Genomic DNA, 72,089 nt, shown 5'->3' with positions numbered 1-72,089 from the left:
GGTGTTCCTGGTGGACTGCCCGAGGTTGGGTGGACAAGGTGGGAGCGGTGATACTAAAATGGGGAGGGGAGGGGTGAAGATTGGCTCACCAGTAGGAAATGGTGTGTGCAGTGTATAGATCATACAGTGCAGAAGGAGGCCATTCGGCCCATCAAGTCTGCACCGACCCACGTAAGCCCTCACTTCCACCCTATCCCCGTAACCCAATAACCCCTCCTAGCCTTTTTGGACACTAAGGGCAATTTATCACGGCCAATCCACCTAACCTGCACATCTTTGGGCTGTGGGAGGAAACCGGAACACCCGGAGGGAACCCACGCAGACACGGGGAGAAAGTGCAGGCTCGGCACAGCCAGCGATCCAGCGGGGAATCGAACCTGGGACCTTGGCGCTCTGAAGCCACAGTGCTAGCCACTTGTGCTACCGTGCTGCCCACATATACGGGGCCTTTAAGTAATCACACGTCCAGCAAGGCTTGGCCGATCTAGAAAGTGGGAAGGTCCCAGAATGCATGGCAAAAGACCAGTTATAAAAATGGCATCGTAGACCTGGGCAGGATCTCGCCGTTGTAGGCAGTGAAGATTAGGAAGTATCGTCTGAGAAAAATGACAATGAAAAATGGGGCCTCACGGTAGCATGGTGGTTAGCATCAATGCTTCACAGCTCCAGGGTCCCAGGTTCGATTCCCGGCTGGGTCACTGTCTGTGTGGAGTCTGCACGTCCTCCCTGTGTGTGCGAGGGTTTCCTCCGGGTGCTCCGGTTTCCTCCCACAGTCCAAAGATGTGCGGGTTAGGTGGATTGGCCATGCTAAATTGCCCGTAGTGTAAGGTTAATGGGGGGATTGTTGGGTTATGGGTATACGGATTACGTGGGTTTAAGTAGGGTGATCATTGCGCGGCACAACATCGAGGGCCGAAGGGCCTGTTCTGTGCTGTACTGTTCTATGACACCGGCCAGTTACTGTGGAGCTACTGCAATCCTTTAAGTGCAATCTGAATTCCAAGCTATCCACCCCAACATGCATCGAATGGAAGACGACACTGAGAAAATAGGAGATCGGATGAAAATCACGAGGGAAAGATTGGCCTCCGACGGTTTTTGATAGCTCAAACGAATCATGATTATTATCTTAATCGTGATAATGGGCCATCCACACTGTGCCTTTTGGAGATTGGCTGATAGGCAATGGCACTGTAAGTTGAACAGGTTCATTTGGAGATAATCACGCTGAAAGATTGACACCGGTGATGCCACAAGTGGTGGACTGCAAGGAAAGATCGATTCAAAAGTATGTGAGAAAACTCAGCTCCAAAGGATTAAGGGACGATAGCTTTGGCTCGAGCAGTTGGTCCATGAAATTAAACAGTTTGAACTCCCAAGAGTTCCCTGTTGTCACCAACCAGAAGGAACACTAAGATATGAAACTTTGCATCCCCTGCTATAGTGGTGTGCCTGAAGGACTCCTATTATTTGTCAAATCATAATTCCTTTTAATTAGTTTCCAGTATTGCCTCTTGCCGGAATGCAATTTATATTCATCTTTCTTGGACCAGAGTTACATTTGTTGCTTCACTAGAATTAGTGGAGAGAATGATGTGCACATTGGGATTGCTTTGCAGTTGGAATCTTGGTCAGTTTCAAAGTTTGTGGGAGCCATTGACCTCAGGGTCAAACTGAGACTGAAAATAGAGATATCTGGATCTGGGCATGTTTGTGCTGACCTTATGATTGGCACTGGTCTCGAGATTGGGACACCATTTAAAAATGGCTCCCTGAGCTCGTCCTGCGCTGGCGAGCGTAGCATGGATTGCTGCAGATAGCTTTAAACCTGCACCTGACCTGGTGGACTCCACAGTGGGTCAAGGAGGTAAGCGTGCAATGTAGGTGGCCCCCATAGTACATTGCAGGGACCCCTCCCTGCCACAGTGCAAATCCTGCCCCCCCCCCACCAAGCCCCCATCAAACTCCCATCAGCCCCTCGACTTCCCATCAGAACTGTCCATCCTACCCCTAATCAGACCCCACCAACAGAGACCCCGATCAGAAACCCCCATCTGTCACCCCCAATTGAATGGCTTGGAGGGGAACCTCCAAGTGGTGGTGTTCCCAGGTTTCTGCTGCTATTGCCTTTCTGGACAGTAAGAAGTCTGACAACACCAGGTTAAAGTCCAACAGGTTTGTTTCAAACGCTAGCGTTCGGAGAGCAGCTCCTTCCTCAGGTGAAGGAGCAGTGCTCCGAAAGCTAGTGACTCGAAACAAACCTGTTGGACTTTAACCTGGTGTTGTAAGACTTCTTACTGTGCTCACCCCAGTCCAACGCCGGCATCTCCACACCTGGCCTTTCTGGATGGGAGTGGCCGTGAATTTGGAAGGTGCTGCCGAAGGAACCTCGTGAGTTACTGCAGTGTATCTTGTAGATGGTACACACGGCAGCTACCGTGGATTGGTGGTGGAGGGAGTGAGTGTTAGCCTGACCCTGTTCCTCCGTGTTTTCCACATCTTGCACAGTCATAACCTGTTTCAACCTAGTGTGGGAGAAGCAGATCGCAATTGTGGCTTCCATCACCATCTTCCGTGCTTTTTATTTATCATGAACTTGGCTTTTTGCACAGCTCAATTGTGCTCCTGCCTCTTATCAATGGCTTTGATAACCTCGGAGATCAGCTGCTGTCGGTCACGGTGTTTCCAGTTTCCTAATCACCTCCTGACCTCCTGGATGGAGTTTGTCCATGGTGTTGGGAAGCAGGACCAAGTTTCTCACAGTTCAGATCAGCGATCTCGGGGCGCGAGGGGCAGTTGTCCGCAATGATAACAATCTTCATTTACTGCCGTTCATACCTTTTGTCCACTTGCCCGACTCATGCGTCCAAAATGCTGGGCGTCACCCAAGCGGTTTTGTTAGCCTTGTGCTGCGAGGGTAGTGGCTTGGCAATCGCGAAGCAACACGGCTTCATGAACATTTCCAATCAGACAAAGGCAATGCTGAGAAGTGTCTTGAATTGGTCCAACCACCCGTCACTGCAGACAAACACCAAGTGACCCAAAGTGACTCCCCTCTCCTGCAGGATTGAATCAGAGACGGGAACGTTCTCTGCTCATTCTACCTTGAACCACGCTAGAAGTGCGTCTTCAGTGCTAGGACGGGCCGCCATTTTCATTTGTATCCTTCCTGGAGAGAAATCCCGCTCGCCAAACTGTTCCAAAATGTTGGCTTTATGTTTCATGATTGCGGACAAACTTGGATGGTGAAATCTCCCACTTCTTCGCAATTCCCACTTCACGCCACAGTTTTCCACTTGTTGCATTGATGTTGCCTTCTCTGTGATCGACAACACTTTGAGTTTCCTCACAGGTTTAGCCTTGTTTGAAGGTCTTGCTCGTCCGTTCACAAGGAGATCTCAGTGACAAATCACAGCTTGTCCAGCTCTCCATGACTTTCACTCTTGTGTGGTCTTCCTCTGCTCCAGTCAGTTGCATGACCAGCTTAGACAAATTCAGCTCGTCTTGAGCTACCAGTCCAGAAATTTGGCCGATTGTAGGCGACGTTCTGAGTGATTTGCTATTCCGCCGGTGGAAATAGATGACGATTTTGACATGCCAGAATTTTGCGTCATCTGTGATTGACTCCTTGTGATTTCACTGTTTAAGTAATTGAGCAATCTCGTTTACAAAATTGGTAATTAATCATTTAACAGTGTTCCACAATCTTTTCAGGGTCAGATAGGTTGGTCAGCAGTAGTTATGACTTAGATCCCCATTAAGAACCCAGATAAGGTCACTGAATAATATTTAACATCTCATTGGGTTTCTACCAGTAATATGGGGGGGAAAAGGAAACGTGGTTATCAGATGACTTGTGGTACGAATAGAGATAAATGGCTTTTATGTAATTTACATTACAGGGGCATGGTTGCAAGATGACCAGGGTTGGAAAATATATATTCCAGGCAATTGAGTGTGCTGATGCTGCCTTACGGACAGACCCATGGTAAAGACTAGGTGAGCAGTGAATAACAGACTCCAACTTGAGGATTTTCCTGTTCAACTGAGCTTGCAGTAAATCCTAGTTGTATTAGATTCAGAAGGGTAATGATGGCAAACATTGCCAGGTCACTGTCAAAATCTCTGCAAATGCTGGACCGATAAATTCAGTGGGCTTTTTTTTACAACACATTGCTTTCTAATGATATAGTTGAGAATGGTGTACATGAGCAGCATGGTTTATTATGTCTGCTTGCATAATGCAGAGCATTCCTGTTGAGATAGCACTGGGGCAAGGTACTTGTGGAATAACATTTCAGGTGGTCCTTCAAAGCTGATGTTATTAAATTCCCACAAAGCTTTGGCTTGGGTTCTGCTGTCTGGGGCAATTTGTTTTCTGTTCTTATTTTCTCTTTCATCATCAATTTCTCTGCTACTGAAATTTTACAAACAACAGCGTGACAGTGACTGCTTTGTTTTTAAACTCAATCCCTTTGTAGCTTAAAGAGCAACATGATAACCGAATGGTTTGTACTTGCCATGGACCATCTTTCACAGAGATAACTTTTATTTATGCTTCTGGTTGGCAGCCACCTTTCCAAAATTTCAGCAAATGAGTGAGTGTTTGTGTCTGTCTGACTGTGTGTGTGTGTTTGTGTGCTGTGTGTGTGTCTGTCTGACTGTGTGTGTGTGTTTGTGTGCTGTGTGTGTGTCTGTCTGGCTGTGTGTGTGTGTGTCTGTCTGATTGTGTGTGACTATGTATGTGTGTGTGTGTCTGTCTGACTGTGTGCGTGTCTGTCTGATTGTGTGTATGTATGTGTGTCTGTCTGATTGTGTGTGACTATGTCTGGGTGTGTGTGTGTCTGTCTGACTGTGCGTGTCTGTCTGATTGTGTGTGTGTGTGCATGTGTGTCTGTCTTATTGTGTGTGACTATGTCTAGATGCGTGTGTGTCTGTCTGACTGTGTGTGTTTCTGTGTCTGATTGTGTGTGACTATGCCTGGGTGTTTGTGTCTGTCTGACTGTGTGTGTTTGTGTGCTGTGTGTGTTTCTGTCTGACTGTGTGTGTGTGTGCCTGTCTGATTGTGTGTGTGCGTGTGTGTCTGATTGTGTGTGACTATGTCTGGGTGTGTGTGTGTTTGTGTGCTGTGTGTGTCTGTCTGACTGTGTGTGTGTGTGCGTGTCTGTCTGATTGTATGTGTGTCTGTCTGATTGTGTGTGTGTATGTGTGTCTGTCTGATTGTGTGTGACTATGGGTGTGTGTGTGTCTGTCTGACTGTGCGTGTCTGTCTGATTGTGTGTGTGTATGTGTGTCTGTCTGATTGTGTGTGACTATGTCTGTGTGTGTGTGTCTGTCTGACTGTGCGTGTCTGTCTGATTGTGTGTGTGTATGTGTCTGTCTGATTGTGTGTGACTATGTCTAGGTGTGTGTGTATCTGTCTGTGTGTGTCTGTCTGATTGTGTGTGTGTGCGTGTCTGTCTGATTGTGTGTGACTATGTCAGGGTGTCTGTGTGTCTGACTGTGTGTGGCTGTCTGATTGTGTGTGTGTGTGTGTCTGTCTGATTGTGTGTGACTATGTCTGGGTGTGTGTGAGTGTCTGTCTGACTGTGTGTGTGCCTCTGCTTCTGGGTGTGTGTGTCCTTCTGTGTCTGGATTTGTGTGTCTGTGTGTGTGTGTCTGCATATGTATGGGTTTGTGTGTGTGCGTCTGGATGTGTGTGTGTGTCTATGGGTGCGTGTGCATCTGGGTGTGTGTGTGGCTGTGTGTGTGCATCTGTGCATGAGCATGTATGTGCATCTGCGTGTGTGCACCTGTGGATGGGTGTTTGTGTGTGTATCTGAGAGTGTGTGTATGTGTGTGTGTTCTGTGTATGTCTGTGTGTGTGTGTGTCTGTGAGTCTCTGTCTGTTTGTGTTTGTGTGTCTGTGTGCCTGTGATTTTTTTTGTATCTGGGTGTGTGTGCCTGTGTTTGTGTGTCTGTATGTGTGTGTGCTTGTCTGTGTGTGTTTGTGTGTTTATGCGTGTGCCTATGTGTGTGTGTTTGTGTTCCTGTGTGTGCGTGCATGCATTCATGCATGTGTGACTGTGTGTGTATGTGTATGTGAGTCTATGGGTGTGTGTATGCATCCAAGGGGTGTGTCTGTGTGTGGCTGCGAGTCTGTGTGTCTGTATGTGTGCATCTGGGTGTGTGGTTCTATGTGTGTATGTTTGTGTGTGTCTGTGCGTCTGGATGTGTTTGTATGCATGTGTGTGTACATGTGTTTGTATGTGTGTGTCTGGGTGTGTATACGTGTGCGTCTGTGTCTCCGTTTGTGTGTGTGTGTCAGATCATGTCGGTGTGTGTGTTTGTGTGTGTGTGCATTGGTCAGATCATGTGGGTGTGTGTGTGCATATGTGTTTGGGTGTGTGTGTGCATGTGTCAGATCATGTGTGTATGTCAGTGTGAATCTGTATGGGTAAAACATTACGGCCCCTCCTGCTGGTGGGAATTTTCAGTCCCGTTGAAGACAATGAGGTGTTGAACAACTTGTCATCTTGAGGGGACTGTACAATTCCACCAGCTGTGTGTCTGGGCTGGGTCTTAATGTCCCCACGCTGGGTGGGGGTGCTGCTAAAATACAGCAAGTGACCTGTGCACTGCTCGCACCCACCCGCCCCCACGCCCCCCTTTTTACTCCCCCTCCCATGCCTCTCAAACCCAGACCCCCAACCCCCTCAACACCTGACCAGGGCCTCCCAACTCGGCTGCGGCACTACCCAGGACTGACTGTACGCCTGGGCTCCCATTCACCAGGACTGCCTGTAATCCCAGCAATGGCCCCCGCTCCCGCCTGGCATTGCCAGGTTACATAGCTGGCAGCCACCCAATTGGACAGCCGCCTTCCAAGGTAGGAATTCCTCCTGACATAGGGGTGAAAGCCTTGCCTAGAATCAACTAATGCTGTGTGGTGAATTATAAACCTAGTAATTCACACTGTGTTGTATTATATGTATTGTGTCCTTGCGGGCTCTGTATACGAGCCGTTGCGCGGCTCTGCCCATAGGGGGAGAGATGAGGAGTTTTTACTGGGCCCCACCCTTGGCTCCACCCATGGCTCCTCCCACTAACCGGAAGTATAAAGCTCTGCAGTCGTGAGCCTGCTGCCAGTTCATCTCGTCGCAGGCAGGCTCAGTTGCAAGACTATTAAAACCTCTGTTCACTTCCAATCACGTGCCTTATGAATTGACGGTCTCATCATGCTGTTCCCAGTGCTACATTACTGTGTGTGTGTGTGGGGGGGGGGGGCTTGGCATTCACCTTTTTATCTGGGGAAATGTGAGGGGAGGAGGCGTGGAATAGAGGCAGGAAAATCCAGCTCTATTTATGTATCTGCGTCTCTGCCTGTTCACGTGTGTGTAAATACACGCGTGTTTGAGTAACTTAGAGAGACTGAACATAACACCCATTAAATGCAAGCAACATTTTGATCATATTGTGATCTGGTGAACAAAATACTGGAATATGTCCTTCGAGCTGGTGATAGATTTTGTTGGGTAGAGGATATAAAACAAGTGTTACATTTCTTGAGGACGTGACTGCATATGTATATGGATCACTGAACGTAGAAGGACAGGTGGAGAGAGCAGTTAATAAAGCATTTAGTAGCCTTTAATAATAAGGGCAGAGCGTACAAGAGCAAGGAGGCTATGCTGAACCTATACAAGACACTAGACCTCAGCTGGAATGTTGTGTGCAGTTCGAGGTGCTACAGTATAGACTAATATGTCTTGTCCAGTTCAGTTTGAGCTCAATGGTAACCCCCAGGATGCTTGCAGTGAGGGATTCAATGATGGTAATTCCATTGAATGTCAAGGGGAAATAATTAGATATTTTTACATCTCTCAACAGTGGACAATTTCACAATGCCCACAGTGAACTATGGGGATAGCAGTAAATCGCTCGCTTTCCACCTTCTCGTGAACGCAAAACTCTATGAAGAGAATCTAATTAGGCCTATTTTGCCCTTTTAGTTCAATTTTGCGTGTTAATGAGGTAATTTCCCGACAAATCAGCTCTTTTTCTACTGGGCTGACCAGATCGATATAACTTTTGAATTTCATTACGTTATTCTTTTGTGTCACATACAATTGCCAATCCGCCATGTGGAGCTACTGATTATAAGTCTGCCTTTGATTCTGTGGCATTCAGCACGAACCTGACTCCCACATTCAACAGAAACCCCAATCCAGGACACAATGACAGAATCGAGCATGCATTGCAGACATGTTTTGGAAAACAGGCCCAGCACGTACCATCAGGGCACTAAGAGTTTTGTGCACAGTTTTGGTCCCCTAATTTGAGGAAAGATGTAGTGGCATTGAAGGCAGTTCAGAGGAGGTCCACTAGATTGATTCCAGAGATGAAGGGTTTGTCACAGAAGGAGAGATTGAACAGTTTAGGCCGATACTCTCTCGAGTTTAGAAGAATGAGGGGAGATCACATCGAGGTTTACAAGAAGCTAAATGGTAAGGATAAAGTGGACGTGGAGCAGATGTTTCCTCTTGTGGGGCATTCTAAAATGAGAGGTCTTAATCTTCGAATAAGAGGTGGCAGAGTTAAAACAGATTTGAGGAAAAACTACTTCTCCCAAAAGGTTGCAAATCTGTGGAATTCGCTACCCCAGAGTGTGGTGAATGTAGGGTAGTGAGTAAATTTAAGGAGGAGTTGGACAGATTTTTAATTGGTAATGGGTTGAAGGATTATGGAGAATGGGCAGGGCAGTGGAGTTGAGGCTAGGGTGGGATCAGCCATGATCACATTGAAGGTGTTTAGGCTCGGGATGCTAGATTGCCGACTCCCGCTCCTCGGTCATGTGCTATAGGGAGGAGATGCTCTGGCTGATTTTGCAATCCAACTCTTGGTCTGTAACATTGTAGGTAGCAGATGAGGAACATATCAGCCATGATAGAATGGTGGAGCAGGCTTGATGGGCCGAATGCCCTCATGCTGCTCCTATAACTTATGAACTTATAAAGATGGCCTGTAATGGTCCAATTAAAACTTTGTGGCATCCATTTAGTAGCATCCCAGGCACTTAAATTATGAAGTAAATACTTTAGGAATGTGACTTACGGGGCCTCATGCCTGTTAAACAACCCCAATGATAAATTTATCAATCTGGAGACACGGCCAACTCTAGGGTTATGTTGTCCCAGATAGACAGGCGAAGATCAAGACTAATTTTTCCATCTCACTCCTTGCGTTCTCGAGAACTGAGTTGAGGATCAATTAATCTCCAGCCCATGATATTTAGCCAGGTATTTTTCCACTGCCAGACTAATACTTGTCTTTGCGTCCATGTCTTTGGTTACAGCTCCTGGATGGAGCCACCGTGCATTGGCCAATGTCTCTCATTAAACAGATGGTCATGTCTTTTTAAAATCCACTGTGCCATCGAGGCCATTTCCAGGTCACAACATCAGTAGCTGCCACTTAGAATTGAATCATACTTCTCTGAACATACCATTACTGTCACATAAATAAAAATCGACAGCATACATCGGTGCTGTTCAAGTCAGTGTAATTAACACTTTTCTTACAGTAGCCCATCATCAACTTCCCAAAGCAATTAAACTTTGACAATAAACGTGTCCTTTCCAGCCTCACCGTATATATTTTTAAAAAATATTGAGGTAATTCTGTCATTTATTTGGTGAGGTCGTGACTGTGATCTGCGTAATGGGCAAGTTGGAAAATGTGCCGGAGGAATTACGATAGAGACGATGACTTTGTAAAAGAAGAGGTTTTTTTATCTTCAATTCTATTCCAAACCCAGTCACACGCAATCAATAACAATGGGTCGCTAATTGGCTTCTTATCCCTGGTGGGGACTGTTTTTGTTTGCAAGCTCCACTTAATATATTTTTCATTGGCATTCCTTGATTGGGACTTGGGTTGTAAGCTGCAGCAATGCCCCCAGGAAAATTGTACATTTTCATTTCTGAGAGATTGAAGTATTAAATCCTTCTCTTCAAGTTTGAAATGCTCGACTTCCTGAAATCTTAATATTTGCTTTCTCCTCTCCCCCAAAACCATTGCCTTTTAGTAAATGAACGACCCAGGCAGATGGTCATTACAAATTAATGGCACTACGTATAGATAGAGAAATACAGCACAGAACAGGCCCTTCGGCCCACAATGTTGTGCCGAACTTTTGTCCTAGGTTAATCATGGAATTTTGGACTCTAAGGGCAATTTATCATGGCCAATCCTCCGAACCTACACATCTTTGGACTGTGGGAGGAAACCGAAGTACCCGGAGGAAACCCACGCACACACGGGGAGGATGTGCAGACTCCACACAGACAGTGACCCAAGTCGAAATCGAACTTGGGACCCTGGAGCTGTGAAGCAATTGTGCTATCCACAATGCTACTGTGCTGCCCTTCAGAAGAAATTAATCTACACTCCATTATTATACCCTAATCCATGTACCTATCCAATAGCCACTTGAAGGTCCCTAACATTTCCGACTCAACTACTTCCACAGGCACTGCATTCCATGCCCCCACTACTCTCTGGGTAAAGAACCTACCTCTGACATCCCCCCTATATCTTCCCCCATTTACCTTAAATTTATGTCCCCTTGTAATGGTTTGTTCCACCCGGGGAAAAAGTCTCTGACTGTCTACTCTATCTATTTCCCTGATCATCTTATAAACTTCTATCAAGTCGCCCCTCATCCTTCTCCGTTCTAATGAGAAAAGGCCTAGCACCCTCAACCTTTCCTCGTAAGACCTACTCTCCATTCCAGGCAACATCCTGGTAAATCATCTTGTAAATTATCAGAAGCATACAGATACAGAACTGAAGGATGTGCATTTACAAAGCATGTTTACATCTTGTGACAGCCTTTAGGTTCCATAGTCACTTGTTAAAAGTTTAATTATTCACCTTCAAATGGATTTGCTTTCACCTATCATTCTTCTATATTTATATGAAAGATAGTTACTGTGGTGTTCTTTGTGATTCTGTTATCAGGGTGGATGTCGTAGTGTTCACAAAGACCACAGAAGCTTTGTTAATGAACTTAGCTATCTTTTATTTACACTACTTAAATTAAGCTCGACCACTTATTCCGAAGGCGAACCATAATTATATTAATCTACACTCTACCCACACTAGTCTCTACACTCTTACTCTAACTGTACAATATCCTCTCTAGATCTCTCCTATGCACTACACTCCAGCCTTCCCTCTCCCAGATACCTGAGGGTCAGTACTTTATATAGTACTGCATCTAGCTCCATCTAGTGGTTAATTACAACATGACATTAATACTTTGTATACTGAACATTTCTGTAATGTCTCAGTTACCTCAAAACTCAGACCAGAAATTGAGGGTCAAGTTAACTTTCGGAAAAGCATTTGAATAGGTACAAGTGTTGGATTTCTGCAGTTTCATGATATATGTGTGTCCCTATTAGAGCCATAGAATTCCTACAGTGCAGAAGGAGGCCATTCGGCCCAACAAGTCTGCGCCGACCCTCCAAAAGAGCACCCCAGCTGGGCCCACTCCCCTGCCCTATTCCCGTAACCTCAGTTAACCTGCACATCTTTGGGCACTAGGGGGCAATTTAGCCAGGACAATCCACCTAATCTGCACATCTTTGGACTGTGGGTGGAAACCGGAGCACCCGGAGGAAACCCACGCTGACACGGGGAAAATGTGCAAACTCCACACAGGCAGTGACCCAAGGCCGGAATTGAACCTGCGTCCGCGGTGCTGTGATGCAGCAGTGCCAATCTCTGTGCCTGTATTGTATGTATGTATTGTATTGTATGTATTGTGTATTGTGAAAATGAAAATTGCTTATTGTCACGAGTAGGCTTCAATGAAGTCACTGTGAAAAGCCCCTAGTCGCCACATTCTGGCGCCTGTCCAGGGAGGCTGGTACGGGAATCGAACCGTGCTGCTGGCCTGCTTGTTCTGCTTTAAAAGCCAGCGATTTAGCCTGGTGAGCTAAACCAGCCCCTGTGCATATTGTGCATGTATTGTAGCAATTCTGTTTTGAGCTCGATTCTCCAAAAATATTTTTATATGTTCAAATTCTGCACTTGATTGAAAATTGTTTTAGGGTAATTCCTGACCAATTTGCTCCAATTTGTTCCAATTCTGCATCACAGAATTAATCATGCAATGCCAGCAGACATATATTTTTCTTGTAACAAGTTTGAAAAGTCTCATTTGTTGGTAAATTGATGGACCTTTCCACTTGCTGTACAATTATTTAGCGACAGGAAATGCATTTCATCCCAGCATTTTGCTACAATTTCTCAGTCGTTCAGTTTCAGGTTAAACCAGTGTTAAGGAATTTTATCTCACAGACGGAAGGGAAGAATTTGCATTTCTGAAGTGTTTTCCATGATTTTGTGCTGTCCCACAGGGCCCAAACATCTATCAGCTGCAAAAATGGCCACTTTTCCTGCACTGGGCCTTTCACAAAGTGCACACAAAGGCCTAAAGCCGGAGAATTTCTAGAGCCAGTGTTATGCCATTTTATTTTATGCCCAGCTGGATGATCATTCACCACTGTTGACACATCTCTGAAACTTGTTTTATGGTGCACAATAATCTGGCACTTGACTCCTCACTGACCCAGTGCCCAGGCCCCTACACCGGGTCTGGCAACCCCATCCCGAGACCCTGGCTGCGGGGTCAATCCGATTCGATTTAAACAAAAGATCTCTCACTGAGCATCAGTTAGCTGAATCCTTGAAGGGGTCTGGGGGGGGGGGGGGGGGGGGCACATTTCTCATCTGGAGAGCAATATGCCTCATCTCCCTCACAGAATCATAGAATTCACAGTGCAGAAGGAGGCCATTTGGCCCATCGAGTCTGCACCAGCCCTTGTAAAGAGCGCCCTACTCAAGCCCACACCTCCAGCCTATCCCCGTAACCCAGTAACCCCACCTAACATTTTTGGGACACTAAGGGGCGATGTAGCCTGGCCAATCCGCCTGACCTGCACGTCTTTGGACTGTGGGAGGAAACCCACGCACACACGGGGAGAACGTGCAGACTCCACACAGACAGTGACCCAAGCCGGGAATCGAACCTGGGACCCTGGAGCTGTGAAGCAACGGTGCTAAACACTGTGCTACCGTGCCGCCAATGTGTGGGCTCCAGTGCTACACATTTTCTGTACAGCAGGAAATCCAGGGTGAACTGAGCCTTCACCATTGCCACCGTGTTCCACAGGACAGGTTTGTAGTTTGTTTCGAACACAGTGCCAACCCTTCCACTTTATGCCCTTTAGTGGCAGATGTGTTCCATGCCATTGATCAGGATTGTTTATCTGACTTTGCTTGCTGTTTTTAGATTTAGAACAGTACAGCACAGAACAGGCCCTTCGGCCCTCGATGTTGTGCCGAGCAATGATCACCCCATTCAAACCCACATATTCACCCCATGCCCTTAACCCAACAACAACCCCCCCCCCACCCCCCCCCCCCAATTAACCTTATTCTTTAGGACACTAAGGGCAAATTATCATGGCCAATCCACCTCACCCGCACATCTTTGGACTGTGGGAGGAAACCGGAGCACCCGGAGGAAACCCACGCACACACGGGGAGGACGTGCAGACTCCACACAGACAGTGACCCAGCCGGGAATCGAACCTGTGACCCTGGAGCTGTGAAGCATTTATGCTAGCCACCATGCTACCGTGCTGCCCAAAGGCAAAACCCGTGTTGCAGGTGGAGTGTCTCACATAGCTTGGTCCGTCACGGTAAGAGGATAAAAAAGGAGAAGTGCCTAATTTATACAGAGCCTCTCACAAACTCCAGTCTTCCCAAAGCACTTTGCAACCAATGAAATACTCGTGAAGCTTTATGACTGGTGTATAGTGGGGAATGATCCCGCCAATTTGCGCACAGCCAAGTTTTACTAACAGCATTATGATAATGACCCGATGATCTGTTATTAGGTATTGGCCGAGGGGGAAATGATGAGCTGGGCATCGTGAACTCCCGTGTTCTTCATTCAAATACGTCCGTGAGATCTTCTCCGTCCGCACAAGAGAGGAGCCATGGCCTAGGTTTCAAGTCTCCCTTGAATGGTGACACCTCTGACAGAGGAACGCACACCCTCAGCACTGAACCGAAGTGGCAGCTTAGGATTCAGGCTGAAATCCCCGGAGTGGGGCTTGAATCCACGAGCTGCTACTTCAGAGGCAGGAAGGGATTGCGTCATATCATTTTGTGCATCCATTAGAGCAGTGATAGGTGTTGGGTCCATGCTGAAACGGGAATAATCTGTCAAACAGTATGGAAATTAGGGTGGAGTATTTGAAGGATTAATCTGGCGGAAGAATGAAGTTAGGAAGGCAGCAGGTAAATAAGGAAATGAGCTTGATGTGGTTCCTGCCAGCTGGCTTTACCGGAAATCTCATAAGTGTTTTACATGGAAGAACATGGCAGAGACAGATAAAGTTCAAGCAACAATGTGACATCGATACAGAGGAGAATTTGCCACAATGTCCCAGAATCTGACCTACAAGACATCCTTGAGGTAATAGTACACAGAATAAACAGAATATTGGGTGTCATGACAGGAATTGTTACTGTTAGGAAAACAAAGTTGGTTTTAAGGGGATTAGATTTGTATTTGTTAACATGATAATTAAAGTATAGTTCTAAGTGGGTTTAATTTAGTGTTTCTGTGCCTGGAAGGATAAAACCTATAGTTAGATTCATGCTGGACAGAAGTGATTGGATGTGTAGGGGTTGGTTCAGTTCCAACTGTGTTTCTATTGTGCTTAGAGAGGGTTACGGTATGGAGGATAAATAAAACACAGAAGCATGGGAGTGCTGCTTAGAAACTGGGCTCTTGTAAGGATGTAGAAAGCTTTTAAGTTTTAGTTTTAGCTGAAGGGCCGAGGGGAGTTAACATCTCTCAATTCTGCCAGAAGAAAGGCTGGACAGGACGGGAACTGCAAAAAGACAGGCTTCCTAAGGTGCAAATTACAGTACAAATAACCAGCAAATTAGGACAGAAAGAAAGTTTAGGGCTTGGATTCTCCGAAATCCCGGCCAAGGGTTGACGCCAGTGTCAATCCTGGAGTGGTGTATGCCGGCGTGAACGGGCCTCCTGGCCCAGCAATGCAGCGGCAAGTATGTCAATTTATTCAGATAAACGCTGGACAGCGGTTAAAACAGTAGTGTCACAATATGCACTCTTGAGGTTTCCAACATATTCAAAACAAATTGAGCAAGATTCTCTGACCCCCCCCCCCCCCCCCCCCCCCCCCCCGGTCGGGTTGGAGAATCGCCGGAGGGTGGTGTGAATCCCGCCCCCGCCGGCCACCAAATCCCCGGCGACAGAGAATTCGGCAGCTGGCGGGAATCGCGCCGTGCAGGTCGGCGGCCGCTTGCAGCAACCCCCCCCGGTTCTCCGGCCCGCGATGGGCTGAGTGGCCGCCCGTTTTCGGCTGGTCCTGCCGGCGTACGTTACAACTGGTACTTACCGGCGGCACCTGGCTCCGCGGGTGGCCTCCGGGGTCCTCGCGGTGGGCACGGGGGGATCTGGCCCCATGGGCTGCCCCCATGGTTGGCTGGCCCACGATCGAAGCCCACCGATCCGCAGGTGGGCATGTGCCCTGGGGGCACTCTATTCTTCTCCGCGCTGGCCATCGTGGACTGTTACAGCGGCCGGCGCGGAGACGAACCCCCCCTAGCATGTACTGGGTTGATGCCAGCACACGCTAGCGCTCCCGCGTATGTGCCAACTCACGCCGGCCGGTGGAGGCCCTTCGCCGTCGGTTGGTGTGGCACCAAGCCCCTTCACGCCGGCCGGCGCAGTGCAAACCACTCCGGCACCAGCCTAGCCCCTGAAGGTGCGGAGGAATCCACACCTTTGGGGCGGCCCGACGTCGGAGTGGTTCACGCCACTCCTTCGGGCTGGAGTTACCCGCCCCGCCGCTTTCCGAAGAATCCCGCCATTGTGTTTTTAGGACAAGGTGGCTCATGATAGGAAGGACCAGGGTTGCTGGAGGACACGGCAAAATTTCAGACCATTGATCTGCATTAGACAAAACCCGTGTGCTGGAATACCCGTGGTGCAGTGGGTAGCGACCCTAATTCTGGGCCAGAAGCTCTGGGTTCAAGTTCCTCTTCAGGACCTGATGTCCATGGATGGTGAGTTCACAACGTGGCTAAGCAGGTTGTTCATCCACCAGAAAATCTGCCACCCACCGGGAGCGGGAGGGTGTCCTGGTCAACCATGCTCCAGAGGTCAAAGGCAAACCACTGCCATACTTTGCCAAGGGTAACCCCTTGACCAATCCAATGGCAATCTATGGTCGTCTGCGCCCTCTTGGGGGCAGCAAGAGGAGGATGGTGATGGAATAGTCCCTTCTTGCCTGGAGGAGTGCAGCTCCAACAACACTCAGGATGCAGGGTAAAGCAGTCCACTTGAGCCCATCCAGCATCTTGAGCAGTCACTCTGTCCGTCACCAAGAAAATGTGGCTACAGTGTGTACTATCTACAATGATGCACCGCAGCTCTTCGCCAAAGCCCCTGCTTTCGCACCTGCTAAACCCACACTGTCTACCTTCGGGAAGGACAAGGACAACAAGCGCATGTGAACACCACCACCTCCAATTTGCCCCTCCAAGTCAGACACCATCCCGACTTGGAAATCATTCACAATTCTTGGAGCTCCCTTTCCAAGGGCACTACAGGTGGGCCACAGACTGCAGCAGCTCAAGGGCGATTCGGAATACATAATTGATGCTGGCCCATTACACCAAGGTGCGTCCATCGAGACATCAGATGCAGAAATCAGCATGCCTCTTTCACAGTCGCACAGCCTTGCAGCTCTGGGCCAGGTTCAAGCTCTTCAAAAAATATCTAATTGATTCATGTCAAAAGATGAGGGCAATAGAGAAGGTAGAGCAACCAATAAAATATGTCACTCCAGATCCAAGTTATTACGGCTATATTCGCACAATGGGAAATTATGCTTTTGAAACTATTACAATCTCTATCACATCTGGTGCAACCATCCATCGCAAACTTGGATCACTGCATTTTATCATTATTCTGACACTATAGTACAATTGATCAATTTGTACACTTCCTTCAAACCAAGTATAATTGGATGTACCTTACATATCTGGCACATAAAAAGACATAACATGCTTAATAAAATATTACCATTAAATTATTTAGGCTATACATTTTTTTTCATTCTAAAGCACAGCTGAATTACCCATGCCATTATTCTTTGTAATTTCTTTCTCTCAAGCGAGCGTCATTCACCTGCGGAGCGAGTTGACAGCGTGGGCGGAGGGTGCAGCTTCACTGCACACATTTAGATTGCGACCACAATGGGTAGACATCTCCTGTGATGGATTCATTTCCAGGGGGGGTGGGGTGAAATTGACAAGCGGGGAATTTATGATAAACTTGTACAGAACCTCGATTAGATCTCACTTGGAATACTGTGCACATGCACAGTCCTGGTTTCAAAGTAGCATAGTGGTTAGCACTGTTGCTTCACGGCAGCAGGTTCGATTCCCAGCTTGGGTCACTGTCTGTGCGGAATCTGCACGTTCTCCCGGTGTCTGCGTGGGTTTCCTCCGGGTGCTCCGGTTTCATAGAACATAGAACATACAGTGCAGAAGGAGGCCATCCGGCCCATCAGGTCTGTCCTTAAGCCCCCACTTCCACCCCGAGCCTCCGCTCTATCCCGGTAACCCAATAACACCTCCTTTTTTTTGCGCACTCAGGGAAATTTATCAGGACCAATCCACCTAACCTGCATGCCTTTGGACTGTGGGAGGAAACCGGAGCACCCGGAGGAAACCCACGCAGACATGGGGAGAACGTGCAGACTCCACACAGACAGTGACCCAGCAGGGAATCGAACCTGGGACCCTGGCGCTGTGAAGCCACAACACTAATCACTTGTGCTACAGTGCTGCCCTCCCACAAGTCCCGAAAGACATGCTATTAGGTAATTTGGACATTCTTAATTCTCCCTCCTTGAACCCGAACAGGCGCTGGAATGTGGCAACGAGGGGATTTTCAAAGTAACTTAATTGCAGTGTTAATGTAAGACTACTTGTGACAATAATAAAGATTATTATTATTCCATATTCCAGAAAGGGTGTTCAGCAGCATTCTCTCTAACATGTGTAAATGTTGTTGTACACAACTTAATCATTTAAGTGTGTTGACCCTTTATTTTCTTTTATAAATTTAGAGTACCCAATTCATTTTTTTCAATTAAGGGGCAATTTAGCGTGGCCAATCCACCAACCCTGCACATCTTTGGGTTGTGGGGGCGAAACCCACGCAGACACGGGGAGTATGTGCAAACTCCACACGGACAGTGACCCAGAGCCGGGGTCGAACCTGGGACCTCGGCGCCGTGAAGCCGCAGGGCTAACCCACTGTGCCACCCTGCTGTCTATTGTTTGGTTTTAGGCAGCCTTGCACAGGCTGTAACGCAAAGTGGCCGGCCTGTGCCCAGCCTGTGCGGAAATTCTCATGTTACTGCACGGTTGCATGACTTTGAGGTGAAGTTAATGTTGAGACACTGGAAAGAGGGCAAATAAAAGATTTGCAAAGACGACAATGGCGATAAGGATAACAGTAAAGGTTGAACAGCTTGGGCTTATTTCCTCCAGAGAAAGAGAAAGGAAACTGAGGGTGACTGGATCGCAGCATGTACGATCATTGATGCAGTCGAGGTACAGATGCTGGTTCCATTTGTGGCAGAGACCTGAACAAGGGAACACAGCTAAAAACAATTCATCCATTAACCTAGAATGAATTCAGGAGAAACATCTTTACCTAGAAAGTGGTTGGAATATGGAACCCGCTAATGTCAAGAATAGCCGAGGCAACATAGACGCATTTAAGGAAAATCTTTAGAACATGAGGGGGTGAAAGGAAAGTTAATCTGCGGAGGGCTTAATGAAGTAAAGTGTGAGGAGGCTCATGTTGAGTGGAAACACCAACGTAGAGCGGATGGGCTGAATGGGCTGTCTCTGTGCCATCCATTCCATGTAAGGGTATACACATTGATATAGCCGTCTCATTTAACTTGCTTGATTGCCTGCAAAGGTTAGAGAGGGAATCCACAGATTCCCTACAGTGCAGAAGGAGGCCATTCAGCCCAGCGGGTCTGCACCAACCCTCCATAGGAGCACTTATCTTTGTTCCCAACGGATTCCGCAATTTTTACTGCTCATACCCCTCTTTCCAGTATTCTTTTTTGTGTTCTTTGACATCTTTGTGTAAAGAACGATTAAATGGGACAGGTCTGTCCACAAGTTACCCCCAGGAACCGTGCTAAAAGGACTAAAAACAAAGGAGCTACCTTGTGTGTGACACATCAGCACTGGAGGTCCAATTCCACAATTAAGGCACGGTTTACAATGTCTCTTTGTCCATAGGAGTGGGCCGAGGTAAGGTGCTCTTACAAAGCATCGGTGCAGACCCGATGGGCTGAGTGGCCTCCTTCTGTACTGTAGGAATTCTGTGTTTCTACATAGGACCACTCCCTGTCCTATCCCCATAACCCCATCCAACCTGCACATCTCTTGACACTGAGGGGCAATTTATCATGTCAAAGCCACCTAACCTGCATGTCTTTGGACTGTGGGAGGAAACCGGAGCACCCGGAGGAAACCCACGCAGACACAGCCAGAATTGAACCCGGATCCCTGCCGCTTGAGGCAGCGGCACTAACCACTGTGCCACTGTGTCGCCCATATTAGCAAAGGTTTTCCTTTCCTCGAGGAACAAAGGGGTAGAAGAATTAAGTTGATGATTTGTAAGCAAGAAAGAGACTGAAATAAAGGGGGGGGAAATCTGTTAGCTTTGATGTTGATGGAGTTAGATAAGGAAATACGGGAGGACGTTTGTGTGGAGCATTCACACCAGTTGTGACCTGGCCATTTTTTGACAAATGGCCTGTTCCTGCGTTGTGCATATTATGTAGGACTAACAAAGGGAAAAGGAGGAACAATTAAATACAAACAAAGCTAGAATGCATATACTTACTAATCAGAATATGGGAACAAACAGGGGAAATTCAGACATGGCGGTATAACTGTGGTGAATTATGAATACTAATAATCCACACTGTATTGTACAACATGTGTTGAGCCTGTACCTCATATTAGATCACGTGTAGTTGCGCGGCTCTACCCATAGGGGGAGATGAGGAGCTTGTACTGGGCTCCACCCTTGGCTCCGCCCATGGCTCCATCCATGGCTCCTCCCCTTAACCAGAAGTATAAAGGTTGATGTTGTGAGCCTGCCTGCCAGTTCATCTGGAGTTCATCTCGTCACAGGCAGGCTCTGTTGTAAGACGATTAAAACCACTGTTCACTTCTAACCACGTGTCGCGTGAACTGATGGTCTCATCAATAACCATAAAATTAGAGAAGGGTCCTTCAACGGTGATGACAGGAAATAGTTCTTTTCACTAAGGATGAATAGAAATCTGGATCTCCACAAAAGTGCCTGGGCCACTGTGAAGCTCAGCAGGACCATTTGTTAGGTTCAAAGACAGCTGCCTGAGAAGAACACAGGCCTCTTTTCAAAACTGAATTGAGCCTCCTGCATCTATTTATGGACCCTTGTCTTAAAACCTTGCATTAGTCATCGGGACTTACCTTTCTATAAGTTTGGCCTACATTTTCAGGCTCTCTCTTGGCTTCATAAGCACTTCTTAAAAGGGCTGCTAGAAGTCCAGGGGAAAGCAGCAGCCTTGTTTTTTTTTTAAATCATGCCTTAATGTGGAACTAGGAAGAGCAGGATTGCTTGTGACCACACCAAATGCCACCCTCCCACCCTGACACACACCCAGAGAGCTCTAGAGGCTGGGCTATTTGGCATGTTGAAGGCTGAGATAGATTTTTAATCAGTAAGGGTAATGGGGATAAGGCGGGAAAGTGCAGTTGAGGATTATGTCACATCAGTCATGATCTCCTGGAATGGTGGATCAGACTCGTTGGGCCACATGGCCTACTTTTGCTCCTGCGTCTTATGGCCTTCTGGTCACCACCCACCTGTATCCCTCCCCAAAACTTACCCCAACCTTGTCTGGTACCAAAGAGGGTCAAATTTGAATCTGCGTTATGTTGCCCAATCAGTACCCACGCGGTGCTGGAATTATGATAATAAGACGCAAGACTAACTTATGGTGCATTCTTTACCCCATCACCTTTTAAACTACGCATTCCACCATCTACCATCCTCTCACTCCTCCCTCTGTTGCTATCTCTCCCTCTTTGAACAGCCCATTCAATCCCTGAGATCTCCTTGCTCTGCTGTCCCCCAACTCACCGTTTGTCGTGTTAGGTACACTGGTATAACACTGGCTGCAACTGGATGCAGCTTGGATCAAAAAGATACTCCAGATCTTGAAGTTAGTTCAATCAGGGTTATTGAACTACTAGCACAGTTAGCACAGTTCTCTGTGAGTTCGACTCTCTGCTAACCTAAGTGTGGTTACTCTGTCTGAATGAACCAGACAAGCTCTTAGCCACGTGGTGGAGGTGTGAGATTGTAACAACACTCTTGACTGATTCTCTAGATGTTCCTCAGTGGAAAGAGGCGGAGTGTGAGTGCCTCGTGTCTTTTATAGTGAGATACCACCCCGGAGTGTCCTGTCTGCTTGATCATGTCCTATTCTCTGTGTCCATTAGCTGCTTGTCTGTGCCTGCATTATGTGTGTGCCTGCATATCATGACACCTTTTATCCATCCCACTGTATTCCAGATCCTACCAGTGGGAGGGTCAGAAAATCCCACCCAAGGTGTCGATATCTCTCTTCCTCTATTTTTGCTTTTCTCCCTGGTCCTTTATCTATCATATTGGTATGGATTCACTTTCTCGTGGGTGTGAGTAATTAACCTCCTCTAAGTGTCAACAAATAGCAAGTGGAGATAATTAGTTGGCTTCAAAAGTCAATTGGCGCTTATCCTTTGGAAATTGAAGCAACGTTAAATGCAGAAAGACACTCTCTCACACACAGCAACACAAAACAGTTTTCTGGCAATATTCGCACACAATACTCCTCTGTTGCCTTGCGTTCCCAAGTGCAGCCTAGCCGTAATTAGAAATGCGCCAAAATGACAGAAATAATGAAAAATGTGACCCATTGTGATGAAGAAAGACAAAAATTGACATGATGATTTACTGAACCTGACTCGGTAAGATATTAAACTAATAATTAATTGTGTTCGTTGAGTAGAATTTGGAAATGATGATTTATGAAATGTTGCACAGGAAGTCGGGCAATGATCAATCCTGTAATGCAACTAAGTAATACAGTAAAAATTGTCACTTTAAAGATTAATTGTGATGTGAAATTAGATGCATATTTAAGTAGAGATAATTGGAAATATGTATATATATTTCAATTTATTTGATGAATATTGATGCATTGTAAAGTTTAAAATTATGATTAAATGGACAATTATATAATTAAATTATTATTGATGGGGGAACAATTGGAGTGGAATCAAGGATCCTTCGGTCCCCCACACGGAATCTCCCAGGAGGCAGCAGACAGGGCTAGGTCAGAGTGGCTCAGCTGTCCAATCATAGGCAGGCAGCGGAGGAATTGATCGAGTGCCAAAGTGGACTGTCAAGGGACCTAAAAAGGATAAATGGGCCGTGATTTGCAGCGTCAATGCATCCAACACTAGTCAGCCTTGCCTTCCTGCGTTTGGCTTCTTGCAAAACTTTCCTTGCTTGGCAAGTTGCTGAAGTTCTGAGTTGTTAACAGGGCAGGGAGGGTAACTGGACCTGGAAACATGAGCGAGCAGCCAAACAGCTGAGCAAACATCCGGCAAGAGAGAGTGAAATCACCTCCGCTCGATATTTAACGGAATTCACCATCACTGGATCACCCTTCACCAGCAGGCCATTGACCGGAAACTTAACTGGATCAGCCACTTAATGCTGTGGCTCCCAGAGACTGGGAATTCCGTGGTAAGTAATTTTCCTTCTGACTCCCCAATGTCTGTTCGCAATCTACAAGGCTAGCGTCAGAGTGTGATGGAATACACTCCACTTGCCTGGATTATTTGCAGCTCTAACAGCACGCATGATACCGTGACACCATCTAAAATAATCTCAATTGGCCGTCCACTCCATAAAATATTCACTCCCTTCACCACTGGTGTGGTGACTCCAGTTTGTACCGTGAACGTTTTGACGTGCAAACTCGCAAAGGCTCCTTTGAAAGCACCTCCCAAACTCGCAGCCTTCCCCATTTAGAAGGACAAGGGTAACAGAATACGGCCACCTGCAAGTTCTCCTCCAAGCCACACACCATCCTGATTTGGAAGTATATTGTCAATTCTTCGCTGTCACTGGGTCAAAGTCCTGGAGCTCCCACCCTAACAGCACTGTGAGTGTAACTACACCACCTAGACTGCAGTGGTTCATAAAGGCAACTCACCACCACCTTCTCAAAAGCAATTGGGGATGAGCAAACCTATCTCCTTCACCCATTAGACTGAAGACGTGCTGTTAGGTGAATTGGACATTCTGAATTCTCCCTCCGTGTACCCGAACAGGCGCCGGAGTGTGGCGACTTGGGGATTTTCACAGTAACTTCATTGCGGTGTTAATGTAAGCTTCCTTGTGACAATAATAAAGATTAGTTGGGAATAGTTGGGAAGTTAGTTCAGTGGGAATGGAGGCTAGGGCAGTTGAATGTTCCCCCTGCAGAATGTGGGAGGAAAGGGTCACCTCTCGTGTCCCTTCTGACTACATCTGCGGGAAGTGCACCCAACTCCAGCTCCTCGAGAGCCGCATTAGGGACCTGGAGCTGGAGCTGGATGAACTTCGGATCATTCGGGAGGCGGAGGAGGTTATTGAGAGGAGTTATAGGGAGGTAGTCACACCTCAGGTAAAAGAAGAAAGTAGATGGGTTACCGTCAGGGGAGGCAGAGGGAACCGGCAGGCAGTGCAGGGATCCCCTGTGGTCGTTCCCCTCTATAACAAGTATACCGTTTTGGATACTGTTGCGGGGGACGACTTACCAGGGGTAAGCAATAGGGCGCAGGTCTCTGGCACAGAGTCTGTCCCTGTTGCTCAGAAGGGAAGGGAGAAGAGGAACAGAGCACTTGTCATTGGGGACTCCATAGTTAGAGGAACAGACAGGAGGTTCTGTGGGAACGAAAGAGACTCACGGTTGGTGTGTTGCCTCCCAGGTGCCAGGGTTCGTGATGTCTCTGATCATGTTTTTGGGATCCTTAAGGGGGAGGGGGAGCAGCCCGAAGTCGTGGTCCACATAGGTACCAACGACATAGGTAGGAAGAGAGATGGGGATTTGAGACAGAAATTCAGGGAGCTAGGGTGGAAGCTGAGAGCTAGAACAAACAGAGTTGTTATCTCTGGGTTGTTACCCGTGCCACGTGCCAGCGAAGTAAGAAATAAGGAGAGAGAGGAGTTGAACACGTGGCTACAGGGATGGTGCAGGAGGGAGGGTTTTGGTTTCCTGGATAATTGGGGCTCATTCTGGGGTAGGTGGGACCTCTACAAACAGGATGGTCTTCACCTGAACCAGAGGGGTACCAATATCCTGGGAGGGAGATTTGCTAGTGCTCTTCGGGGGGGTTTAAACTAATTCAGCAGGGGGATGGGAACCTAAATTGTAGACCCAGTGTACAGGATGTTGAGAGTAGTGAGGTCAGGGATAGGGTTAAAAGTTCGAAAGAGGGCACCGGCAAGCAGGACGCTGGTTTGAAGTGTGTCTACTTCAACGCCAGGAGCATCCGGAATAAGGTGGGTGAGCTTGCAGCATGGGTTGGTACCTGGGATCTCGATGTTGTGGCGATTTCGGAGACATGGGTAGAGCAGGGACAGGAATGGTTGTTGCAGGTTCCAGGATTTAGATGTTTCTGTAAGAACAGAGAAGATGGTAAAAGAGGGGGGGGTGTGGCATTGTTAATCAAGGAAAGTATTACGGCCGTAGAAAGGACGCTTGAGGACTCGTCTACTGAGGCAGTATGGGCCGAGGTTAGGAACAGTAGAGGAGAGGTCACCCTGTTAGGAGTTGTCTATAGACCTCCGAATAGTCCCAGAGATGTAGAGGAAAGAATTGCAAAGATGATTCTTGACAGGAGCGAGAGTAACAGGGTAGTTGTTATGGGGGACTTTAACTTTCCAAATATTGACTGGAAATACTATAGTTCGAGTACTATAGATGGGTCAGTTTTTGTGCAGTGTGTGCAGGAGGGTTTTCTGACACAGTATGTAGACAGGCCAACAAGGGGCGAGGCCACATTGGATTTGGTACTGGGTAATGAACCCGGCCAGGTGTTAGATTTAGATGTAGGTGAGCACTTTGGTGATAGTGATCACAACTCGGTTATGTTTACTTTAGCAATGGGCAGGGATAGGTATATACCGCAAGGTAAGAATTATAGCTGGGGGAAAGGCAATTATGATGCTATTCGGCAAGATTTAGGAGGTATAGGATGGGGAAGGAAACTGCAGGGGATGGGTACAATCGAAATGTGGAGCTTTTTCAAGGAACAGCTACTGCGTGTCCTTGATAAGTATGTACCTGTCAGGCAGGGAGGAAGTTGTCGAGCAAGGGAGCCGTGGTTTACTAAGGAAGTTGAAGCACTTGTCAAGAGGAAGAAGAAGGCTTATGTTAGGATGAGACATGAAGGCTCAGTTAGGGCACTTGAGAGTTACAAGTTAGCCAGGAAGGACCTAAAGGGAGAGTTAAGAAGAGCGAGGAGAGGACACGAAAAGTCGTTGGCGGATAGGATCAAGGAAAACCCTAAGGCTTTCTATAGGTATATCAGGAACAAAAGAATGACTCGAGTAAGATTAGGGCCAATCAAGGATAGTAGTGGAAAGTTGTGTGTGGAATCAGAGGAGATAGGGGAAGCATTAAATGGATATTTTTCGTCAGTGTTTACACTGGAGAAAGACAATGTTGTCGAGGAGAACACTCAGGTTCAGTCGACCAGGCTAGATGGAATTGAGGTTCAAAAGGAGGAGGTGTTAGCAATTTTAGAAAATGTCAAAATAGACAAGTCCCCTGGGCCAGATGGGATTTATCCTAGGATTCTCTGGGAAGCCAGGGAGGAGATTGCTGAGCCTTTGTCCTTGATCTTTATGTCGTCTTTGTCGACAGGAATAGTGCCGGAAGACTGGAGGATAGCAAATGTTGTCCCCTTGTTCAAGAAGGGGAGTAGAGACAACCCTGGTAATTATAGACCTGTGAGCCTTACTTCGGTTGTGGGTAAAATGTTGGAAAAGGTTATAAGAGATAGGGTTTATAATCATCTTGAAAAGAACAAGTTGATTAGCGATACTCAACACGGTTTTGTGAAGGGTAGGTCATGTCTCACAAACCTTATTGAGTTTTTTGAGAAGGTGACCAAACAGGTGGATCAGGGTAAAGCTGTTGATGTGGTGTATATGGATTTCAGTAAGGCATTTGATAAGGTTCCCCACGGTAGGCTATTGCAGAAAATAAGGAAGTATGGAATTGAAGGTGATTTAGCGGTTTGGATCAGTAATTGGCTAGCTGAAAGAAGACAGAGGGTGGTGGTTGATGGCAAATGTTCATCCTGGAGTTCAGTTACTAGTGGTGTACCGCAAGGATCTGTTTTGGGGCCACTGCTGTTTGTCATTTTTATAAATGACCTGGAAGAGGGTGTAGAAGGATGGGTTAGTAAATTTGCAGATGACACGAAGGTCGGTGGAGTTGTGGATAGTGCTGAAGGATGTTATAGGATACAGAGGGACATAGATAGGCTTCAGAGCTGGGCTGAGAGGTGGCAGATGGAGTTTAATGCGGAAAAGTGTGAGGTGGTTCACTTTGGAAGGAGTAACAGGAATGCAGAGTACTGGGCTAATGGCAAGATTCTTGGTAGTGTAGATGAACAGAGAGATCTCGGCATCCAGGTACATAAATCCTTGAAAGTTGCCACCCAGGTTAATAGGGCTGTTAAGAAGGCATATGGTGTGCTAGCCTTTATAAGCAGGGGGATTGAGTTTCGGAACCACAAGGTCATGCTGCAGCTGTACATAACTCTGGTGCGGCCACACCTGGAGTACTGCGTGCAGTTCTGGTCACCACATTATAGGAAGGATGTGGAAGCTTTGGAAAGGGTTCAGAGGAGATTTACTAGGATGTTGCCTGGTATGGAGGGAAGGTCTTATGAGGAAAGGCTCAGGGAATTGAGGTTGTTTTCGTTAGAGAGGAGAAGGCTGAGAGGTGACTTAATAGAGACATATAAGATAGTCAGAGGGTTAGATAGGGTGGACAGTGAGAGTCTTTTTCCTCGGATGGTGATGACCAACACGAGGGGACATAGCTTTAAATTGAGGGGTGAGAGATATAGGACAGATGTCAGAGGCAGTTTCTTTACTCAGAGAGTAGTAGGGGTGTGGAACGCCCTGCCTGCAATAGTAGTAGACTCGCCAACTTTAAGGGTATTTAAGTGGTCACTGGATAGACATATGGATGAAAATGGAATAGTGTAGGTCAGATAGGCTTCAGATGGTTTCACAGGTCGGCGCAACATCGAGGGCCGAAGGGCCCGTACTGCGCTGTAGTGTTCTATGTTCTATGTTCTATTATTATTAGATGCCATTTTGTCCCTGGACAGCGCCCATGGCAACTAAAGAATGGGCACAACCGGGCTCAATTTTGCACTCAGTGAACAGAGTCTAGTCAATCAGAGAGTTTCTGAACTGCAGCAAACTGAACACATGACTGAAACTATCCCAATTAAAGCAGGATCATTTCCACAGCAAAAGTGGAGGATAAGTACAAAATACAAATTATGAAGGTATTAACCCCAGTCTCATACAGCTGTGCAGTCAGAGACATGAACGGTGAGGACAAATATCCCAAATTCTCTCACCCGGGCCACACAAGTCGTGTCACATTTTGTGGCCTCTTGCAGTGACATATGCAAGGCCCATAACTTCTGATCTCCAGGGTGTCGTAACTGGGGGTACCCCAAAGCTTTGTGGAGGAGTTCCGCCACCACCACCATCCCTCTCCTGGAAGTTCCCACAGAACGTTGGCTCAGGAAGCTGAAACTCCTGTTGGGAAATTGCCCTGCAATGGGAACCATCTGAGACTCCAAATTCAATCACAGGCTTCAGAAGGTTACGATTGTCTTACCCAAGTTACCCAGTATCAGTTAAAAGAATTAAAATCCCCTTGTAACTCCCGGGTAACTATAGTACTGAACCCCACCTGACCTCCACAGGAGACACCATCCACCGACTACCACCCAACATCCCATGGAGACCCCCGATGAACCCCCCATGCTCCGCTGCTACCCCCACCCCTTGACTACCTCATGGTACCCCATGGATGCCTCCCCAATGTCCTGGCTCTACAGGACCCCCTCCAGTACACCCCCCCCCCCCCCAACACCGGCAAATTCCATCCCCACCCCATGACTAAACCTCTATACCCCCCAACCCGGCTACCCATCCCAATCATCCCCCACTGACTACGCCCCCACCCTACCTACTGACCTCACCACCACCGACAACACCTCCCCCACTCCCTAACCACATCCAACCCCCAATTATCCCAAACCCACAGACCCCCCCCCCCAAGAACCCGAGAACCCCCATTGTTCACACAAGCCCCCACTGACCACCTAACACCCTTCCATAAACCAAAACCCCTCAATTACCATTCTATCCTCCCAATACACCCTGTCCTACCCCACCCATCCCTTAATCCTAACCCCACAAACCGTCTGCACTTACCGTCCCCATGGGTTCTCAAGGTGGCTGGGCCTTTAAACTTACCTGCTTTACAACAGCTAATGCCTTACCTCTGTGGGCAGCACGGTGGCACAGTGGTTAGCACTGCTGCCTCACAGCCCCAGGGACCCGGGTTCAATTCCGGCCTGCGTGGAGATTGCACGTTCTCCCTGTGTTGGCATGGGTCTCCTCCAATTTCCTCCAACAGACCAAAGGTGTGCAAGTTAGGCAGATTGGACGTGATAAATTGCCTCTTTGTGTCCAAAAGATTAATTGGGGTTTACTGGGTTACAGGGATAGAGTGGAAGCGTAGGCTTAAGCGGGGTGCTCTTTCACAGATTTGATGGGCTGAATGGCCTCCTTCTGCACTTTAGGTTCTGTGATTCTATGAAATGTGTGTCTGATTTTGTTCCAGGGTTGCAGGCGGAGGTGTCCTCAAGACTGGCCTTCAATTCCGGGAGACTGCCCTCAGCACAAGGCCTTGAGAACCCACTGTCCTGCACCTTCCACAACTGACCCAAGTCAGAACATCAGGTAGAAAGGGTAAGTACTGAGGAGTGGAGAGGCAATCAGGCTGCGATTGGCACGCCGCGGAAGTTAGGCCCCCCCTCTCTGAATCTTGACACTGAGCTAAGGAGGCCAGGAAGGTTCCTGCTTTCACACCTTCTTTGTTCGTTGTGATTGTGAGGTACCGAAAATGAACCGCAACTGGGCCTGGCACCTTCAAACTGGGAAACAAGCGCAGCCAATTCGGATTCCTATTCTGCGTGTCTCCAGTGGCTCAGCTGAAGGTTTATGTAGGTGGATGAGAAAGGAAACAGTCCAATAATCTGCCAACACTCAGCGTCAGCCTGGCACAAGAGAGATGGCCCAGTGTAATAAGGTACCGGATGCCATCAACCAACACTTGCTGGACGGATGGGGCATCACGAGATGGGAGTAGTGGAAGATAGCTCCAGAACGGAAATTGCACTCGGCAGCTTAATGTTGAGGGTTCTTTGGGGACTAATCTTTCTGAAACGAACAGATTTTGTCTGAGTCCAGTGTGATGGACTGAGCACAGTGGGGGGAGCTCTGGAAACGCTGAATGGTGCAGATCCATGAGGAGACACAATCTGCTGGCAGCAGCCAAGAGCGGATACCTTCGCAGACCATCACGTCGCACACTGCACCTGCGGCAAAAACCATCGCAGGTCAAGAGCCCCAGGGCTTGGGCAGCACAGTGGTTAACACTTTTGCTTCACAGCTCCAGGGTCCCAGGTTCGATTCCCCGCTGAGTCACTGTCTGTGCGGAGTCTGCACGTTCTCCCCTTGTCTGCGTGGGTTTCCTCCGGTTTCCTCCCACAAGTCCCGAAAGACGCGCTGTTAGGAAATTTGGACATTCTGATTTCTCCCTCTGTGTACCCGAACAGGCGCCGGAGTGTGGCGACTAGGGGCTTTTCACAGTAACTTCATTGCAGTGTTAGTGTAAGCCTACTTGTGAGAATAATAAAGATTATCATTTTAGACAGTGAGCATCCTATCACTTAGAGATATCCAGCTCTGTGCACCAGCCACCAGCTTCTTAAACTACCCTTGGCATTTTAAAACGTGTCAACCTTCCAGCCTTTTACAAGAGAAAGCATCTTTCCTTTTCCGCTGGGGTGGAGCCGTACAGCACAGGAGACCATTCAGCCTATTATGCGTTCTCCTCTGAAAGTGCTATCCAATTAGTCTTACTCCTCCTGCTGTACTTATAATCTTGCCCCTCCCCCCCTCAAGTATATATCCAATTCCCATTGGACGCTACCTTTCAGGCAGTGCATGTTCAGTCACAAAATTCACAGCACCCTCGCCTCCCCACATGGATATTTTGCCAACTAACGTAAGATCTGCGGATGTCAATATGAAGTAATCAGATAGGTGGGATGACATGCTGAAGGCTGTAAGGAGCAGTACCATGTAGCTAACCTTAACCCTGACCATAACCCCATAGTTTGTTGTGCATAAACGTAACTCCATTTCCTTTTATTTACGCAGAAGAATGGTTCCTGAGAGTTGCAACCAGAGACGGTTTTCTTTAGTGTTCAGGGCACAGTGGTTAGCACTGCTGCCCCACAGCATCAGGGAACCGGGTTCGATTCCGGCCTCGGGTGACTGCTTGTGTGGAGTTTGCGCGTTCTCCCCGTGACTGCGTGGTCCAACTGAGAGAGAAATGCAGGATTTTACGGTCTTGTAGAACGTAGAACATACAGTGCAGAAGGAGGCCATTTGGCCCATCGAGTCTGCACCGACCTTCTTAAGCCCTCACTTCCACCCTAACCCCATAACCCAATCACCCCTCCGAATCTTTTTGGTCACTAAGGGCAATTTATCATGGCCAATCCACTTAACCTGCGCGTCTTTGGACTGTAGGGGGAAACCAGAGCACCCGAACAAAACCCACGCAGACGCGGGGAGAACGTGCAGACTCCGCACATACAGTGACCCAGCGGGGAATCGAACCTGGGACCCTGGCGCTGTGAAGCCACAGTGCTATCCACTTGTACGACCGTGCTGCCCTGTCCCGTCCAAAAGAAAACGGCCAAGATTTTCAAACACCCCCCACCTCCCGCCCAGTGGGTTTTTCGGGGTTGATCTTCCAGCCCCACCACTGCCAACAGGTTTTCCTCTTGTTTGCGCCATCTGTTGCCGGAGCACCGGAAGATCTTGCCAGCGGGAATGACCAGACAATCCCGCCCAACGTCTCCAAATGTGCATCACTCCCTCAGCGCAGTAATGGGGTGTCAGCCTAGACTCCAGGCTCAAACCTCTGAAGGGAGACTTGAACCTATGGCCTCAAAACTGTGTGAGTTACCCACTGAGCCAGTGCTGATAGACAGCAACCATCGTGTCCGACTTTCTCTGTACAATACCTCGGGAAATTGATTAATATTTGTTCAGCAATCTTCAGCATGGTTTGAAAAATTACAGGCTTCTTTTCAAGAACATCTATCTGGTAGCCTTCCCTGTTACACTCTCTTTAAGGCTAGTCTTTCTCATTATCTTTGACATCCACCCTGAGAGATCCCCATGAACATCTTTAGACTGTGTCGGAGCCTATTTGAGCCATTATCATTCATTTTGACTGTCAAGATCGCCAGAACTGAGACAACATTAATGATCGCAATTACATTTTCACCATACATTTTTCTATTTGTTTCTCATTATCTTTAAACTGTGCATAAAAGCTCATCTCCGCTCTCTGATGGGGAAGAGAAATAGATCACAAAACCCAGATGGCCAATTGCACTGCTGTGTTGAAGGAAATGCGAGGTTTCAATATTCTAATTCACAAAACCAATTCTCCCATTAGAGCGAGTGATGTTTCACAAGAGTATTATTTCCTTTGCATTAAAATTGCCTACAGTTAAAAGTAAATATGATCTTCATGTTATTTCTGGATTGTTGACCAAATCTGTCTGAATGGGTGGCATGGTGGCACAAAGATAGAATCCCTACAGTTCAGAAGGACGCCATTCGGCCCATCAAGTCTGCCCCCACCTTTCGAATTCGCACTCTACCCTTGCCCACTCTCCCCCTACCCCATAATCTGCACATCTTTGGACACTAAGGGGCAATTTAGCATGGTCAATCCAACCAACCTGCACATCGTTGGAAGGAAACAAGAACACCAGGTGGAAAACCACGCAGACACGGGTAAATGTGCAAAGTCCACACAGTCCCCGAGGCGGGAATTGATCCCGGGACCCCGGAGCTGTGAGGCAGCAGTGCTAACCGCTATGCCACCATGCCGCAGTACAACGATGTACAGGTTAGGTGGGTTTACGGGGATAGGGCGGGGGAGTGGGCCTGGGTGGGGTGCTCTTTCAGAGGGGCGGTGCAGACTCAGTGGGCCGAATGGCCTCTTTCGGCACTGTAGGGATCCTATGAACATCAAAGATTAAGGGGTGAAAATTGGTTATATCATGTTTTCAACATTTAAAATGTAAGAATATAGAAGGGTACATGGGAGAAACAGACAAATTATATATTTTTTAAAATAATTTTTATTGAAAATTTTGAAAAATGTATAACAACAGAACAATAATAATAACAATAATAAACACCCCCCCCCCCCCCCCGGACCCGTAACAACGCATATAACAATACCACCCCCCCACACCCAAACCCAATGAACAACAAAATAAATTTAAAATAAATTAAATTAACATAAACAATGCCCCCTGAAACCCCCCCCCCCCCCCCCGGGTTGCTGCTGCTGCTGACCTAGTTCCCTATCGTTGAGCCAGAAAGTCGAGGATAGGCTGCCACTGCCTAAAGAACCCCTGTACCTACCCCATCAGGGCGAATTTGACCTTCTCCAGCTTAGTGAATCCCGCCATGTCATTGATCCAGGTCTCCACGCTTGGGGGTCTCGCATCTTTCCATTGCAACAAGATCCTCCGCCGGGCTACCAGGGACGCAAAGGCCAGCACACCGGCCTCTTTCGCCTCCTGCATTCCCGGCTCCACCAGACAAATGGTATTACAGCAAATAACTCCAGTCGAAGTTTAAACATTGGCATACCCGTCATGGGGCCGTCGTCTGCTTTTTGAGCCGCAATTTATAAGATTCGATGAAACCCCCTTCTTCTAAACTGCCTCTTAAGTATGAGGCATTTCTTTCAACAAGCTAACCAATAAAGCACTCAGCAAACTTGTAATTCCTGATAGGCACATAGGAAGAGGAGCAGGCCATTCAGCCTCTTCAGCATGTGCTGTCACTCAATTAGACCACTGATCCATATACTAATTCCTCTATACTTCACTTAACAAAAAGATCGATCACTCTCCACTGCGTTACACGTACTTTGGATCATCCTGTAATTAATTTAAGCAGCCAGAGGTTGGAAAGGAGGAACAGCACGATGCTGATGGGAGTGTGTGTGTGAACGTAGACTCAGTTGCAAAGCTCTCCAGTTGGAGAAAGTTCAAATGGCATAGTGCCCGGATTGGACAACAATTTGAGCGCTGTTTCTGCTCACCAGGCTTCATGCCCTGGTTGCAGTTCGGAGAGATAAACAAAACTGTGAGGCTGACCCAGGTCACACCAGGAATAACCTGAGAAACCCTGGACTGGATTCTCCGTTGGCGGGATCCTCCATTTCACCAGCAGCGCACCAACGCCCGTGGATTTCCCGATGGCGTGGGGGTGCCCACGATGGCAAACCCCATTGGCTGGCTGCCAGGACAGAGAATCCCGCTGCTGGCTGGGGCACGCTGCACCCGAAAATGGGTGCGGCGGGGCTTTTCAGCCTTACCAGAATGAATTAGTAAGTGATACAGGAATGGTCAGGGCAATATTTCAAATTAAACCATGATGTAGATGAGGGAGCTCAGGTGCAAGAAATTATTTGAGAAGTTCTTTGTAAGGTTATCAAAGAATAGCAAGGGATTCTGTTTGGCAAGTAGCTTAATCACATAAAAGGAACAGAGGACAGTGGTTTAATTGTTCTGAGTTTGATTGCATTAGTTAGTGATCTATGCTCACGTGCTTGATTGATTATGGCTGGGTGTTAATTCATAGCTGAAGTAAACAGGAAGACCTAGAAGCTGAGCACGCATAAAAGTGAGTGCAGACATTTTGTGACTGTAGCGATATTTGAAAACAATAAATTCTGTAAATTAATCTGTTGCACAGTTTAGAAACTAACATTTCTCTTCATTGCTCTGAGACAAACACTCAGGGTGGACTTTTCCGGCCATGCTCTTCTGCAGATCAGAAATTCCCACCCGTGGTCAACGGACCTATAAACAATCCGTCAAATTGTCCTTCCAGCCCACGACGATTCCTGTGGCGGGAAGGACTGGAGAAGTTACCCCAAAAAACAGACAACGAACCAGAAATACACAGTAGTGAGGAGATTAGCGCTACTTTGGTAATGGATGGACTTGGAAGGCACGAATGGCCTTTCTCATCTGTATCTAACTTGGGGGCTGGGATTCTCCCCTACCCGGCGGGGCGGGGGGTCCCGGCGTAGCGGAGAGGTGCCAACCACTCCGGCGTCGGGCCTCCCCAAAGGTGTGGAATTCTCCGCACCTTTGGGGGCTAGGCCCCCGCCGGAGTGGTTGGCACCACGCCGACTGGCACCAAAACCGGCGCCAACCACCCGCCCCCCTGGCGTCGGGGCTGGCCAAAAGGCCTTCGCCGGATTCACGCATGCGCTGGTGCGTCAGCTGGCGCTGACGTCACCACCGGCGCATGCGCGGTAGGGAGGTTCTCTTCCGCCTCTGCCATGGTGGAGGCCGTGGCGGCGGCAGAAGAAAAAGAGTGCCCCCACGGCACTGGCCCACCCGCCGATCGGTGGGCCCCGATCGCGGGCCTGGCCACCCCCCAGGACTCCGGGGGCCCGCTCGCGCTGCCAATCCCGCCAATCCCGAGGCAGTTCAAACCACGGTGGCGGGAGAGGCCTCTCAGCGGCGGGACTTCGGCCCATCACGGGCCGGAGAATCGGCGCAGAGGGCACGCCGATCGGCGGGGCGTGATTTCTACCCCTGCCAATTCCCGGATGGGGGAGAATTCCGGCCATGGCGGGGGCGGGATTTTCGCCAGTCCCGGGCGATTCTCCTACCCTGCGGGGGTCGGAGAATTTCGCCCGGGATCTGTGGTTCTTGCGTGTGCAAATGCAAAGGAAGACAATTGGAGAAATGTTGACTGAGCCCACCTTTCGGCAAATTGGCGCGATTGCACAAAATGTTATTTTATCACCCGCCAAATTTTACTCCCGTTTAAATCAGTGGAGAGCAACGTTGGATTTGCTATGAAGCCACCATTCCCCTGGAATTCCCAATCGAATTAGGTTAAAATTGGACTCAATGTTTTAAACAGCGCTCCAACGCTGCTCAATCTAATATGGGACGGCATGCAATAAAGATAGCAATATGTTTCAGTCAATGCCTCAGACTCCTCTATCCTAGATGGCCTGTGTATCTGTTCAACAGCAAAGCTTCTTTGCCTCATTGTTTCCATTCTCAACCTTTGTTTCCCGTCCCAGTCCTTCTCCGTGTAATTTTGGACGTGCTGCGGACACCTTTCTGTTTTACGACCCTGTGATAGACAGACCAGCCCAAATGGAACTGTGCACTGGGTTTTCCATACACCACTTTCTGTGTCTCAGCACAGAAGTTAGGCATGATTGAGCATCTGCTAAGGCTGCTGTGATAACGGTTGCCCCCAGAAACAAAATAACAACAGCGACTTGCATTTATACAGCATCTTTAACACAGCAAAACGTCCCAGGAATCAACAAGTGTGCAATCAATAAAAATGTGGGTATCGAGCTAAGAGGTGTCAGTACAGATGATCAAAAGGATAGTCTAAGCAGCAGGCTTTAAGGTGCCACCTTAAAGGAGGAGAGAGTTGGAACGAGATGTCGGAGAGGAATTTGAGGGATTTGGAATTAAAATTTGGAGCGTGCCAGAAGCTAGAATTGGGGGAGCACGGAGATCCGGCAAGCCTGTGGGGCTGGAGGATGTGACAAATTTGGCGGGTGATAAAATTACATTTTGTGCAATCACGTCAATTTTTGATAAAGGTACTCCACGGGTAGCCATGGAGGGATTTCAAAACAAGGGTGAGAATTTTAAAATTTCCCAACCAATGTAAGTCAGCAGGCAAAGGGTGATATTCTGCAGCAGAGGCAATGGTGGGGCTAAGACACTTATTATTAAAGTAACAATCGGACAGCAACATCAATGGACTAGAGATGAAAGGCACCATCAAGATTGCGTTCCTTCATGTCACGGCACCCTGGTCTAGCGCGGCGTCAATTCCAACCCCACTTGACCCAGAGTCGCAACACAATTGAAATGAACAGATATTTCTCAGAGAAACACATGAAGGTTTTTGCCCTTAGCTGCCCAAGAATTACAGTCACCAGGTTTGTAAATTTAAACACAATTAAGTTTATTAATTACAGTAACTATGATTAAACATGCAGTAAATACAACAGGTTAACTAATATCTAATTCCTAACCCCCCCCCCCCCAGTTAAATTCACCCTACCGTCTATCCAAACACAAAAGACAGACAAACACAGAGGGGGGAAGAAGGGTGTAAAAATAAGGATGTAAGTTAAAAGAGAAGAGTCTTTGTTTAAAATGTTTGTTTCTAGCACACCTTTCTTAACTTTAGGCTTTCAGTTTGAAGTCTTCTGTTTCCAGTCTAAAGTGGTTTTTCACTGTGGATTCATTCAGGTCTCTGCAGTTTCAGAAATACAGCAGATTTTCCAGAGAAAACATGAGAGAGAGCACGTCCTTTCCCCTGAGTGTCCAGGGACCCGACTCTGCTTTTCTTAGGTCTCTGTAAATCATCCCGTTCCTGTAGGATGCGGTGACCACCTGTTACCAGGCAGAATACGCCCTTCTGGCTAGTCCATTGGCCACCAGCCAACCAATCAAAGCGGTCCTGCCAACCTCTGAGGTGCCACAAAGTCTGAGTTCTGCTAGTAGGTAGCACAGGGCAGCACAGGGCAGCAAGGTAACACAGGTGACTAGCACTGTGGCTTCACAGCTCCAGGGTCCCAGGTTCGATTTCTGGCTTGGGTCACTGTATGTGCGGAGTCTGCACATCCTCCCCGTTGCTTGTTCCGCTCACTCCCCTGTAAACGAGGCTGTTGTTTTTTAGATCATTGGCTGACAATGCAGGAAGTCGGTGAGCAAATGCAAATGTAACAATGGTCCATTTACCATTGACTGCAGATTCCAGCTCAATAATTTAGTCTCAATTTAGTCTCAATCAGGGCAGCATGGTAGTACGTGGTTAGTACTGTGGCTTCACAGCACCAGGGTCCCAGGTTCGATTCGCCGCTGGGTCACTGTCTGTGCGGAGTTTGCATGTTCTCCCCATGTCTGCGTGGGTTTCCTCCGTGTGCTCCGGTTTCCTCCCACAGTCCAAAGATGTGCAGGTTAGATGGATTGGCCATGATAAATTGCCCTTAGTGACCAAAAAAGGTTAGGAAGGGTTATTGGGTTATGGGGATAGGGTGGAGGTGAGGGCTTAAATAGGTCGGTGCAGACTCGATGGGCCGAATGGCCTCCTTCTGCACTGTATGTTCTATGTATCTATGTAATTTAAACAGCTACAGCGACAATTGACAGGATGCAGCATTTAACTCAAAGGGTGCCGTGATATAAACTACCAGTGAGCAGGGACAACATCGTTCACTTGCTCTTGAACCTCGTGATTTCAGTATTCCTTGCTTTCCCGTGGCAATGTTTGACAGACCTCTCTGCCCTGTCACATATCCTTTGTATTTCTAAAAGTGGGCAAGTAAATGAAATACAAGGTGAAATACTCTCTCGCTGAGCCTGAAACTCTGTGAACCACCTTCAGGACAGCCCCCTTTTGCTTCAGGGACACCACTTGCTTCAACAGGCGGGCAGCGTTTTTAACTACCAGGAAGAAACCCTCAAAGGTTCTCAGGTCTCCCACCACTGATATGTGCTGACTGCTCGGCAGTGATCATCTTGCTCGCAGTCTATTGCTGACAGTGAATCGAGCATGTTGCACACTCTTTCCTCACCCTGTTTGACCTGGAAGAAAGCTTTGAATGTGTTTAACGCCTCCTATAAGGCTCACTTTACACCTGCAGGAGATAATAACTAATCCCAAACAGTATTTTCATGCAGATCCCGGCATTATCGGTCTTAAGGAGCCTCGCAGTGATCCATAAAACTGTATCTTTGTTGCCTGTCACTTTGAGTTAGATGTCTGCCTGCCGCTGCTCTGCATCTTCCCTCAAGCACTGGTAGCAGAGTTCACTGTCATACCGTCTTTAATGTCATTTCTATCCAATTTTTATGCACATGCCTCTGAGACGCATTTTACTAATACGGCAAACGCCTCCAGGTGCACGCATGAATGAGCGGGATTACAGTTCGTGGAAAAGCTAATCTGTTGTGATCTCTTTGTTTGATTAAAAAGTACAACAGAGACTGTTAACGAGGGAAAGAACGATTCAGCACGGTTTCCCACTCGGGTATGTTGTGCACCTTGAAATACCGTTGACACCGAGATTTAATTCAACGTTGGGTTTTTTTTTGCCCGCTACTGATCACGTCTGGCTCAGATCAAATGTGTCAACAAATATAACACACATTCCCTGGAGAAGCAGGAGGTTTTCCTCTTGCTGAATATACAGACAGACACATACATGGGAAATGACGGCGATTCGGGCAGGGGGGGCGGGGGAGGTGAATGTTGGAGTTGGCACAGACACATCACTGAAGCATATTGCATCAGATTAGTAATGTTGTCACAGAAGGAGAAAAAGAAATCAAGTCCATTATATCCTTCGATTCGTAATATCAATGAAATTATTCCCCAACTGACGATTGTTGGACGAGAATCAAAAATCAAACATTTAAAATAGTTCCCGGGTGACACGGTGGCGCAGTGGTTTGCACTGCTGCCTCTCAGCGCTGAGGATCCGGGTTCGATCGCGGCTACTGCCCGTGTGGAGATTGCATATTCTCCCTGCGCCTGCGTGGGTCTTACCCCCCACAACCCAAAGATGTGCAGGGTAGGTGGATTGGCCATGCTAAGTTGCCCCTTCATTGGAAAAAAGGGGCATCGGATACTCTGAATTTATTTTTTTTAAATTTTGTTCCCACGGACAAAATACTGGCGATGCAGGAAATCTGGAATTAAAATGGAAAACACTGAACGTAGTCGGCAGGTCATGCAGCATCGGCGATGCGAGGTACAAGAGTTAATGTTTTAGGGCTGTGGCCTTTCATGAGAAAAGTTGGAAATGTAGAACGGTTGAATGATTGGAGAGGGCATGAGGAAAAACGTCTTAACCGGAAGGGCAGTGAGCGTCTGGAATCCGCTGCCTGGCTTGGTTATGGAGGCAGAAACTCTCAACTCATTTGAAAAGTATCTGGATCTGCACCTGAAGTGTTGTAACTTGCAAGGCTATGGAGCGGACACCAAAAGGTGGGATTAGAATGGGAGGTGGGGGGCTAGTTTTTTTTTCCATTTTTCCCCTCCAAGTCACTCACCATCCTGACTTGGAAATATTTCGCCATTCCTTCACTGTCGCTGGCTCAAAATCCTGGAACTGCCTCCGTAACAGCACTGTGGGTGGACCTGCACCCCAGGGGCTTGTAGGGGTCCTTCTTGTCGATTCCTTTATTTTCCCTTTCTTTATTTTTGCCATGACCACTTTTGATCCATGGATGCTTAATGGACATATATCTTTAAGTCAAGCAGCAGAGAGAATGAGGAATTCCAGAAGTTCCAACATAGTATATGGTGATGTATTCCTGAACCGACAGACAACCTGCCTGAATTAAACTACAGTGAAAACCATTACAGGCTGCAAACAGAGACCTGGATCTGAAAGCTTACTTTAAAGGAAAGTCTGTTTAAAGGCAAGCATCTGAAACAAGGACTCTTTTTTCCTTTTTACCTATTATTTTCACCCCTCTCCTACCCTCTGTCTTTGCCTGGATTGTGTGTTTGTGCGTGCAGGGGGTGAGGGCAAGTAAAAGTGGGAGATAAGGAAGTAATAGTCAACCAGTTGTACTGGCTGCATGTTTCATTACAGTCCTTGTTATAATGAAACGGTAATTGTGTGTAAACTTACAAACCTGGTGACTGTAATTATTGGGCAGCCAAGGGCCAAATGCTTTGGGTATTTTTCTAAGAATTATTGGTTAATTCACTTGTGTTGCAACTCCGGGTCCAGTGGGACTGGAATTGACCTCACCATAGTCTAGGGTGTCATAACAAACTGCAATGGTTCTGCTCACTACCACCTTCACCTTAAGGGCAATTAGGGATGGGCAACAAATGCTGGTCTAGCCCACAACCCCATAAAATTGAATGGAGATATTTCTGTGACGTAGGGCGGGTAGTCCAGCTTGTACTAAACTAAACCTGTGCACAAAGTGGGAGCGAGAGGTTTCCTGAATTGAGTTCTGATGGGGCAAGAATTCATGAGGCATTTGGTGGAAAATGTCACCGGTATTCGTATAGATTTGTGCTTTCCACATTTATTCTACTGAGGCGGCTGCAACGATCAATTTACCAATGTGCAAAAAATATTTTGTATGGATTTATTTTTCATTGGATTCTTGCCCCATCAGAACAAAATTCAGGAAACCTGTTGCTCCCACTTTGTGTGCAGGTTTTAGGGAGTTAGGTTGGAAGCTAAAGAGCAGGACAAGCAGAGTAGTGATCTCAGGATTGCTACCGGTGCCACGTGCAAGTGAGGCAAGGAACAGAGAGCGAGTGCGGCTGAACACGTGGCTACAGGGCTGGTGCAGGAGGGAAGGCTTCAGATATATGGATCATTGGGATATCTTCTGGGGAAGGTGGGACCTGGACATGAAGGTCGGATTGCACCTAAACTGGAGGGGCACCAATATCCTGGCCAGGAGGTTTGCTAGAGCTCTTCGACAGGGTTGAAACTAGTTTGGCAGGGGGATGGGAACCAGAGCTACGGATCGGAGGATAGGGTAGCTATTGAACAGGCAGAAATAGTATGCAGCAAGTCTGTGAAGAAGGATAGACAGTTGATAGAGAAAAGTTCCATTCTGTGGAATGGGTTAAAGTGTGTCTGTTTCAATGCAAGGAGTGTCAGGAATAAGGGAGATGAACTTAGAGCATGGATCAATACTCGGAACTATGATGGTTTGTGGCCATTACGGAGACGTGGATTTCACAGGGGCAGGAATGGTTGTTAGATGTTCTGGGGTTTAGATGTTTTAAGAAGACTGGGAGGGAAGTAAAAGAGGAGGGGGAGTGGCACTATTAATTAGGGAGTGCACCACAGCTGCAGAAAAGGAGGTAGTTGAGGAGGGTTTGTCTACTGAGTCAGTATGGGTGGAAGTCAGAAACAAGAAAGGAGCAGTCACTTTATTGGGAGTTTTCTATAGACCCCCCAGTAGCAACAGAGAGATAGAGGAACAGATTGGGCGTCAGATCTTGGAACAGTGCAGAAGTAACAGAGTTGTTGTCATGGGTGACTTCAACTTCCCAAATATTGACTGGAACAGTGCAAATGGTTTGGACGGAGCAGATTTTGTCAGGTGAGTACAAGAAGGATTCCTGACTCAATATGTAGATAGGCCGACTCGGGGGGAGGCCATATTGGACTTGGTGCTCGACAACGGACCAGGCCAGGTGTCAGATGTCTCGATGGGAGAGCATTTCGATGACAGTGACCACAACTCCTTGATCTTTACCATTGTCATGGAGAGGGATAGGAACAGACAGTATGGGAAGGTATTTAATTGGGGGAGGGGAAATTATACTTCTATTAGACAGGAGCTGAGGAGCATAAAGTGGAAACAATTGTTCTCAGGGAAATGCACAACAGTAATGTGGGGGTTATTTAAGGAGCACTTGCTGCAAGTGCTGGATAGTTTTGTTCCTCTGAGAAGAGGAAGGAATGGTAAGGTGAAGGAAGAAGGAAGCTCGCGGAAGGTTGAGGAAGCAAGGATCTGCCTCAGCTCCAGAGGGTTACAAGGTAGCCAGGAAGGAACTCAAAAATGGGCTAGAAGGGGGCATGAAAAAGCCCTGGCGGGAAGGATTAGGGAAAACCCCAAGGCGTTTTATACTTCAGTGAGAAATAAGAGGATGATCAGATTGAGAGTAGGGCCAATTAATGATAGTGGAGGGAACTTGTGCCTCGAGTCTGAAGAGATTGGGGAGGCCCTAAATGAAGGGGGCAATTCTCCGCTCCGCGGACCAAGTGCCCGCGCCGTCATGAACGCCGCCGCGTTTCACGACTGCACGAACAGGGCCTGGGCACGACCTATTCTGGCCTCCACAGAGGGCCAGCACGGCGCTGGAGTGGGCACCGAGCCTGCCCGCGCATGTGCAGTTGGGGCAGCTCAATCCTGCACATGCGCAGTTGGGCCGTCCCATCCTGCGCATGCGTGGGGAACTTCTTACGCACGCCGGCTCCGATGCAGTATGGCGTGGGTGTTCAGGGGACGGTCACGGCGAATGTAGACCCCGGGGGGGAGGGGGGGAAGAGGCCGGCCCTCCAATTTGTGGGCCCCGATCTTGGGCCAGACCCCCTTCGGAGGACGCCCCCTCCCCGGTGAAGGAGCCCCCCCCCCACAGGCCATCCCCGAGCGTTCCCGCAGAGTTCCCGCCGGCAGCGACCAGGGATGGACGGCGCCGGCGGGACCCTGTCGTGCCGGAGCGGCGCGATTCTCCGAGCGGCCCGGCGCGATTCACGCGGCGCTGGTTTCGGGGGTTGGGAGAATCGCATGCGGGGATCAGGGCAGCGTGGTGCGATTCGTGCGGCACCCCGCCGATTCCCGCCTGGCGTGGGGGGGGGGGGGAGCATACCGCCTGAATGCTTTGCTTCAGTATTCACTAGAGAGAGGGACCTTGTTGCCCATGAGAACAGTGTGAACCAGGTTAATAGACTCAAACAGGTTGACATTAAGAAGGAGGATGTGCTGGAAATTTTGAAAAGCATCAGGATAGATAAGTCCCCTGGGCCTGACGGGATATACCCAAGGTTATTACGGAAAACGAGGGAGGAGATTGCTGCGCCATTGGCCATGATCTTTGCATCCTAACTCTCCACTGGAATAGTACTGGATGATTGGAAGGAGGCGGATGTTGTTCCCCTATTCAAGAAAGGAATAGGGAAATCCCTGGGAATTATAGATCCATCAGTCTTACATCTGTGGTGAGCAAAATATTGGAAAGGATTCTGAGAGATAGGATTCATGATTATTTAGAAAAACAAAGTTTGGCTTTGTGAGGGGCATGTCATGCCTCACAAGCCTCATTGAATTCTTTGAGGATGTGACAAGACACATTGATGAAGGTTGGGCAGTGGATGTGGTGTATATGGGTTTCAGTAAGGCATTTGATAAGGTTCCCCATGGTAGGCTCATTCAGAAAGTTAGGGGGCATGGGATACAGGGAAATTTGGATGTCTGGATATAGAATTGATTGGCCGAAAGAAGACAATGAGTGGTAGTGGATGCCAAGTATTCTGCCCGGTGTCCAGCGGTGTCCCGCAAGGATCTGTTCTGGGGCCTCTGCTCTTTGTGGTTTTTATAAATAACTTGGATGAGGAAGTGGAAGGGTGGGTTCGTAAGTTTGGCGAAGACACGAAGGTTGGTGGAGTTGTAGATAGTGTTGAGGGTTGTTGCAGGTTACAACAGGACATTGACAGGATGCAGAGCTGGGCTGAGAAGTGGCAGATGGAGTTCAGCCTTGACAAATGTGAAGTGATTCATTTTGGCACGTCGAATTTGAATGCTGAATACAGGGTTAAAGGCAGAATTCTTGGAAGTGTGGAGGAACAGAGGGATCTTGGGGTCCACGTACATAGATCCCTCAAAGTTGCCACCCAGGTTGATAGGGTTGTTAAGAAGGTGTATGGTGTGTTGGCTTTCATTAACAGGGGATTGAGTTTAAGAGCCATGAGGTTTTGCTGCTGCTTTATAAAACTCTAGTTGGACCACACTTGGAATATTGTGTCCAGTTCTGGTTGCCTCATTATAGGAAGGATGTGGCTGCTTTGGAGAGGGTACAGAGGAGATTTACTAGGATGCTGCCTGGACTGGAGGGCATGTCTCATGATGAAAGGTTGAGGGAGCTAGGGCTTTTCTCACTGGAGCGAAGAAGGCAGAGAGGTGACTTGATAGAGGTGTACAAGGTGATGAGAGGCATGGATAGAGTGGATAGCCAGAGACTTTTCCCCAGGGTGGAAATGGCTGTCACGAGGGGACATAACTTTTAAGTGATTGGAGGAAGGTATAGGGGAGATGTCAGAGGGAGTCATTACACAGAGAGTGGTGGGTGTGTGGAATGCACTGCCAGCAGAGGTGGTGGAGTCAGATTCATTGGGGACATTTAAGCGACTCTTAGACAGGCACATGGACAGCAGTAAATTGAAGGGGTGAGGTTAGGTTGTTCTGAGATTAGGATAAATGGTCAGCACAGCATCGTGGGCTGAAGGGCCTGCACTGTGCTGTACCGTTCTATGTTCTTAGAACGTTCTTAGTTATCACAAAGCCTGATGAAAGTCTCTCTGAATTGCAGCAGATCAGATTTCTAAGGTCATGTACCCACTGATGCAGCTAAAACAAGGTAAAAGAAAAAAGACAGACTTGCATTTGTACAACGGTTTTTACCAGATTCTCAAAGCGCTTTATAGCTAAGGAAGTGCTTTTTAATTGTAATCGCTGCTGTAATGTCGGAAACATGGCGGACGATATGCACACAGCAAGCTCCCACATAGGTCTTGTGGTGCAGTGGGTAGCATCCCTGCCTCCTTGAGACAGAAGCTCTGGGTTCAAGCCCCACCCCAGGACCTGACAGCCTGACCGCGTTTGTAATGCGGTCAAAGAAGGTGAGTGTGCCAACCTGCAAACCCCTTCCAACATGCCAATGGCTGGCGGTAAGAGCGGGTGAAACTTCCTGGTCATCCATGCTTGATGCGGAGTGGCGCTCCTCAAGCTCTAAGCCCCTGGGCGACAGACATGGGTCCTGTCCCAGGAATTACCAGCTTTGGGAACGGACGGAAGTCTAACCTTCGTGCGTCACTAGGTGCGGGAAGAGAATTGGAAACTCCCACATGCAGCATGCGACCAGCTAATCTGGTTTTGTTTTAGACGTTGGACGGAATTCTCTGCCTCACAGCGCCGCAAACACGAACTGCGGTCGGGCGGTGAATCGGGCGTCCGGCCCAAATCGCGGTCCCGCCTGGCACCAATTCGGCCGCTATGCTCCGGTCACTCACAAGTGGCAATAACAAGGTTTATGTCGGGCACCGCTGGCGGCGGCATGTAAAACCGGCATTTAGATGTGATTAGCGGGTAGGACACACTATGCTCCATACCTGCGCGATGCTCCCCTCCTCTAAGGCAGACGTCTGCTGACGTGAATTACTCCAAATATTTACAAACATGGACTGGGTGCCATGGCAGTGGAGGGGGAGCGGGAGGCTAAACAAAAGCTGAAAAACTACTGAAAATTAGAGGGGGGGTGGGTAGCTGTTCTGCTGGCGGCAAGAGCAAGTACTGATTGGGTGACAAGTCCATGGACTTCGGGTGTCCCCCTCAGGAGAGGGGTGGCCTGGCGACCCCCCAAACCCGCCCACCCACCCGCAACATCTGAACCCACCCATAAGGGGATCATCGAGTGTGCCCACACCCCACCTAATAAGGCAGAGCAGCCCGGAGCCTAATACCCGGCGGCGGCAAAATTCCACGCGGCAGCCTGGCACTGCCATATTGGGCCGTCTGACAGTGTCAGGGTGACACCCAGTGTGCCCATGTTGCACTGCCAGGGTGCTCGACGGGAGGCCCAGGCTGTCAGGCTGGCATTGGGAGTGCCAGGGTACCACCCTGCCCAAAGCCCAGCCACCCAGAGGGCCCCGATCTGCTGGGAGACCCTCCCAAGTGCCGTGGCGGCTGGTCCCTGTTTGTGGAGACCACTTTTTTTTCAAAAAATATACTTTATTCATAAAATCTCTAATAAACATTACAGAACATTTCAAATTGTCTTGACTACATTTCCATCAAAGTTACACATTCACTTGTCTTTCTTCCATTCAATTGGGATGGCATTACACACATATCCCTCTTTATGTTACAGTTCTTTCTTAAATATTTACATTGTCATGTTTCTTTTATACATTGGGGTATTGAAGACCCGGACCGAGGGGTTTTACACTGTTACCCACCCCTCGGTGTACATTTGCTGATGAGACCTTACATAGTGGTCTTTCCCCATTGCGTCTTGGTGGCAGCTGCCCCAAGCTTGAGTGCGTCCCTCAGCACGTAGTCCTGGACCTTGGAATGTGCCAGTCTGCAACACTCGGTCGAGGACAGTTCTTTGCACTGGAAGATCTGCAAGTTTCGGGCAGACCAAAGAGCGTCTTTCACTGAGTTGATGACCTTCCAGCAGCAGTTGATATCTGTCTCGGTGTGTCCCCCTGGAAACAGTCCGCAGAGCACAGAGTCCTGTGTCACAGAGCTGCTCGGGATGAACCTTGACAGATACCACTGCATCTCACTCCAGACTTGCTTTGCAAAGGCACATTCCACAAGGGGGTGGGTGACCATCTCGTTTCCCCCACAGCCACTCCGAGGGAAGCGTGCAACGGTGCTGAGCCTTCGGGTGTACATGAAGAATCTGACAGGGAGGGCCCTTCTCACCACCAGCCAAGTTAGGTCTTGGTGCTTGTTTGTAAGTTCTGGTGATGAGGCATTCTGCCAGATGGCTCTGACAGTCTGCTCAGGGAATCATCCAACGTCCTCCACAGTCTCCTTTTCCCTGAGGGCCTTGAGGACATTACATGCTGACCACTGCTTCATTGCCTTCTGGTCAAAGGTGTTTTTCTTAAAATCTTTCCACGAGGGACAGTTGGTATGGCACGGTCCAACTACTTGGAGCGTTCCGCGGCAATGAGGCCAGGCCCATCCTTCGTAACAGCGGGGACAGGTAGAACCTCGGTATGTAGTGACACTTGGTGCCTGTTTGTGGAGACCAATACTAACCGACGCTCAATCGGGGTCTGCGAGGCGCGGCGGTTTGATCCCGCGCTCTGGGTAACTCCAGCGAATGCATGTCATAGTGCTGCTTACTGCAGCACTTTAATATGCAGATCAGCCAGATAGGAATCCCGCCCATTTTGGGTGGGATCCAGATCACAACATCTCAGGAGATCCCTTTAGATCTCACAGGGCAAGGCGAGCCGGGTAAATCACAGCGATGCCTCAGTTCAGGCATGGCGCCGCATTTATGTTTCGCCCGTAGTCTCCCAAACAGAGAATTTTGCCCGTCAATTGAGGGGTAAATATTGGCCAGGAAACCAGGGAGAAACAATGCCATGGGATCTTTCATATCCAGCCGAATACCAACATGGGACCCTCGTTTTAATATCTGGGGAGGGATTATCCCCTACCCAGCGGGGCGGGGGGCCACGGCGTAGCGGAATGGCGCCAACCACTCCGGCATCGGGCCTCTCCATATTGAGGGGCTAGGTCCACGCCGGAGTGGTTGGCGCCACGGCGAATGGCGCCAAAACCGGCGCCAACGGCCTTTGACGCCCGGCGTCGGGGCTAGCCGAAAGGCCTTCGCCGGTTCGTGCATGTGCCGGTGCGTCAGCAGCCGCTGACGCCACCACCGGCGCATGCGCGGTAGGGGGAGTCTCTTCCGCCTCCGCCATGGTGGAGGCCGTGGTGGCGGCGGAAGAAAAAGAGTGCCCCCACGGCACTGGCCTGCCCGCCAATCGTTGGGCCCCGATCGCGGGCCAGGCCACTGCGGGGGCTCCCCCCGGGGTCCGATCACCCCGCCCCCCAGGACCTCCGGGGCCTGCTCGCGCCACCAATCCCGCCGTCACCAGAGGTGGTTGAAACCACGTCGGCGGGAGAGGCCGACAGCGGAGGGACTTCGGCCCATCGCGGGCCGGAGAATCACCGCCGGGGGTACGCCGATTGGCGCGGCGTGATTCCCACTCCCGCTGATTCCCGGGTGGCGGAGAACTCCGGCCACGGCGGGGGCCTGTGGGGGGTCGGAGAATTTAGCCCCTGATCTGAAAGACGGCAACTTCAACGTTGCAGCACTACCTGAGTCCAGTTCAGAAACATTTTACGACCCCTCCCACTGACAGGAATTTCCGTTCCCGACGAAGTCATTGGGGTTTTGAACAGCTCACAGCATTTTACAGCCCTGCCACTCCCCCACCCCCACCCCCGGCCTAAAATCCCACTCACAGATTCCACCCTCTGCACTTCAAACAACTCAGAGGAGAAAGTGCTTCATCCATAAACACCTTTCCTCAATGGACCTTCAATGATGAAAGAAATTAAGGGAAATGTTAAATCCTGTCAGAAAGCCCAGGGCATGAAAAAGATAGCAGATGGGTTTGTTGGAGCAAGGATAGTAAAGGATTACAGACCCATTGCAGGTAGAAAGACACAAGAAATGGATCAACCGTGATCTACTTAAAGGATGGAAAAGCCTCAAGGGTCTGATCTGTGTTTTCCATTTTTGGGACTGGGCTTTTCAAATTTCTGTGGAGTATATTTTGACCATGAATGTGGTATCCACTCTTTTAAAAATAAATTTAGAGTACCCAATTATTATTTTTTTTCCAATGAAGAGGCAATTTAGCATGGCCAATCCAGCTACCCTGGACATCTTTGGGTTGTGGGGGTGAAACACGCGTAGACATGGGGAGAATGTGCAAACTCCACATGGACAGTGTCCCAGGACCGGGATTCAAACTCGGGTCCTCAGCTTCGTAGTCCCAGTGCTAACCACTGCGCCGTTGTGCTGTCCTTGAATGAGGTAGCCATGTTGAACAGCTCAAGTCTTGCCCGAAGGAAATTGCTTTCTTAAGACAGTCAAGCAATAGCATTGACGGTCAAGAGTTCAAAAGACAGCAAGCTCGGAGCCAATCAGTGCAAGATCCAATGCTCTGGACGTTATTTTAAACAAGCTCTAGATTGATTGTATCACCTCTCAGCATTTTGACTGCAGTCAACGATTTTACTCAAGTACATATCCAGAGATAAAACGATCAATTATAAAGTGACTGAAAAGATTTAGACAACAAAACTCACAGCCTTTGTGTTGTTTATCTCTTAACATAGTGTTAGAAAGACACACACAGATAATCCATTCAAGTGGCCTTCCATTCGCTTTTTCATTAAGGTTTGAACCTTTTGAATGGTCCATCTTTCTCTCAGCCGACGTATTTGAACGCTCGGTGACATCTTTGCTAGTTCCTTGCAATTTATTAAAGTGGCCATTCTCCGGATGGTCAACACCAGGCCTCAGGCATAGTTGCCAAGTTTCTCATCGGCCCAGGTGGTTGCCAGTGCCTCTTTATCGATTACAGCCTAACTTTATCCATTTCAATCACTGACTCGGATGCACAATATCGTGGCCTATGTGTTCCATTGTCGAGATTTGAAAACTCATGGCCTAGTTGCTGATGCATCCACAGCAATTACTGTGGGTCGTTTCAGGTGTGCCAATACCGTTGGGTAAAATGAGCATCGATTTGTTTTTTTGGGCTGAGATTTGTTGATGTTCGCCCCAAACACCATGCTTGATCAGAAATTGGCTAGCTGGAAGAAGACAAAGGGTGGTGGTTGATGGGAAATGTTCAGACTGGTGTCCAGTTACTAGTGGTGTACCACAAGGATCTGTTTTGGGGCCACTGCTGTTTGTCATTTTTATAAATGACCTGGAGGAGGGCGTAGAAGGATGGGTGAGTAAATTTGTAGATGACACTAAAGTCGGTGAAGTTGTGGACAGTGCAGAAGGATGTTACAAGTTACAGAGGGACATAGAAAAGCTGCAGAGCTGGGCTGACAGGCGGCAAATGGAGTTTAATGCAGAAAAGTGTGAGGTGATTCGTTTTGGAAGGAATAACAGGAAGGCAGAGCACTGGGCTAATTATAAGATTCTTGGTTGTGTGGGTGAGCAGAGAAATCTCGGTGTCCATGTACATAGATCCCTGAAGGTTGCTACCCAGGTTGAGAGGGTTGTTAAGAAGGCGTACGGTGTGTTAGCTTTTATTGGTAGAGGAATTGAGTTTCGGAGCCATGAGGTCATGTTGCAGTTGTACAAAACTCTGTTGCAGCCGCATTTGGAGTATTGCGTGCAGTTCTGGTTGCCGCATTATAGGAAGGACGTGGAAGCATTGGAAAGGGTGCAGAGGAGATTTACCAGGATGTTGCCTGGTATGGAGGGAAGATCTTATGAGGAAAGGCTGAGGGACTTGAGGCTGTTTTTGTCAGAGAGTAGGTTACGAGGTGACTTAATTGAGGCATACAAGATGATCAGAGGATTAGATAGGGTGGACAGTGAGAGCCTTTTTCCTCGGATGGTGATGTCTAGCACGAGGGGACATAGCTTTAAATTGAGGGGAGATAGATATAGGACAGATGTCAGAGGTAGGTTCTTTACTCAGAGAGTAGTAAGGGCGTGGAATGCCCTGCCTGCAACAGTAGTGGACTCGCCAACACTAAACGCATTCAAATGGTCATTGGATAGGCATGTGGGCGATAAGGGAATAGTGTAGAGGGACTTTAGAGGGGTTTCACAGGTCGGCACAACATTGAGGGCCGAAGGGCCTGTACTGCGCTGTTATGTTCTATGTTCTGAGAAATTGTCGGTGTGGTCGGTAGTCAGTAGTTTGGAGCCCTCTTTCAACCGTATCAACCAGAATCGACTGTTCCAATCCAGCTTTGCCAAAATGGTACTTTTTGGTAACTTTGCCATACTCTGGGCTAGGGATGGCATTGGGTGCATCTCTCTCTTTCCACTGCTTCTTCCATTGTTGCTAGGTTCTTCAGTGATTCCTTCTTGTGTCACGTTTTCTGCTGTCACCGTCTGTTATCATTGTTGTGAGTCTCAGATGGGGTTTGTCATGCTATTTATAGATAATGCTGGAGGCAAGGCTGTTAGTAAGCTTTTTCTTATATTTAAAATAATACCAATGATGTGCAATACAAACTTTGCATGAGGTTCTACATAGAGCAATCTCTCTCTGTGCTCTGTGGCCATGTAATCTCGCCTCACTGAAGATGTTTAGCACACTGGGCTAAATCGCTGGCTTTGAAAGCAGGCCAGCAGCACGGTTCAATTCCGGTAACAGCCTCCCCGAACAGGCACCGGAATGTGGCGACTAGGGGCTTTTCACAGTAACTTCATTTGAAGCCTACTTGTGGCAATAAGCGATTTTCATTTTTCATTCATGTCGCCTATACATTTACATATTTATACAACATATTTATCAAAATGCTAAATTACTTCAGTGTTATTTTAACAAAGTAAAATTTTAATTTGTATCAAAATATTATTATTTTAGTATTATGTCGCATGTTTAATATTTTAATTAAATATCTTAATTTAAGTAAACAAAATTTAATTTAAGAAATGTATTATTTTAACAACAAACTATTCAAATGTATGTTTTATTAATTATTAAAATTATCATGCTGAAACTAAATCATTTTAATAGCACTTTTGTCTTATGAGTGTTTTTGCAATGACCAGGCACCACTTTAGCACCACTTTGACACGGTCACTATTAAATTTACTCCTTTTTCAGATTAATTTTGGAATTATTACATTCTAGTGCGTTGCAATGATTGAGTCAGTGCATCAGAGAACGTCCAGTTTGTGACTAGTTAAAGATTTATTAAATTGCAATTACGTGGGAAGGAAAACAATCCTAATACTACTAAACTATGAACTGTTAATAACTAGAATATGTGAGTTAACACTAAACATGACGACTCCTAACTCCTTGAGGCTGCAGTATCACAGCAGCACAAGTGGATAGCACTGTGGCTTCACAGCACCAGGGTCCCAGGTTCGATTCCCCGCTGGGTCACTGTCTGTGTAGAATCTGCACGTTCTTCCTGTGGCTGCGTGGGTTTCCTCCGGGTGTTCCAGTTTCCTCCCACAGTCCAAAGACGTGCAGGTTAGGTGGATTGGCCGTGATAAATTGCCCTTAGTGACCAAAAAGGTAAGGAGGGGTTATTGGGTTGCTGGGATAGGGTGGAAGTGAGGGCTTAAGTGGTTCGGTGCAGACTTGCTGGGCCGAATGGCCTCCTTCTGCACTGCATGTTCTATCATGTGGTACATCTCTACTGCCACCTGCTGGTTGGAGGTATGCATGTTAACATATAGAATTGCTTATGCATATCATTAAATATGCCTTCAACATTATGATGGGGTCTGGAAGAAGTTGCTGGGGAGAAACTGCTCCTGTTAGAAGAAGTGTTGATAACTAGAGCGCACACCGATTTCGGGGCATTGGCGAAAGAAGCAATGGAGACCTGAGGAAAACCGTTTTACGGAGCAAGTGGTCAGGATCTGGAATGTGCTGCCAGAGATTGTGGCGGAGGCAGACTCAAACCTGGCTTTCCAAAGTCTATTGGAGAGTTATCTGAAGAGAAAAATATCGGCAGGCTTCCAGGGAAAAGGCAGGTGAGCGGAACCAGCTCGGGTGTTCTTGCAGAGAGCCGACACGGACATGAAAGGGCAGAACGGCCTCCTTCCGTGTTACAACCGTTTTATAATTCTACAGAATCCGATTGCCGAGGGGGAACCTGAAGAAACGGATTTTTGAACCCTGAATCAGCAGTTTCTGAGCTATGAGAGCTGCCCGCTGTACCTGCACGACATTTTGGGATTTTTCATCTACTTTCTCGCACAACTTGGACCTCGTCATGTGCTTGAAGAACCTGTCGGTAAATCAGTTCAAATGGCTCAGATTAACTCGCTCAAGATGTGCTTCTGGCATGTTCTCCCATCGCTGCATGAAACTGAGTGGAAAGTTTTTTCAGCACAGGCAAGCCTTGTGCAGTCAGTACTTCTTTCCTCATGAACTCAGCGATGGGTTTGGGAATTCTGCCCCAAACAGAAGCTTCACTCCAACAAGGGACAGCAGTGGGGCGTGTGCTGCAGTGTCACGAGCGTCCTGAGGTAAAACGCTCCTGGAATAGGCGGTCACAGTTGTTCTATTTCTTTTCATTGTCAAGGCCCACAAGCAATCGAACGCTCTAGTACTCCCAGTCATGCCGAGGTTGAATGCAACCTTGGTGTTTACAGCCGTCCCTTGTGCCAAAATGCCAAACCATGATTCTGCCCGTCTGAAGTTAGTTCCGCTCAGCAGCACAAAAACAACAGTCATTAATTTAGCTGCTTGGAAGAGAGCGATCCCGGGCGGCTGAAAGTACTTGAAATGGCAGGCATGCAAAATGTCAGTTCTCTCTGATACCTATGGAGCGAAAAGCTGCTTTACTGAATGTTGTATTTGCACATTTTCTGATTAATGCTCAGGGCCATCTTGATCAAAAAGAAATGGTTCTAGGCCTGGATGTCCTTTGGCACCTCATTGTTCAAAACGGCAGCAGGCATATGGGTCCCACGACAGAAGCACGCTTCGCTATATGAGATCAGGTTTGACTGTGGGCATCAGAGACTCAGGCGAAATATTTAAAACACTATTAAATTAGTTTTCAGCACTTGTTGGGACTATTTTTGAAGTTGCGCTGCCCCAGCAGTTGACTCACCATGTTCAATGCCGGCGGTAAGCGAGGATACTTCAGCATTGCTGTTCGAAGTGTTCCAAATTCCAACTTCCACCTTTTCCGCTCACCTTCACCTGGCCCAAACCCTGACTCTTCCCTTCCCTCCCTTCGCCTCTCCGTCTCCATTTCTGGAGATAGGCTCTCAATTAACATTCACTGCAAACCCACGTGCTCCCGTCGCTGCCTTGACTACCCTTCCTCACACTCTTGTTTCCTGCAGAGACCCCGTTACCACTTTCCCACCTTCTTCAACTCAGTCGCACCGTTTCTGACGATGCCACCTTCCACCCCAGCGCTGCTGAATTCTCATCCTTTTTTTCTTCGCGGGAGGATTCCTACCCAGCATGGTGGCTGTTGCGTTATGCTTCTTCATGTAGCATAAGCTGCTTCCTTGATGTATACTCTGACAAAGGAAGGTTCAGACTTGGAGATAGGTTTAACACATTTATTGAACAATTAACAATTCTCCTACTTGGGTTCGACTCTCCTGCTAATCTTGCTGTAGTAACTCAGGCTAACTAACCAGTCTGCTCTAAGCCACGTGGTGGGTGTGATGCTTCTGATCTGCCCCTGTTCCACTCCTAAGTGTCGCCTGTGGAAAAGAGAAAGAGCATGTGTGCCCTGTCCTTTTATATGGGTTGCCCCCTTGTGGTAGTGTCACCTTTGGGCGTCTTGACTGCCCATTGGTCGTGTCCTATTCTATATGTTCATTAGCTGTATGTCTGCATGTCATGATGTCTCTGGTGCTCCCTCTAGTGTTTACTTAGTCTTAGTGTATTCACATTAACCCCTTGTGTATTTACAGTGATGCATATCACCACAGTGGACTGGGCCTTCCACTAATATATTCGAACAAGGGGCATGGCTGAGAGCAGGCCTATTGTAATCCTGAGAGAGAGAGCAGGAGACGGGTGAAAACTCTCCTGCACAGGATGTGCATGATCTTCTGCTGCAAAGTAACATTTGATGGAATGGTGTTAAATTGGAGAAAAAAAACTGACTTACGAGCAAAATGTCATTTGAAAAATAGGATGGGCTGCAGTGGCTGGTAGCTCCTGTTAAAAAATGACCTTTGCCAATTGCTGTACTTTTATGTTCTAATAAATGGTAAGCCTTGTAATGACTAAACATTGTGTTTACTCTTGACCTTCTTCCACTTTAACTCTTCAATCCACACTGCTGATGCCTCTGAGGATTTCTTTCCATTTATCCATCAACCTGGAACAGGTTGATGGATAACCTGGGGTCGGCGCAACATCGAGGGCCGAAGGGCCCGTACTGCGCTGTAATATTCTATGTTCTATTATGGCCAGCACGGTGGTGCAGTGGTTAGCACTGCAGTCTCACGGCACTGAGGTCCCAGGTTCGATCCCGGCTCTGGGTCACTGTCCGTGTGGAGTTTGCACATTCTCCCCGTGTCTGCGTGGGTTTCACCCCCACAACCCAAAGATGTGCAGGGTAGGTGGATTGAACACACTAAATTGCCCCTTAATTGGAAAAAATGAATTGGGTACTCTAAATTTTAAAAAAACCTGGAACATTATCTGGATGTCATGAGGTGTATCGTTTTGCATAAATAATTATGGTTAGTCCTCAAAAAATGGCCAAAGTGTCTGGTACTATTGTTACGATCCCAGTTGATGTTATAACTGGACGGGAAGATCCCAGAATGGAACCCTGGCTCAAAAGACTGTAACATTTACTTTTTTTGCGTAAAAAGTGGGTAAAAAGAATATGTGAGTGTGTGAGCGAATCACAGAACCGCAAATTAGTTTTAACAAAAACAACATTTATTGAACATGAAAAATTTGGATTATGATACAATACGGGCCTCTCAGCTTAACAATTACACACCGGTTTTAAGAGTAACACGGATTGCAAAGTACACCTTAATCTACAATGGTCTCCTTACAGGGGCTGGTTTAGCTCAGGGGCTGGTTTAGCTCACTCGGCTAAATCGCTGGCTTTTAAAGCAGACCAAGCAGGCCAGCAGCACGGTTCGATTCCCGTACCAGCCTCCCCGGACAGGCGCCGGAATGTGGCGACTAGGGGCTTTTCACAGTAACTTCATTGAAGCCTACTCGTGACAATAAAGCGATTTTCATTTTCATTTAACACAAAATTCCTTTCAAACACACAAGGTGACTGTGGGCAAATATACTCTCCACCTTGAACACCGCGTGAATGTATGTGGATACCCCCACCCCCCAGCAAACCCCTCCCCCAAGGGAGCCCTTCTTCCTCCCCCCCCCCCCAGGGAACCCTCCCAGGAAACTCACCCCACAGACATGGGACCCCATAAAGACGAGAATATACAAAGCTGTGAACTGCATCAGCTCCTGCCAGGAATCCTCTGAATCCACAGAGAAAGATTAATCCATTATTTTCTTGACAGCTCACTTTGTTGACCCAGATCATAGGCCCGAATCTTCTGGGCAGCTACAATGATAAGCGGATTGCCCTCCTGCTAGAACATTCCCCCAAGTTGACCCTTGTGTGATTTTCCTCTGGGGTATTGAAATGCGTGGTGCACTGTTCCCTGGGGAACTTCATCGAAGCAGGGCAGAACCACGACAAGATAGGCCGCACCAACATGTTACAGCACTGGCTGCTGTATGTTAAGTTTCAAACTCCACCCTTAATATCAGTGAATGGATGAGAGGAAGAATATGTGAGTGAATGAATGTGTAGGCGGGTGAGTGGATAGGTGGGTATTGTGGGGAGGTGGATTAGATGAGTATGGGGAGTGAGTGGGTGAGGTGGGTAGGTTTGCAAGTTAGGTGACGTGGGTGGGTGATTTGGGCAGGTCGGTGATGTGGGTGTGGTGAGTAGGTGGGAGGGAGGCACAAAAGCTGGGTAGATTGGTGAGTGGGTGATGTTGATGGGTGTTTGAGGTGAATATGTGGGTGGGATGGTAGGTAGGGGAGTGGATATGTGGGTAGGTTGGTAAGGTCAGTGAAGTGGGGAGGTGGATGAGGTGGGTAGGTGGGTCATTGTGCAGTCACATAAAGTCAGGTGGTTAAGGTTAGTCAGGAGGGGTAGTCAGGTCGAGTAGGGGGTAGTCAGAATGAATTGCGAAGGAGTAGGGTTGGGTCAGGTCAGGGTCAGTTGGGTTGGGTGAGAGGTCAGATGGTTGCGGGTGGTTAGGTCTGGCTGGAGGCTAGTAGTCGGGCCGAAGGGTAGTTAGGTAGTCAGGAAGGTAGCTGGGTTGGGCCACGGAGACAGTCGGGTTGGATCGAGCAGAGGCTCAGTGTGGGTAGTTGGGTGGTCAGAGGGGTAGTCAGGTCATCCTGGGGGTAGTCAAAAGGGTCAGAAGAGGACTGATTAGGGGGACAGGTGTGGATTTGTCCCGGTTTTAGCCGAGTTTTTAATCTATTAAACATTTCTCGGGTAGCTACTCAGGTGAGCACATCAGAATCTCCCAAATTTACAAGTTATTGAGTCAAAGACATTTGCAGAAAGTCCTGGGGAACTGGAAAATTGTCCATCAGAAGCTTAAAACCACAAGTAATTCCACTACATGTCTGCACATCAGGACTTCCAGAGGGTCCCGAAACATATCTTCTCAAATTTGGGGCAGATCTTTCAGTCTCCGAACCTTTAGGCCCATTATTTAGGATTTATTTACCAACGATGTAGAACTAAAGGATTAATGGTTGTGTCAATGAATCAAGGATGGTTATGATAATGTGAGTATGACATCAGGGTCGGATGACCAAGAAGCTCCAGGGCAGCAAGATTCCGATTAGACGGTGCGCATGGAACCCTGTGTTTACCATGAGGCCTGTGTAAATAGTTCTCAATTAATAGTTTCAGGATAATATACATACCAACTATCTCAAAGTTAGTTACAGAGTAAGAAAAACTCCATCAAAACAAATGAGGCAGGAGTTCTAAAGATAAGCCTTTACGAACCATCGATGCAACAAAGGTCAGATGTGACAAACCAACAAATGGAAAATCGTAGAACAAAGATGATTAAGTTGCATGTGTCTGAAGGACTAGGGGGTTGAGTCAGAAGTTGGATATCCTTGTTTTCGGGCCCTATCACCATCTGGGATCTTTTATGAATCCAGCATACACCGATGGGACAAATTGTTCCTCTGCCTCTTGGTTGAGAGGCTGCTACAGGAAACAAGCTTAGACAACCTCGTCTTGGACCTGGGCCCACAAGACGAGAAGCTCATAAAAGTCAACAAAATTGACACTAAATTATTGATCTGGACAAGAAAATTCATATTTCACCTTCGGAGAGTTCAGTTGCTCGTTTTTCTTACCCAAGGAAGTGCAAAACCTGAAGATGCACATAATTCAATGCACCTGTTAATCTGCAGACAACCAAGGTGACCCGGCCAAACTCTCAGAAAGACGAGCTTGGAGTTGTAATCTCTCTGCCGAGATTGAGGGTTCCAGGTGCAGAATCCTTTCTTCATACGTTTGTTAGAGGAGATGGCGTGAAAGTGTGAAGATGTGGGTGTTGCAAATACTGAACACAGTAGCGAGGTGACCAGCGTCTGTAATATTCCCTGACCTGAACTGTGTTCTTGGATCAAGGCATTGGGGAACAGACAAGGGTTTCAATTCAGCAAGTTTCACAGAATCTCTACAGTGCAGAAAGAGGCCATTTGGCCCATTGAGCCTGCACCAGCCCTCCGAAACAGCACCCCCACCTTATCCCCGTAACCCTGTGACCCCCACCTAACCTTTGGGGAAATTTAGCACGGCAAATCCACCTTACCTGCACACCTGTCGGGACTTAAGGGAGGAATCCAGAGCATCCGGAGGAAATCCACGCAGACACGGGAGAATATACAAAGTCCACACAGTCACCCAAGACCGGAATTGAACCTGTGTCCTTGGTGCTGTGAGGCAGCGGTGCTAACCACTGTGCTACCATGCTACCCAGTTATCAGTGCTCATTTACTAAATGATCGAATGAAAATGCTTAATAGGAAAGAGTGGAGTTTGATCCATGCTCCTCAAAGCTGCCTAGATACAGGTGATGTTGCCATTGGTTCTCTTTGGTGTCTTCTCTGGCTCCTCCTGCTGTGATCACAAACCAATCGGCTTGTGTCTAGAGGACTTTGAGGTCATAATTTCTAACTTGCCAGGAGAAGCCTATATGTATCCTGCACATCGCCCCCTGCCCACATGAGACCTGGCTACCTTGATTACATTGGCTTGGCCATCTAGCCCCAGACTTGCTTGGGGCGAATCATTTTCACACCTTTTGCTGACCACGTGGCATCGAGGTCCTCTTTTGGTGCCAGGTTGGCAGGCAGCAACGCTTTTTTTTAATCCTTTGAGCTCCCTCAAAGCTGCAAACAGTAGCTGTCTCCATGGTAGCACAGTGGTTGGCACTTTTGCTTCACAGCTCCAGGGTCCCAGGTTCGATTCCCGTCTGGGTCACTGTCTGTGCGGAGTCTGCACGTTCTCCCCGTATCTGCGTGAGTTTCCTCCGGGTGCTCCGGTTTCCTCCCACAAGCCCCAAAAGACTCCTCACCAGACTCCCAATTGATTGCCCTAATCTGATTGTCACCAGACTCCTAAATGTCCCTCTTATGGACTGACCTCATTAACACTATACCCTGTATGCTTCATCCGATGCCAGTGCTTATGTAGTTACATTGTATATCTTGTGTTGCCCTGTTATGTATTTTCTTTTATTCCCTTTTCTTCCCATGTACGTAATGATCTGTTGAGCTGCTCGCAGAAAAATATTTTTCACTGTACCTCGGTACACGTGACAATAAACAAATCCAATCCAAGACGTGCTGTTAGGTGAATTGGACATTCTGAATTCTCCCTCAGTGTACCCGAACAGGCGCCGGAGTGTGGTGACTAGGGGATTTTCACAGTAGCTTCATTGTGGTGTCAATGTAAGTCTACTTGTGACCATCTAAATTATTAACGATTAAAGATTAATGTACAATCAAACACTATTGCGATTTAGAACTTTCCATAAAAAATGCAAACAAAATATTAACGAGAAAAATTCAATAAATTGTTTGAACAACTTGTTTGTCATTTATAACACAGCCCTGGGTCTTCTCATCTTCCACATCACAAGCGCCTTATTTGATCTCTCAGTGAACAGGTTCCTAAATAATGTTCTGTATTAATTGGGTTTACTTTCCATAAAGTTACTTCACTTAAACAGACCAATAGCTTAAATTTTTAATATGGTACCTGTGAGGGGAAAATGCCATAACCTTACTCATCGACACGTATTAATGCAACATCAAAGCTAAGCTTATCTACAAATAATAAACTCAAAGAGCGAGCAATTATTTTTATCATTCCAGCTTTACTGGACATGAAGGGTCTTCCATGCCGAGTACTTTCTTTGACAAGTTTCAGGAGGAAGTTGCCGGGATTCTGAAAAAGCCGCCTCTCAACAAAATGTAATATTTAACGTAAAATGTATTTCGTCATACACCATTTCCCACTTAGCCTTCCCAAAAGGGACAACCTGATATCGATGGTCTTATTCAGGATTTATCCAGCAATTGACAGCACTTTCCGAACAGTCTTTCGGACAAGATTTAAACAGGATATGACAGGAAATTAGAAATATGAACTTGAATATAGCTGAGTTTCCTGGGTTTCGGGGAGCACATTTCCCTGAGTTGGCTGCACTCAGCTAAGTATGGGTGGCAAGATCGCACAGCGGTTAACACTGTTGCTTCACAGCGCCAAGGTCCCAGGTTCGATTCCCAGCTTGGGCCACTCTCTGTGCGGAGTCTGCACGTTCTCCCCGTGTCTTCGTGGGTTTCCTCCGGGTGCTCCGATTTCCTCCCTAAAGATGTGCTGTTAGGGGAATTGGACATTCTGAATTCTCCCACTGTGTACCCGACCAGGTGCCAGAGTGTGGCAACTAGGTGACTTTCACAGTAACTTCATTGCAGTGTTAATATAAGTCTATTTGTGACAATCAAGAAGATTATTGTTATTATGGTTCTTCAGGTTGGAAGCCATCATCAGAGAGATATGTTTAACCAACCTGCGTAAAGAGCCAAGGACCACTGGTGGTCCCCAGTTGGCCCCTTCCCAATTAATTTATCTCTCCCCTACTGCCCCTCTTCCCCCAACACCATTGTGTTTGGTTCTGCTCACCGAAACCCCCCCTTCCCCGGCACCGCTGGTTCCGCCCACTCACCTCCTGCATTATCCTGGGAACCCAGTACTTCTCAGCAGCCCTCCCCCACTGCCCTGGCACTCCTTAGTCTGGTCACTGCCCCCCTCCCTGCCTATTGCACTCTTGCCTCTCCTCACCCGCGCCTCTCCCTGTCCCCGCTCCCCTTCAACTGGCGACCCAGCCTCCTGTTCCTGCCAATGCCAGAGAAGAAGAGATGGGGGTGATGGTGGTTGAAGAACGGGGGAGGGGGCAGGGGAGGGTGGTGAGTAGAGCCAGTGGGGTGGTTAGCGGTGGGGGGTGGGGGGGGGGGGGGTTGCGGATGTGAACAGAACTACAGTTGCAGGGTGGGATGGGGAGTCAAGGTAGGATGGCAGAATAAAGAAAAGTTCTGAACTGATTAAAAATACTTACCAGTCATTGCGCTGACGACAGACATCTGGGACTGTGCCTTCAGATCGTGATGCCAAAAAGGCCATGGATTCACCACAAATTGCTCCTCACCACTGGGCCTTTCCAATTGTTCACCAGCACATCTGCACTGCAGCCTGGCGAGCAGGTTACTTCTGCAGCCAGTGGAGAAGATAAGAATGTAGATCCAAACGCAATCACCGGGGTAGGCCTCCACACTGTGGCGTGGCACAGTGCACAGGAATTCGCACTGTCTCCTCACAGCGCTAAGGACCCGGGTTTCATTCCGGCCTTGGGTGACTGTCTGTGTGGAGTTTGCACTCTCTCCCTGTATCTGTGTGGGTTTCCTCCGGGTGCTCCGGTTCCTCCCACAGTCCTGGCTAAATTGCCTCTTTGGTTTCCAAAGTTTACATGAGGTTACGGAGATGGGGCCTGGATGGGGTGCTCTTTCAGAGGGTCGGCGCAGACTCGATGGGCCAAATGGCCTCCTTCTGCACTGTAGGAATTCTATGACTCTATGAGCGTCACTCACCAACAGATCGAGGTCATTGTCTGAAAATTGAAAGGAGACTTAGCTAGTCAGTAATTTTTGTTCCCCATCCCATCGATTCTATTTCAATCCCTTCCGCAAAAACAAGACTTTCGTCAGTGTGAGAATTTAAGCTTCTTGCTGATTAATACAACACGGCAGAGGATGCTTCAAGTGCTTTGGCAGGGGGAGCACTTCAATCACTTTCAATCTACCTTTTCAGTTGAAGGAGCATTGGTTTGAACAGATCCCGGGTGGTTTATCTTTGAGGGGAGGATGTTTGGTTCCCAAAGTATATTCTCGATTGTTGGCTGTCCTGCTTTCCTGAGTGAGAACCTCGGCACAAACTATTCAGTTGCAGTCAGTCTTTCGTCGGGACCAGCAGATGTGGGTCCGAAGGGCCATCATACTGCCTGTTTTTCTTTTGCCCAGCTCTTCCCCCATCTTCTTTTGAATCTGGGCCTGGCGCTTTTAAGGCTGTGGGCACAGTTCTGAATGCAGCACCTGCTGTGTATTTCTTAATGAATGAGGAGCATGGTGGTGCAGTGGGTTAGCCCTGCTGCCTCATGGCGTCAGGTTCCCAGGTTCGATCCCGGCTCTGGGTCACTGTCCGTGTGGAGTTTGCACATTCTCCCCGTGTTTGTGTGGGTTTCACCCCCACAACCCAAAGATGTGCAGGCTAAGTGGATTGGCCACGCTAAAATTGCCCCTTAATTGGAAAAAATGAATTGTGTACTCTAAATTTATTTTTTTTAAAGGTGTACAAGATGCCAAAGGGTAAGGATAAAGTAGACGTGGAGCTGATGCTTCCTCTTGTGTGGAATTCTAAAACGAGAAGTCATAATCTTAGAATAAGCGGCAGCAAATTTAAAACAGAGTTGAGGGTAATCTACTTCTCCCAAAGGGTTGTGAATCTGTGGAATTCACTACCCCAGAGTGCGGTGGATGCTGGGACAGTGAGTGAATTTAAGGAGGAGTTGGACAGATTTTTAATTGGTAATGGGTTGAAGGATTATGGAGAATGGGCAGGACAGTGGAGTTGAGGCTAGGGTGGGATCAGCCATGATCACATTGAAGGTGTTTAGGCTCAGGATGCTAGATTGCCGACTCCCGCTCCTAGGTCATGTGCTATAGGGAGGAGATGCTCTGGCTGATTTTGCAATTCAGCTCTTGGTCTGTAACATTGTAGGTAGCAGATGAGGAACATATCAGCCGTGATAGAATGGCGGAGCAAACTCGATGGGCCAAATGGCCTAATTCTGCTCCTGTATCTTATGAACTTACGAAGGTCATGGTTGGGCATCATGGTAGCACAGTAGTTAGCACTGTGGCTTCACAACACCAGGGTCCCAGATTCAATTCCCTGCTGGGTCACTGTCTGTGCGGAGTCTGCACATTTTCCCCGTGCCTGTGTGGGTTTCCTCCGGGTGCTCCGGTTTCCTCCCACAGTCCAAAGACGTGCAGGTTAGGTTGATTGGCCATGCTAAATTGCCCTTAGTGTCCAAAAATGTTAGGAGCGGTTATTGGGTTACGGGGATAGGGTGGAAGTGAGGGCTTAAATGGGTCGGTGCCGACTCAATGGGCCAAATGGCCTCCTTCTGCACTGTATGTTCTATATTCTATGTTCTGTGGTTAGTTTACTTTCCAGATTATTTCTTGACCTGTGTTGCGGACTCTCCTTTCCTCGCGAGTCTGTTTCTCCATCCACCTCGTTTTATTTCTCCCTTGCTGGAAGAGTAGCTAGATCCAAATTTGTTTTGATTTCGAGTTCTGTGGTCATGTTTTGAGGCTGCACAGGAGGCCATCTTCAAACTTTAGCAGCGCTATTTCTCTTAACCCTTAATAGGTGGTCAATTTTCAGAACTTTGGTCCACCAGTCAAATATTAACATGTTTAGTTCTCAAGGAAGGTCTGTGTATATTTCTGAATTGGATTTCCAGAATGGTTGGTGCTTTGCCTCCAGTACCCAGTTCATAGGCACTTAGGAAATCAAAATGGCGACCTGCGCGAAGCGTATTTAAATTAGGTGAAGTCAAGTTCTCCCTAGGTACTGCAATCTGCTTCAATTCAGTCCAAAGGTACACAGGTTAGGTGGATTGGCCATGCTAAATTGCCATTCGTGTCCAAAAAAGGTTAGGTGGGGTACTGGGTTAGGGCGTGGGCCTAGGTCGGATACTCTTTCCAATGGTCGCTGTAGACTCAATGGGCTGAATGGCCTCCTTCTGCATTGTAGAGATTCTATGATTCTAACTTTACACTTCAAACAATGCTCCATTCCTTCAGGATTTTTGAGCAATAACGTCACCCTCACATCTGTCACATAGCAAGTGAGAACCGAGGGACATCAGTTCGACTGGACACTAGAATTTCAAATGGCAACTGAATGGGAATATCAATTCAGGCCAGGATTATCTTGATTGGTAACAGACTATAATATTGTCAAAAGGCAGTGCGCACCTGGTGAGGTGCCTACGCGCTCCAACCCTACAAGTACCGAGTTCCCAAACACTGACAGCAAGGACCTGTGACCAACGATACTTTATTTACTAGCTGAGCAGCTACTCCTTGCTCGCACTCTGGGAGAACTCCCGCGCTCCCGTCACGTGACCCTTTCCGTAGCTGTGCCATCACGTGACCATTTGGCCTGCACTGTGCATGCTGCCGTACTGTGGCGGGCAGGGATCAATCTCACTGATTACTGGGCAACAGAAGCAACAACTGATTTGTCCACCTTCTGCTTGTACCAATCAGTGGCAAATCAAACGTCCCCTATTGGATCTCCCTATGCCAAGCCATATCAGTGTATACTTTGGGCGGAATTCTCCGCCGTCGGGATTCACTGTTCCCGGCGGCAGTGGAACCCTGCCGTGGGTTTCCCAGCGGCATGGGGTAAGGACAATGGGAAATCCCATTGACAAGCAGCGGGAACAGAGAATCCCGCTGCCAGCGAATGGCGCGCCGCCTAGAAAGATCAGAGAGTCCAGTCCTTTATCTACAGATTCAAACCTAAGTTTGTTCATTTTCCTTAAGAATCTCCTCAAGCTGTGCAAATTTCTAGTGAATGGTTCTGCTTCTCGGCCAACCTGCTCCCCCTTGTGCTCACCGCCTCACCCAGCACAGCCAAGGTCCAGTCAGGGCAATCCGGCAATTCTGGAGAAACAAGGTAAGTCATTGGAGGAGGTGTGGTGAATGTAATATGATAATTCACACTATGTCTTTGTAAGCGCAGTAGCGTTATCCGACCACTAGGGGGAGTAGCTCTGGGAATGCTCAGGAGCTTGTACAGGGTTCCACCCTTGGCTCCGCCCACGACTCCTCCCCCTAGTGCTGCTGTTTAAATACCCTTGTCCAGAGTCAGCCTGCAGTTCACTGAGAGTTCATCAACGGGTAACAGGCTGGCTCTGTAGTAAGTCGATTAAAGCCTAGATTCATATCGGAAACACGTGTCTGGTGAATTGATGGTTCCATCAGGAGGTTGGTGCCATCGACTGTTTCAAAGGAAGCAGGCAGGACGAGGAGGATGAGGTGGGATAATGCATCGTGGAAACGGCCGCAGAGGGTGACTTTGCATCGGACCATCCGACTGCTGCCATGGATTGCTGAGGTAAGATTATGCTGCTGAACATCACGCTGAACATCATGCCAAGAAGCAGCAAATAAATCCATCCCCGCAGTATTACTGCTGAAAATCCCTGTGGAATTGCCCGGGTCAACTCAATATCATAATTATGCAGAGCTCCAAGTGCAGATTTGGATGCCTCCAGGGTACACGTTGATGATGGGGATGGAAAATTGTTTCTTAATGAATCAAAAGTGTTGATGACAGTTCAAGAGGAATGTATCGAGATGCTGGCAAAAGCCCAACGAGTTATTGACAACATCTCTGAAGACTGAAGGTGGGGGAAGGAAATTAGCAGGTGCCTGGTCGAAGTGAAGTGAATTAAAAAAAACAGGCGTGTAAGCTTGAAGAAGACAACTCCCCTCTGTATAATACCTGACCCGAGGAATTCAGCACCGTGCTATCTCAATTCTTCACTTTGCTCTCACACCATGACATGAATAATGAGGTTGCCATGTAGAAAGGACTATGGGAAGTGGGGTCAATCGTATATGGCTTGTAAAGAACAGGTGCAATTGATTGGGGAATCGGTTGGACTCTTTTGTCACAACCTGGCCATTCTGTGATCTCACGTGTCATCGCTCATTGATTGTCCACTGAGTGATGTGTAGGGTACAAGTCACCCTACGTCATTTGGACGGATTTGGCAGGGTGTTCTGTGCCGGCTGTAATGCCGAGATCACGGCCTGTATTCACCCGCATTTCGCGCAAAAGGTGAGCCGCACGTCAACCTCGACATGCCTGACTCCCTCGCCGTCTGATTCGCCCAGCTCGCATTTCAGCTGCTCGCCGCTAAAAAGGGGGAACTGCTTTTAAATGTTACCTCAGCACTCACTCCCAGTCAAGACGTGAGGTTGGCAGCGCGGAGACGTGCTCCTCGCTTTGGGGATGCTGACCTGGATAGGCTTCTCAACGCCATAGGTGAGAGGCAGGCCACCATGTTCCTTCGTGGGGGGTCAGAGAACCAGCATTAGGGATGGTCACCAATACCGCCTGGAAGGCAGTGACAGTGGCTGTCAGTGCGGGCAGCATTACCAGGAGGGCCACTGTCTGATGTTGGAAGAAGACAAACGATCTCCTATGAGTTACGTTGGTAATGAACCACCTCTCTCCTGGCATCAGTCCCGCCTGCTACCTTTCAATTCCCCACCCTCCCCAGTCCACTGGCTGACACCTCGCACACTCCCAACATCCTACCTGCACGCCTGTTCCTTGGACACTCCTGGCACCCAACATCAGAACCCCTTCATGTCCAGGCACAGTGCCCACACATGCCACCTGCAATAGACCCCCCTGACCCATCAAGCATGCAACTCACAATATCCTCTCTTTGTCCCCACAGAAGAAGATAATCCATGATAAGCAAGAAAGGGTGAAGACGGGGGTTGAGGTACTCCCAGAGATCTGACTCCTCACCCCATGAGGAAAGGGATCAATAGATCATGGGGTTGTTGATGAGAGAGCAGTGACAAAAGGCGATGTTAGCCTGCGCCAGAGAAGTGAGGAGCTACTTCCTCTTCATCCAGATGGCTTGTCTCAAGTGAGTAGTTGATGACTCAGACAAATATCTTGCCCTTTCACTGAATATCCATTCTCTTGCAGGATCACTATCTAATGAGGCCAGGACATCCGGAGTCACTGTACTCCCCGCCACCCAAGAGAGCACCTTGGAGGAGAGTTCTGAGGAGAACAGCAGTGACGTGTCACAGATGTCACCCACACCTTCCACCGACGCAGAGGCACACACCTCTGTGGGCAACATGAGCAGACAGGCTTCTGGGGCACGATATGGTGAGCACCACACAGCTGCTGAAGCACATCTGGTGGAGGCAGGAACATCCATAGAAGAGAGCAGTTGGAGGTCTGCCAGATCCCAGCTCACAGCTGGGTTCCAGTCAGATTCCGAGCCTCCGGATAAGGTTCTCCCAGAGCCTATGCAAATGATAAGCCACAGCCATGACAACCGGAAAAGGATGTCAGCAACATTTCAGCCGTGTCGCGTCTTTTCGTCCGACGTCACTTCGTCCAACGACACTTCATCCACGTCTTTTGGTCCAACGTCTTTTTGTCCGCACGTCTTTTGGTCCAACGTCTTTTTGTCCAATTATCCAATTACAAATAAACTCCGTAGAAAACCAGGTATAATATCTTCAATGAGAATTTAATTGATAAAATGCAAGTACAATACAGCAAAAGTTGAAAAATGCAGTTAAAAATTCTAAAAGTTTACTAATTACTTAAAATTCCCTCCCGAAAGATATCATATCACTTAGAAAATACAGTTGGAAAATGTAGTTAAAAAATCTAAAAGTTTACTAATTACTTTAAATTGATGCAAATTGTATGCAACATTCCTCAAAAAATCAATTTTTGTTGTAGAATCATATTCAACGACCAATCTTTTGAGGCGTTCAGTTATTTTCTTATATCGCGTACATGAAGTCTCCCCTAAGAATTTGAGCCTTTTTGCTTATTATGAACCCTTCCTCTTCCTTCAGAGTTTTGAAAGAGAACGATAATAACTATCCTTTAACGAGGCTCGTTAAAGGAAAGAGACAGGTAATAAAAATCCTTTATTACATATTATTATACCTTGCTATGTGCATTAGTGAAGATATTATACCTTGATTTCTATTTACAAAAAGTCAAGTTACAAAAAGTCTTTGACAAAAAAAATCATCGGACAAAAAAACGTAAAAAGTCACAAAAAGTCTTTGACGAAAAAAATCATCGGACAAAAAGACAGAGGACCAAAAGAGTGCGAACAAAAAAACGTTGGACCAAAAGACGTGGACGAAGTGTCATTGGACGAAATGACGTCGGACGAAAAGACATAGCACCCATTTCAGCAAGGCCGATTGGAGGAGTCCCAAAGTCTTCAGGCACAGAAGATGGTGCCGGCATTGCGTGTTACGCAGTCCGACAGTGGCCCACATGGTGAATGCGATGGAAAACCTCGAGCATAACGTCCGTGCTTTAAGTGGTTGTGTCCAAGGCATGGTTCGGTCTGTGTTGACCATGGCTGAGGGCCTCGACATCATGTCCCAATTGATGAGGGACATGTTCCAGACACAGGTGGACATTGCCGAGGCACTGCAGGGCATGGGCCAGTCACTGTGGACCAATGCTGATGGCTCCAACACCACGGTGCAGACAATGGAGAACCTCCAGGACTGGTACCGCCAAATGGCCCGGAGGCTTCTGAAGCTCATTCCAAATGGCCCTCCAACCATGGAGTTACTCAGGGTCCATCGGGCATCCCCAGGGAGGATGAAGGCCTGAGGCCCATCCCGAGGCCTTCCACCAAATAGAATCCAATTATTCTAAATACCCCCTCCCCTCCTGACAATTATGAATCTCAAAGGCAGGGTGCGGAGCAGGGGGAGTAACAATGCCTGTGTCACCAGTAAGTCGACCAGGAACCCCAACTCCAGGCCCTCCATAGGACGACCGTCAAGGGCATCAAAGGTCACAGGTGCAGAAGATAGCAGGTCGCCTCCATGTTTGATGGTCCTGGGGTCAATCCTAGTCATAGCAGTAGACCACAGAGAATCAAAAAGAGTGTGGAGCACAGAGTAGGCACTGGTGAGATCACTGTCCGTAGCTAGAGGAAAAGGAAATCTGTTACATTAAAATGTTAATCACTGAAACATTTTGCACTTGATACACATGATGTCTCTGTCACTTTAATCTTCACAGCGGCCCTGCCTGCACCCCTACTCACTTTTCCCTCCTGTTCCCCCCCCCCCCCCCCCCCCATGCATGGTGGTCCAAGATCAATAGCCCCCGATGCAGACTCCATATGTGGATAGCACAATTGCTTCACAGCTCCAGGGTCCCAGGTTCGATTCCAGCTTGGGTCACTGTCTGTGTGGAGTCTGCACATCCTCCCCGTGTGTGCGTGGGTTTCCTCCGGGTGCTCCGGTTTCCTCCCACAGTCCAAAGATGTGCAGTTTAGGTGAATTGGCCATGCTAAATTGCCCTTAGTGTCCAAAATTGCCCTTAGTGTTGGGTGGGGTTACTGGGTTATGGGGATAAGGTGGAGGTGTTGACCTTTGGTAGGGTGCTCTTTCCAAGAGCCGGTGCAGACTCGATGGGCCGAATAGCCTCCTTCTGCACTGCAAATTCTATGATATCTATGATGAGGATGGGTGTGAGCGCACTGACAGTAGACAGACAGGACACAGACTTAATCAGATCCTGAGGAGCACCAGAGCTTTCCTCACAGCGAGTGGTCATCACTCTCCTACCTTGTGTAGGGACCCACTGCCAGTGCCAACACAGGCCCATCACCCTGGACTGAGATTACACAGGCCCTTGCATGGTGCCCCGCTACTATGCCAGGTTGTGGAGGGCGCAGCAGATCACCACAAAGCGGGAGACACTCTGGGGGATGTACTGTAAAATCCCGCCAGAGCAGTCCATGCAGCAGAACTGCATTTTTAGCATCCCGTTGCACCGCTTAATGACAGCATGAGTGGCACCTTGGGCCTCATTGTATCAGGTCTCTGCCTCAGCCTCAGGCCTCTGCACTGGCGCCATTAGCCATAACCCCAGCAGGTGTCCCTTGTCCCCCCCCCCCTCCCAAGAGCCAACACGTCATCCTGGGCTGCTCTTCGGAAACACCAGGGATCTCTCCCAGGATAGTGGGCAAAGACTGCATGATCCTGAGGCGGAGGTTGTACACGATCTGAACATTCAGGGAGTGTAACCACTTCCTGTTAATATAGGGCACTCCCTGATACGCCGGAGCTCGCAGGGCGACGTGCATGCCATCGATCGTCCCCTGGACCAGGGCAATCCCAGGGATGGTGGCAAATCCTGCAGTCTGGGCATCTTGATGGGCCTGGTCCAGATTGAAGATGATATAGTCGGATGCCGGAGCTTACAGAGCTTCCCCTGTGAGGATGATTGCAAAATGCCTTGCTGGTCCTCATTCCAGCCCTGGAATGACACAGCAGCATAGAAACTTAGGGCTGCAGCGACCTTCACGGGCACCAGGAGCGGGTGTCCTCCTCCTCCACGGGCCGCCATGTCCGTGAGGACTTGACACAGGTGTCGCACTTTCTCTCTGTTGAGACACAGTTTTCTGCGGCATATGCCGTCTCTCAGCTCATTGAAGGACCAACGGCTTCTATACACCAACGCCTCCTGGCAGATCGCTGGCCTCCCCTTCTGACACCCTCCTCTGCCTGATGGGTAGTTGGAGCTTGAGGGTGTTCGGCGGCCCTCCGCACATGTGTTGCTATCTCCAGCCTGCGCTGGACTTGTTGTCTTCTTCGCCGTCTGTCCATCTCGGCTGCGACAAGCAGAGCAAGGGTAACCTCCGCGGGATCTACACCAGCATTCATTTTTGTATCTGGAAGGAATTGGGGAAGGAGAGACACCGGCAGTCAGTTACGTCTTCCATCCCGGGACCCTCATATCTCCCAAGCCTCCCCCACCTTTACCATGACTGTCCCACCTTCTCTCGGAGTGCCATCCAGCGAGCCAGTTGTGCTGGCAAACCTCACTCTGCACACTCACTCCGGCCTGATGAGGAGCCCTTACACCACAGATCTCTGCCAGCCACATTAGGGAGGTCGTGCTCAGCTGTCCTCTGCTCATCCAGGCACTTACCCTTTGGACCTAACTGTAAAGTTTATAAACACCTAGCTATGATTGACAGCTCCTGACTGCATCAAAAACAGTTAAGTTATTTCTGTTGAGAAAAAGAGGAATGAAAGCATTGAACTCCTCAATGTTTATAAACATTGTGCTTAGGTTCAAATCATGCAACTTGAGATGCATTGAAGCATGATTGGCAATGAAAATTAACAGTCCAAACATCTGGATCTCTGGGAGCTGTCAATGGCAGCCCACTAAAAGCTATTTCTTTTTAAAGTGAATAAAAATCTTGAAGGTCATTGGATCTGTGAGAGTTCAAAGCCTTGTGATGTGCTTTTGGCTTTCTATGAAGTGACATCTGCTGCTGCTTTGTAGACATCTGTCTGAGGCAGTAGGTGCAACAGACAGGTGAGTGAAAAAGACATTATTTATTTCGCTATTTCTGCCTGGACTGCTCTTTAGCTTCCTGGCAGCCGTTACGGGTAGGGGTGGGGAATCTCTGTTATGGAGGGGTCTCTGATATGGGGGTTTCTCTGATATGGGGGATTTTCTGATATGGGAGGATGCCTTGATCGGGTCTGTGGTGGGGGTCTGTGGTGGGGCCTCTGGTGTGTGTCTCTGGTGGGCACCTCTGGTAGGGGTCTCAGGTGGGGCCTCTGGAGGGGGTCTCTGGTGGGAGACTCTTGTGGGGGTTACTGTTGGGGGGGGGGCTGTGGTGTGGGGTGGGCAGGATTTGCATTGTGGGGGGGGGGGGAAGAGGAACCGCTGATGGATTTTAGGGGCAGCTACCTAAAATATTTACCCCCTTGGCCCACCGCGAGTTCCACTGTGTCAAGGCCACGCTGGCAAATACTTGCCCCAATCCATGCTCCCGTGAATCCTGGCCCAAAGCATCACAGAGGCATGGAGAATCCAGTGTCCAGCCCATTAATAGGATGCAAATAGATCATTTTGACCCA

At 48.1% G+C, this 72,089-nt stretch overlaps 1 long non-coding RNA gene across 1 annotated transcript; it reads left to right on the top strand.

The window, feature by feature from the left end:
- Window positions 1-22,563: 22,563 nt before the first annotated feature.
- LOC119969969 lies at window positions 22,564-54,953 on the top strand. The gene is made up of 3 exons (XR_005461494.1): window positions 22,564-22,984; window positions 29,175-29,302; window positions 54,635-54,953. It is a non-coding gene; the product is annotated as an uncharacterized LOC119969969 (long non-coding RNA).
- The last annotated feature ends 17,136 nt before the right edge of the window (window positions 54,954-72,089 follow it).

Source organism: Scyliorhinus canicula, chromosome 8 (genome assembly GCF_902713615.1).
Source record: "Scyliorhinus canicula chromosome 8, sScyCan1.1, whole genome shotgun sequence".
Lineage (NCBI taxonomy): Eukaryota > Metazoa > Chordata > Chondrichthyes > Carcharhiniformes > Scyliorhinidae > Scyliorhinus > Scyliorhinus canicula.
The sequence above is the reverse complement of the archived record's forward strand: the minus strand, read 5'-3'. Positions and strand labels throughout refer to the sequence as shown.